The following is a 72089-nucleotide window of genomic DNA, read 5'->3' on the forward strand; positions in this document are numbered from 1 at the left end:
ATTAAAAAAAAAAAAAAACACAGCACTCTCCAAAAAAAAAAACAATAAAAAAAAACTGCTGAAAAAAAATTATATCAACCCTGTGCCAAAAATGCTGTTCAGTGATGTTCGTCACTGATCATCGCTCAGCGGCCACAGGACACCCACAAAAGCAACGTGGGTGTAAAAACAAAACCCCACAGCACTCTCCAAAAAAAAAAAACTGCTGATCAGTGCAACACTGATTAGCAGTGAGGGGCAGCAGGCACACAACTGTGGGTGCAACCTGACAGGGTATATATATAAAAAAAAAAAAAACCTGCACCCCAAAAAAAGGTGCTGATCACTTAGTTTATAGTGATCAGCACAAAAGGGGGGCAGCAGGGGGGAGCAGATACAAAATTATAGCACAAAATAATATCACACAATTTAAATCTCTGCCTCAATGACGCTGCTGCAGCAGCAGCAGCAGCAACACAAGGAAGTCACAAGGAAGTCACACCAGGAGCTGGCAGCACGAATGCCACCAACGATCAGGTCAGTATAGGGCACAGATGGGCACGGAGACTGCTCTGCACGCTGTTCCTGACCGGAATGGCGGCTGCAGGGCTGTCTCCGCTACCTCATTTGAGGTGAAATGGCTGTGATTGGTCCGTCGGTCCGACGGACCAATCACAGCCTTTTGGGGGCAGGTGGGGTGAGGTGGGGTGTCACCCTTACACCCGGTGGTGATTGGTGCTGTACTTTACAGCACCAATCACCACCGATCCCTGTGTCACCGGAGAACGTTATTCGCCGGTACACAGAAAACGCTGTAATTGGCTGTTCACATTGAACAGCCAATCACAGCGATCGCCGAACGGGGGGGGTATCGCTGCCCCCCCTGGGCAATAAGGGGAGATGTCTGCTGTCAGGGACAGCAGACATCGTCCCTCTGTCACCGCGTCTGTAGACGCGGTGGCACTTTGAAGTCATGACGTACATGTACGTCATGTGTCGGGAAGTACATCCCGGCCATGACGTACATGTACGTCAAATGTCGGGAAGGGGTTAAATGGGACTTTAAAACGGGTCTGAGCCTTGAGACCTTTCACATTGCAGGTGAAAACCGTTTTAAAAATCATTTAATACCATTCAAACATTCAACCCGTTTAACCCCCAAGGGACACGTTTCAAGCCATTGAAATAGAGCTGTTCAAACTGCCAAAAAAAAACGGCTTTGAAACGTGTAGGACTCTGCTTTTTAACCGTGTTGAAATACCGGTTAACTTTAACCGGTAAATCAACTCTGGCACTTTCACATTGCAGCCTTAAACGTTTTAAAATGGAAAAAAAACGGCAATATACCGTTTTAAAAGTGCGATGTGAAAGGGTACTAACTTACTTACAACATAGGTAACTATACATACTGTAGTAAACAAATCTGTAGTTAATCATCATCATGTTGACATAAGTGTCATAGACGGGATCGTTCCACTTTTGGCTGGCCTTACATTTGGGCCCTTATTCTGATTGAGTCGGACGGCTGCGTGTGCGGTTGGACGGCCAATGTATTGTGTTTGTGCATGTGCAGAGGCATATCTGCGCATGTGCGAACGCCTCGCACGTCCGAAAACGGAGTGAATTCCGTACAGAAAACGATCGGTCGGAACCATCCGAGCAGGGGGTGGAAAGGGGCGTGAATGGCTGTTTGGGCTCATTACCATATGTGTACGCCCCACGTTATGCGCATTACCATATGCGTACACACGTGGGCGTTACCTTGAAAACGCTGGATGTACGCATGGTAATGCGGTCGTGACGCATGTGTGGGGGGCCGACAGCTGACATAGACGGATGCCAGCTGCCCGCCTATATCCCTGCATTCATAGGGAAAAATTTCCGAGTGGTCTGGAGCACTCGGAGCTGTCTCACCGATTGGTCCATCATTTGATGGTCGGCGACCATCGGAGGATGGGGGAGTTTCCCACAGATGGGGGAGGTGTTCACAGGGCCGGTGCAAGGCACCAGAGCGCCCCAGGCAAGTCGGGGTGGGGGCGCCCCGGTGTCTGCCGCCCGGGTACCTGTCCTGTAAAGCTGGCGGCGGCGGCAGCGGGGGGTCCCTGCAGTCAATAAGAAATAACGAGCACTATCTGCCGGGCTATGCGGAAGCGCTTCTTTTTGGAAACACTGGCCGCACAGCGCACGCTGATTGGCTGAATCTCAGCCAATCAGCGTGCGGCCAGTGTTTCCAAAACAGAAGCGCTTCCGCATAGCCACTGGAGGGCGGTAGTGAGCTGGAAAGCTCTACTACCACAGGAGCAGCGGAGCAGGAAAGCCAGAGGAAGGAGCAAGTGTTCGGTGAGTAAACACTTCCCCCTCCCCTATCAGTACAGCGGCCATATCATAGCACCCATCCACCCACTACCCCTTCCCCCCGGCGGCCGGGAAGACACACCGCGCACGCACACACCCCGCGGCCAAGCAGACACACCGCAAACCCCCCCGGCGGCCGGCAGAGACAGCGTGCACCCCCCCCCGGCGGCCGGGCAGAGACAGTGCGCACCCTCCCGGTGGCCGGGCAGAGACACTGCAAACCCCCCCCGGCGGCCTGGCAAAGACAGTGCGCACACACCCCCCCCCCCCCAGCAGTTGAGCGCCGGGGCACCCCTCCCGCCTGGGGCGCTCCGGTGCCTAGCACCGGCCCTGGCCGCAGGACAGTTACCCTGGCGGCAAGGGGGGGCGAAATACCGCCCTCCAGTGGCCGGCGCCCTAGGCAAATGCCTAGATTTGCCTAGTGGTGGCGCCGGCTCTCGGTGTTCACATGAAACATCCACTCGCGGTCCGTTCGCTCTTCGTCTTACCGCATTGGGACGGTGTGAGCGATCTGTACGGTAGGCGGGGCTAAGGACACTCGGTTCCTGTCCGAAATACGCATCCATCCGATTCAACTAGAATAAGGGCCTTGGTGTGCCAGTGCTTTACAACCGACATCACTAAGACATAGGCCGATACAAACATGGCACAACATGTGGCGCCTTATAAATAAAATGTAACAATAATTATAATAATACACTTTTAGCACCAGATATGAGGTGGAAAGTTCGGCCCATTCATATACCAACATATGACTGAAGGGGGCGCTACTGAGCTGCCACTGAAGTTCTTCTGTAGGTATAGGTCAGTGAGGCTGCAGTGACCTGCGGCAATAGAGCTGCACATAGGAATTCCCAGATCGTCATTTTCACCAATTGGGTATGTGTCATCGACTCAATGAATGTCGACATACATTGGTTTGACCGCTGAAGCTCGACAGGGCTTAGTTCGACACCTGAAATAGGCCATCAGGATCAGAAGATCGACACAAGCATTAGGTCGACAATGGGAAGGTTGGCAGTTAAAAGGTCGACATGACCTTTTCAAATTTTTTGTTTTGAATGTTGACATAGTCGCCATGGACACATCGACATGTTTGCTTGCTGCTCTCGCCATGCTTGGGGCACGGTGCCTCGCTGTGCCCGGGACACTATTATATTCTCCCACCACGCCGTTGTGGATGGTAGTGTATGAAATACCGCCTGTCGGCACATGTCGGCTCAAAAATAAAAATGGGAAGAACTGTCGATGTTCCCATTATCGACCTAATGCTTGTGTCAACCTTCCAACCCTGTCATCCTTAGTCATGTCGACCTATTTCAGGTGTTTACCTAAGACCTGTGGACCATCAGCGGTCAACCCCGGTATGTCGAACTTCACTGAGTCGACCCAGTGACTGTGCCCTTCAATAAAACTCACATCTTAGTAAATAGACCCCAAAGTATCTAAAAACAATTTGTTTTGCATAGAATATAATGTTCTGCTGCACCAGACTTGTGACTCATGAAATATAAATGCCGTTTATTTATCTGTTACGTTTTGTGACCTCTAACATTGTGTTACCAGATGTAAATGTGCTCATTAGAAATCGCACAGACGTGACCTGCGCTGCACCCCCCAGGCAGGGACAATGCATTATTCACTGGTCTGTATTGGAGAGTGCGCGATATTCAGCACTGATGTAGTGATGAGGGCAGAGAGCGACATAGAGGGACAGACAGAGACAGGCAGGCAGAGACAAGCCGTTATACTCGCCATAGATGGACCAATGATTCCACACTGGCACTCCTGGGTAACCGCGGCTGTTAAGTCGGTGCTGAAGAGTTGTCATTGGTCTCCTAATGATATAATGCTATTATTAAGCGGGGCCATTGGACACTATTTAAATAAGGGGTTCGATACTGTGGCCCTTATTCTGATTGACGCGGACTTTACCGCATTCTTACGGATCGCGTCTTTTCGGCGTCTGCGCATGCGTGGAGAACGCAACGCGCATGTGCCACGCCTTGACTCCGTACCAGTTCGGCCAAATCCCGTACAAAACTGTTCCCCGCAATCAGTCGGGAAATATGGGCGTATTATGGGCGTCATGCGGAATGTCACATGGGCGTAGTTTCAAAGTGGGCAAAACGGGGCGGAAACATGGGCGGACACGGGGGAGTACACTTATGTTGGGGGGCGTACATTCGGATAGCACTCCGAATGCACGCGATCAAAAGGGGAAGAAATGTGCGGTGTCCACAAGTGTACTATTGCTTTGCGGACACCACTCGTTCATGCGGTAGGCGAACGTACGCCTAATGACTACAAGCATTAACACCTGAACCCAATAGAATCTACTCCTTTACTCATTACTCACTAATAGGCCGCTTGTCAGTGCTTTAATTGAAACCATTGCACTTGATTTGCTGTAAGGGTTAATGTGTGCAATGCATGTGTTAGGCATGCTTGTAAGGATATATTGGCATTTAATTGATTCCAATTCCAAATAAGCAGTTTTTTATGAGGATAGGTAATTGAATAAGTGGGTCATGTGATGTCTTGCAGAAGATACTTAATAGTGGGTTGTTTGGCGTAAATACTCCGCTTACGTGCGGTAGCACCGCTTGGCTCCCGTTCGGATGCGGTATTCCCGAGCATACTCTGTAATACTCTGTAATACCGTGCAGAATCGGAGTGTTTCTCCCGCACACGCATGGTTTGTATGTCGTCCGTAAACACGCCCTGTTCTTAAAGAGTGAGTCCGTCCGAATGCGGAGGACACGTGGGCGTTTCTACGGACGATGGCCGCATGCGGCAAAACACCGTAGCATGCGGACCGCTCCGTAAGAATGCGGGAATATCCGCACCGATCAGAATAAGGGCCTGTGACTTCATGATGTCCTTTAGGAAAGCATCTGATCTTATGTAACGAAGCATCGGAGAAGGCAAGAAGTCAGATGCTTGGATCCCGGAGAAGTACAACTATGCAGTTTGGTTCTGTAGAAATTTTGTGGATCTGAACTGAACTGAAACCCAGTCTGGGGCTCTTGAGAAAATCGTGGAGGCACAATTCAGGTTGGCTCCGTAAGCTGCGATTTGCGTCATCTTATCCCCGCCTCCTCGCTGCGGACCTGCGAATTCAGGAATTTGGGGAAGGGGGATGCGTTGGGTGCGGGGCGATTTTGGTAGAATTGCCCACCTAACTGTGGGGTCCAGGAGGGGGACCCGATTTTTGGGAGCCACCCGGCCCTTCCGGGTGGTTAGGCAAGTATGCTGTGTGGAGTAATGTGAATATGGTTGCACTACTACTATTTATAAATTCATTTTCTTATATAGGGCAGCATATTCCGTTGCGCTTTACAAAGGAGACAGTGATACAACAAACTGGGTATTAACAGACAGTCAAAGGTATGAGGGCCCTGCTCGCAAGCTAACACTCACTATTTCCACCCCTGGGGCAACTGTACACGAACAAGCAGCCAGTTTATACCCTGCATGCAGAAATAATAAATAAATATATTTCCATCCAACCCTTGCATCGCAATAGCTTGCCAATGTGCAAATTTACTCTTTTTTATAAAGCTGATTCTGAATCAGACTCCATGTCCCCATGTGTGGAATATTATTTAATGAAAATGCAATGCAAAGGCAGAACTGAATGCTGCCTGAGCCAATGAAACTAGACAGATGGACCAGAGAGAACCAGAACCAGACTGGACCCCAAAAGGCTCCATTCATCGATTTCTGTAATTCTGGAGCTTATAGGGGTTTCCCGTCGGGGGAGTCCTTTCAGGGAAAAGGGGGGGCTGCCTGTGACACCTGTCACCAGGGAGAGAATAAAGGCTCCCTGTATGGTCCAAGCATGTAGCAAAACCGGAACGGTCCGGACCACACAGGGAGGCTGTAATCTCCCCTTCCCGCTGGACAAGACACCCCCCTGGTCAAGACACCCCCCGGACTGGACACTACAAGCTCCGGAATGAGTTTGATGTACGGTCCGGGGTTCTGGGGTCTTGTCCGGTTCTGGTTTTTACTTAGTCCCGATGCTTCGCAGAAGAGCAGCTAGTGAGACACAAACACTCAGAATAAATGGCTGCACAGTGACGTTATTATTGTGACTCATCTCACACGGACTGTCCCCGGTGCCCTACATAACTCCCGTGAGTGGGGTGCAGCCGTGTGGACAGCATAAGAAGTGTGAATTACCTCCACTGCCCTCTGCGTCACATTCATCTTACTCCTGACTTCTGAGGACACAGTTTTATGTCCTCTGCTCATAAAATCACAGGGAGGGAGAATAACTCTGCAAGTCAGGAAAGGCAGAATTTAATGGTGTGACATTAGCCTCTGCCCTGCCTGAGTTCTGCAGTATCTGGGGCTTCTGCATTAAAAGGAAATCAAATTAGTGCTTTGGTACGATGAGTTCTCTCTGCAAGGAAATGTGCGGCAGTGACGGAACATTTTCTTTTTTTCTCCTCACAATTTTCATCAGATATAAGGGGATTTTTGTAAGAACTTACCGCTCGAATCCCTTTCTCTGAGTCCATCCTGGTGACACAGCTAACCATGGGATGTAGGAGGGTCCGCAGGAGCAAGGCACCTATGCTAACTTCTTTGAGAGGCAGGCTCCTTGCTTCTGCATCCCAGCATTCCTCAGTTCAACTTCCAGAGCACACTAGGATTCAATTATTCATAACAACGCATGAACATATTAATATGCACAATCAAATATAACCAAATAACATGAAAATACATAAAGATATAAACTTACTGAGCCTAAGGGAGGGATCGCTGTTTCACAAGGATGGACTCAGAGTAAGGGATTGAAACAGTAAGTTCTTTCAAAAATCCCCTTTTCTCTGTCGTCCATCCTGGTGACACAGTTAACCATCGGATGTTCAAGACGGTCCTTTGGGAGGGTACGCTCAGGCTTGCAGTTCTCATCCCTGCTCGCCCAAATGAAGCGTCCTCCGACGCAAACTCATGGAACCTGTAGAATTTGGTAAAGGTATGAACAGACTACCAGGCGGCAGCCCTGCATAACTGCTCTGCTGTAGCCCCATGACGCACAGCCCAAGAGGAAAAAACATCCTGATGCAACGCCCATTCTCCTTCCAGCAGATCCACCCTGCTGAGGAAGTCCGCCTCCCCATTCCGGATCCCCGGAATGAACACGGCTGACAGAGCTGGAATGTTCACTTCTGCCCACTGAAAAATCAGAGAGACTTCCTGCATGGCCATCCTGCTGCGAGTACCACCTTGATGTTTGAGATAAGCCACAGCCGTGCCATTGTCCGATTGTATGTAAATGGTCAACCCCTTCAGGAGGTCTTCACACTGTAGAAGTGTCTTCCCCACTGCCTGGAGTTCCAGAATGTTGATCGGCAGTTTTGACTCCGCACTGGACCACAGACCTTGCAATCGGAGGCCACTGCCCCCCAGCCCCTGAGACTGGCGTCAGTTGTGACGACCAACCAATCCCACAAGCGAAGGGATTGAAGAGGCCATCCTCCACCAGATCAATGAGTCCCTTGTCTCCTGAGACAGTAACAGAGTTTCCTGTTTCATGGACTTCAGGTTGCCGGACCAACTGGATAGAATGTTCCATTGAAAAGGCCTTGAATGAAACCTCGCATACTGCAGGGTCTCGAAAGTTGCCACCATTTTGGCCAACAGCTTCAAACTCTGCCATATTGATGGATTCGGCGACTGGAAAATCGACAGCACCAACCGACGAATGTCCACTGCTTTGGACTCCAAGATCACACCCAAAAGCTGAAGTTTCTGAGTGGGTGTTAAGTGAGATTTTGGAAGATTTAACATCCACCCCTGGTCCCGGGGAAACTGCATTGCAATCGTCAGATGTTCCTGCAAGTTCTCTGCCGATTCCGCCTTGAACAAGAGGTCGTCCAAGTATGGGATAATCACAATCCCCTTTATACTGAGAGCCGCTGCCATGACAGCCATCACTTTTGTGAAAGCTCTTGGCGCTGTGGCCAGTGCGAAAGGTAGAGCTTGAAACTGTAGATGAGTTTCTCCTATTGCAAAACGCAGTAAAAATTGATGTTCCCTGCATATAGGCACGTGTAGGTAAGCATCCTGGATGTCCACTGATGCTAGAAATTCTCCAGGTTCTATGCTTAAAAGCACTGACCGAAGAGATTCCATCCTGAAGAGGTCTACAGATGTAGGTTTAAAGACTTCAGGTTTAGAATGGGTCTGAAGGAACCGTCCGGTTTGGGGACTAAGAAAAGAATGGAATAAAATCCCTTCTTTCTTTCCTCCTGATGCACCGGGATCACCACTCCCTTCTTGAGGAGCGATGTTGCCACCCCCAAGAGGGCTTTTTGCAAGCAAGCTTATCTCGGCAGGGGCGTTGAGAGAAATCTCTTTGGGGGAGCTCCCTGAGATTGATCCTGTAACCCTGAGAAATGATGGAGAGAATCCAAGGGTCCGGGTTGGAGAGATTCCACACTTCCCGAAACGGCAGAAGGCAACCCCCCACTCTGATCCCAGAATGGGGAGTCTCCACCCCGTCATGCTGAGGACTTATCCTCACTTTTTGCAAAGGCCCCGAAACGGGATCTGGGCGCCCTTCCTTTGTCAGAGGGGAACTTTCCCTTACCTGACTGACCTCTACTGGATGCACCCCCTCGAAAGGAGGAACAAAAGGAGGGCCTAAATGCCCCAAACCTAGACACTGCGTGCTTATATGTGGTGGGAAGAAACGTGCTGTCACAATCCTGCCAGAACTCAGTGTGTTTGTCCTGTCTTACCTGCCTGTCAGTCTTGTTTCTCAGCCTGCTGCAGCAAGATCTGAGTATTTGCTTGTAATGAGCACCTGGGTGATTCTGATTCAGCCATTAACTCTGTGGTTACCACTTGAAAGATACAAGTTCCCTGTTGGCCTCATCCAGAGACTGTTCCAGGTGTGGCCATTCCCAATCACCCGGATGGCCAATCAGTGCTGCTCTGAGGGGTTATCCTCCCAGCCCTGCATAGACACTTTGCTTTTGCATTGTTGTCAATAACTTGGAAGGAAGCTTCAGCTTGTGTTCCTGCTTAAGCTCTGTGGTATTCCAGTTACCCAGCATTTGTATCCTGCTTCCAAGCATTCCTACACCTGTGAGCTTCCAAGACCCTGCACCAGCATTCCTACACCTGTGTGCTTCCAAGACCCTGCTCAAGCATTCCTACACCTGTGAGCTTCCAAGACCCTGCTCCAGCATTCCTACACCTGTGTGCTTCCAAGACCCTGCACCAGTGTTCCTACACCTGTGTGCCTTCAAGACCCTGCACCAGTGTTCACCTGTTCCTGCATTACAAGTACCTGCACCAGTGTTACCCTGTACCTATATCCAGTACCTGCTTCCTGTCCCAGCACCTGTGTTCCCGAGTCGCCTGCACCTGTGTTCCCGAGTCGCCTGCACCTGTGCTTCCAGTTACCTGCACCTGTGCTTCCAAGTTATCTGCACCTGTGTTCATCTGTGCCAGTGTTCATCTGTACCTGTGCTTCCGAGTTACCTGCACCTGTGCTTCCAGTTACCTGCACCTGTGCTTCCAAGTTATCTGCACCTGTGTTCATCTGTGCCAGTGTTCATCCGTACCTGTGCTTCCGAGTTACCTGCACCTGTGCTTCTGAGTTACCTGTGCTTCCGAGTTACCTGCACCTGTGCTTCCGAGTTACCTGCACCTGTGCTTCCGAGTTTCCTGCACCTGTGCTTCCGAGTTTCCTGCACCTGTGTTCATCTGCACCAGTGTTCATCCGTTCCTGCATTTCGAGTTACCTGCACCTGTGCTTCCGAGTTACCTGCACCTGTGCTTCCGAGTTACCTGCACCTGTGCTTCCGAGTTACCTGCACCTGTGCTTCCGAGTTACCTGCACCTGTGCTTCCGAGTTTCCTGCACCTGTGCTTCCGAGTTACCTGCACCTGTGACCACTTGCACCCGCACGCTCCAGCATCTGCACCTGTGTCCACCTGTCTCTGCGTGCCTCAGTACCTGCACCCGCAACCACCTTCACCACTGCCTACAGTGCTTCCGGCACCTGCTCTCCAGTGGTCCAACTCCGTGCTTCCGGCACCTGCACTCTAGTGGCCCTACTCTGTGCTTTCCAGCTCCTGTGCTCCCGTGCCTCTACTACGTGCCTCCAAGTAACTTATCAGTTCCCAGCTTTCCAAAGACTTTTACAGACTTTCAAATGTCCCCTGTACCAGTTCATTATATGCAATAAACATTACCCATTTGTATCCACTTTCCATTGGGTTGTCAGCTAGCCACCAAGGTCACTCCCGGGTCCCAAATCCCCAGTCGTGACACGTGCTCTTTGCTTGATAAGGGAATCCAGTTCTGCCCCAAAAAGAAATTTCCCCTTAAAAGCCAATGCTTCTAAAGACTTCTTGGATTCACTGTCAGCTTCCCAAGCCTTAAGCCAGAGAGCTCTCCTAGCTGTCACGGCGGTGGCTGACACTTTTGATGCCATCTTGGCACCTTCTTCACCAGCCTCACAAACATACTCAGCTGCACACTTCAGCCAAAGCAAAGGCTTCTGTATCAGGTTGAAGCTGATTACACAAAGCATCAGTCCACTTCATCATGGCCTTAGATACCCAAGCAGATGCAATAATCGGGTGTGAGGTAAAGCCCACGCCTTCAAACCCAGCCTTAAGACAACCTTCAATCTTTTTTATCCACGGGGTCTTTGAAAGCAGCACCTCCCTGTACAGGCAAAGCAGTGGTCTTGGACAACCCAGCAGCAGGTGCATCCACCAGAGGGATCTTTTGGCACAATTTGACATGCTCCTCCAGCATGGGATACATTTGCAAATCTCTTGGGCATGAGTTGCCTTTTATCAGGTGTCTTCAGTGTTATCATGCCCCAGGGGCGGATTGGGAATTAAAACCAGCCCGGGAAATATCTTGAAGCAGCCCTAAAGGGGGGGGGGGCGGTGTTGCCGTGCGCCGCAGGCGCGCCCGATTTTTGGGTGGGCGTGGTCTATCAATATGGGGGTGTGGCCTATGTCAACGAGGCCCCGCCCTATTTTTTGCTGCTGTGGGGTCATGGCTAGTGGTTCTCTGAGCTGCTGGCTATGTCCCCAGCCCCTCAGGCTGCAGAATAGGCGCATGCATACAGCGTCTATTCTGCAGCCTGTGGGGCTGGGGAGATAGAGACAGGGGGAGGGTGACAGGGGGTCTCCCAACTGTCCCCCCCCCCCCCCCCCCGTGGGGCTTTGAGTATGGGCCACCTCCCTTGAACACATTATGCACCATAACATGAGGGCCCTATTTTCTATAAAAAAACCTGTACACCTTATGCCACACACAGTATGAGCCAATATTCACATTATGACACATGGAATGATCCAAAATTCACAAAATGCCACACAGAATGAGTAAAAAAAAAATAGGCTAAAGTTCACATTATGCAACGGAATGAGAAGACACAGGGTGAATAAATGGCGGCACTCAAAGACTGAAAACTGTAAACTGTAAACTGGGTAATTTTGTAAAAGCATATAACAGTGCATCATACTCCGATGATACAACCCCATTTTCAAGGTGCAGAAAGTGACAACCGTTGTCACTTTCTGCACCTTAAAAAACGGGGTTGTATACCCGAAACGTCGGAGTATGATGCACTGTTCTATGCTTTTACAAAATTACCCAGTTTATATCAGTCTTCGAGTGCCGCCATTTCTTCATCCATCTACCTTAAAAATCTGTATTGTAAGGCATATGTATATATAGATAGAGGGGTTGGCAGCCCTCCGACAGACTTTCACTGTCCAATAAATGCAAAAAACATTTATTGATGGTCCTACGCCATTACGAGGTATCTACCCCGTCATCAGGGACTCGAACAATACAGTACACAAAAGACATATATATACACACCACAAAAATCCCACCCTCCCGCCCACCCTCCGGTTAACCCTGTACCTGACAGAAAGCCCGTGCATGCAGATCTCCGTCCGCCATTGAAAAACCGGCAGTCAGCCTCACTGTGCAAGCAGACGCCGGCGGAAGTCGCTCTCACATGACCTCCGCTCAGCGCAGCCCCTCTCCCAGCAGGCTTTCTCCAGAAGACGAGTCAAAGGAAATGCATCACAGTTCTGATCAGAATGCAGGAGTCCGGTTACTATGGAGATGAAAAAAAAAATATATATATATATATATATATACATACACACAAGAAGAGGATCTGCGCAACGTCACAATGTCATATATATGTAAATCCGTCTTTAAGGATGTAGTGCTGGCTCACTTCCAGGAGGCTTTGTCACGGCCTCAGTGTATGGAACATCCAACAAGAAAAAGGAGCGCACACATGAGCAAAGTAATGACAAGTATTTACTGAAAAAGTGTAGGCTCACATACAATTCAATATACTGTAGTCAGCATGCGTAGTATTCACCGCTAGCTCCACAGCCTGTGCCATTAATTTGCTCACTTTTTTTGTTGAATATATATATATATATATATATATATTTATATATATACACTGAGGCCTCAAATTATTAATTCTGCCAGCACCAGTGCCTTGTTTTTACCCTCCTCCTGTGGCCACCTGTCAGACAGTCCCCGGCTGCTGTTTATTTTGTGCTCCCTCCGGCCTCTGCATGCTGTGTTTATCCCTGCTCGATGCTCCTGCCACCGCCCAACAGATCCATCCAGCGCAGCGCGCGAAACAGTCCTGCGCGCTGCTGCTGGGATGGCTGATCACGTGGGCAGCGCAGCCAGGCTTTCTGCACACCAGCACTCCCGCCATTTTAACTGTGGGAGGACTTGAGGCTGGCCACGGCCATCTTCAATCAGGGCACAGTGCCGCGGCCCGGCACGGAGATGCCGCGGCCGGCCCTGTTAGGAGGGTGGGCGGCCGCTTCCCTATTAAAATGTGCTGGTCCACCGGGAAATGGCCCGCTGCCGCAATGCCCATTACACATTATGGGACACACCGCAATGCCCATTACACATTATCTGACACACCGCAATGCCCATTACACATTATCTGACACACCACAATGCCCATTAAACATTATGGGACACACCGCAATGCCCATTACACATGATCTGACACACCGCAATGCCCATTACACATTATCTGACACACCGCAATGCCCATTACACATTATGGGACACACCGCAATGCCCATTACACATTATGGGACACACCGCAATGCCCATTACACATTATCTGACACACCGCAATGCCCATTACACATTATCTGACACACCGCAATGCCCATTACACATTATGGGACACACCGCAATGCCCATTACACATTATCTGACACACCGCAATGCCCATTAAACATTATGGGACACACCGCAATGCCCATTACACATTATCTGACACACCGCAATGCCCATTAAACATTATGGGACACACCGCAATGCCCATTACACATTATCTGACACACCGCAATGCCCATTACACATTATCTGACACACCGCAATGCCCATTACACATTATCTGACACACCGCAATGCCCATTACACATTATCTGACAGACCGCAATGCCCATTAAACATTATGGGACACACCGCAATGCCCATTACACATTATCTGACACACCGCAATGCCCATTACACATTATCTGACACACCGCAATGCCCATTACACATTATCTGACACACCGCAATGCCCATTACACATTATCTGACAGACCGCAATGCCCATTAAACATTATGGGACACACCGCAATGCCCATTACACATTATCTGACACACCGCAATGCCCATTACACATTATCTGACACACCGCAATGCCCATTACACATTATCTGACACACCGCAATGCCCATTACACATTATCTGACACACCGCAATGCCCATTACACATTATCTGACACACCGCAATGCCCATTACACATTATCTGACACACCGCAATGCCCATTACACATTATCTGACACACCGCAATGCCCATTACACATTATCTGACAGACCGCAATGCCCATTAAACATTATGGGACACACCGCAATGCCCATTACACATTATCTGACACACCGCAATGCCCATTACACATTATCTGACACACCGCAATGCCCATTACACATTATCTGACACACCGCAATGCCCATTACACATTATCTGACACACCGCAATGCCCATTACACATTATCTGACACACCGCAATGCCCATTACACATTATCTGACACACCGCAATGCCCATTACACATTATCTGACACACCGCAATGCTGCGGCTGCCGATCTGCGAGCAGTTATTAATTCACTCACAGCGGCAAATTTAAAATGCAGCTGTGTTGTCTCTACAAGTTTTACACTAGTGGAAAACCTGGATGGGGGGGGGAGGGGTTCCGGGGACCGCAGTGGGTATGGGCTGCGGGGAGGGTATCAGCAGCAGCCGGCAGGAGGCTGGGGGGAAGTGACAGCCGTGGTGAGTGGCTGTGCCTCTTTGGACACAGCCACCACCACACTAAGGGGGTTATTCACGTTTGTTCGGTCCTGCGTGCATTCGCACGCAGGACCAATGTTGCGCGTCTGCATGCGGGTTTCTGCACATGTGCAGACGTATAGTGCGTGCACCCATGGCGGCGTGCGTGGGGCGGAGATGGGCGGGGGGCGCCGGGCTGCCCCATTACCATATGGGAACGCCCAGCGTTCCATGGGCGTTACCCATGAGAACGCTGGGCGTTCTCATGGTAATGAGGCAGTGACGCTGCTGCTGGGGGAGGGTATCTAACATCACCCCTGGTAGTTCCACCCACCGCCACTGTACACACACAGTTTAATGAAGGCACAAAAAACTTCAAAGAATATATATGCATTAAATATATAGTAGCAAACTTAAACACATTACAAAATAAAAATAATGCCAGTCATCTTACAACTCTTTGGTGAGTCTGCCCGCTGCCACTTCCATACTATAATCTAGGCAGTCGGGCATCGGCACTCACTCCTCAGCGGCTCAGCCTTCCAAGTTCCCACATTGCAGGCAGCTGAGGCAGTCTTGTACAGTGGGCGGGTGCGCGGTGACGTCACACGCGCACCCGCGATCGCGATGCGGCCTCCACCTCTGCACAGTGGGGCAGATGTAATATCTGCGGGAGGAGCTGCGTGCGGCCGCGCATGCGCCGCAGCCCTCCCGCGGCCACTTTCACTGTGGAACTACTCGAGGCCGGCCGCGGCCATCTTTAAACAGGGCAAAATACAGGGAGATGCCGCGGCCGGCCCTGTTAAGGAGGGAGGGCGGCCCTTTATACTAAAAATATGCCGGCCCACCGGGAAACAGCCCGGTTTCCCGGTGGGCCAATCCGCCCCTGTCATGCCCTCACCGGAGGGAAAAGTAACTGCATCCCTGCACAGTTTCTTAAGTACACCCTGAACTGGCACTTTATCCTCATCTGAGAGATTCAATGTTTATTTAACTGCCAATATCATATCCTCATTACCAGGGACAGAAGACTCGAATTCTTCCCTCTGGACCCAAAATGTACCCTTAATACATTCCCCTTCATCTTCAGACTCTAAATTAAGGATGGGAGCTGTGGATAAAGGGTGCCTAGCTGAAGTAACCTCAGGAGCCTTAGATAACAGCTCCATAAAGGTATTCTGAGCTGTGTCCTGCATCACCTGCAGTAAAGCAGGGTTGCCCTGTGATGGGGTAATAGAGCCCACAGAAGGTTAAGGGGAGGAGAAAGGCATAGGAGACTTAACAAGCTCAGCTCTCTTCCTGTTCAAAACCTGTACTAAGGCATTCATAGATCTCCCCAAGTCAGCCACCCACACAGTTTTAGGCTGCTCAGACCTTTGGGCTTGAGCTCCACTGGGCACAGACTCACAAACAGGGCACAAATCCCCCTGATCCATCTGTTCAATAGTTAATTTAACTCTTAATTTAACTCTTAATTAACATGGCAGACGCTCCCTCCCCAAGAGCAGCAGCACTACACCTTTCTGTCATGATAACACACACAGTGCACAATGTCAGGCGTTTGTACAGAATAACATATCCCAGTACTTATCTGTCTGCTGCAATGGACCCTCAGTGGTCACCAGGGGAAGCGCTGCCCAGGAGAAGCTTTCCACTCCACTCTGCAGTGTGAAATCCTTGTGTGTGGAGTGTGGAGAGAAAAGGCACCAGAACAGAGTAAAGGAAGAGACCAAGTCCCTGCTTCAGCGGGGAGGGAAGCCTTTTGGCGCCAGCCCCCTTCAGCCGCTCCTACCAAGTGCTTCTCCGTACTTCCAGTTACTCCCCTCAGTCTGGTACCACTTGGAAGCGTCCAGCTGCGCTGGACTCCTGTAATAGGCATCAACTCCCTAAGGATTTCTGCCTATAAGCCCGGTAAAATTGCGGCGCCATAGCGGGGGGGCCGTCCCCCAAGATCCCCCCCTAAGCAGGGAGCTGGTTCAGGACACACCCCAGGGCCCAGGAAACCTCCCTTTATGGAGGTTAAAGCGCTGTACAGAGAGGACAGACAGCGTCTCTCTGCACACAGAGTGCTGACAGCCTCTGCTGTGCTGTCAGTGTAAAGAAACTTCCTCTGGAAGTTTTACACTGTAGCCTGTCACTAAGAGAATATTAATAAAAAAACAAACTCCTAGCAACTGTACAAACATCTGCAGCCCGCAGCTGCACAGAATAATCAGTCAGCACAGGACCCACTCTAGTGGGCACCTAAAACGAACTGGGGAATGCTGGGATGCAGAAGGGAGGAGTCTGCCTGTCAAAGAAGTTAGCATAGGTGCCTTGCTCCTGCGGGTCCTCCTACATCCCATGGTTAGCTGTGTCACCAGGATGGACGAAAGAGAAAAGTTTATTATGGTGTGTAAAGGTGTCACATAAGATGAGGCTAGCTGTTATATATACAGTGTATATACTGTATATATAGAGGTGTGGGGTAAAACTTGCGATGTCAGCACTACTGTACAAGTGCAATTTGTGCGCAGCTGCACACTACGCGAATCCAGTCGATTTTGCCCCTAGCAACTAATACGATTCTAGTTTTTATCTTCTAGAAGGTTCTAGATAAATAATGTGCAGAATCTCTAAACAATTTCTGATCTCCTTTCTTAATTATAAGAGACATTTATGGAAGACTCTTCAGCTCATGGTGGCTGCAAAAGGGGGAATGAGAAATTGGACGGCAGTCAGCAGTGACTGTAGTAAATCACTATCAAATGAGTAGAGAGACATCTTTCCTAGTTCAGCGGCCCCCTCAGTCTTTTTTTTTTGGTGCCCCTCCGACAGTGGGAGCCCAGCAACCAGTGCCTCTAATATTTCTGGGATTTAACTGTTACACAACTATTTCTATCCTTTTGGTCAGGGCTGGCCCTGTGACCTCACTTGTGACACAGCAGGGGAAGTCATTGCTGAACTGCTGCGTTGTATTACCTTCTCCAGGGTAAAAGTATTTCGATCTCAAACAACATAAATGTTTTCCCTGAGCTTAATTTAAGTAACACTGTTTAATTCAATAATGCATGTATTTTTTAATAAGGTATAAGGGTTAGATTCCTATTACAGCTAGGACTCCACGGACTTGCAGACAAGTGTTTGCAGGTCCTGACCGCGGTGTAACAACAGACTCCCAGAACCTACATGCCACCCAGCACCTCCAAGCCACCTCGGCGTCTGTGGGGGGATATTGCTACGCCACTGGCTCGGTAAGAAAGGCTCCTCCCCTTTCCGTATGCAGGATGCCTCCATTTTGATGGTTGGTGTTTTATCTTTTTAGACTAATCCTTTATGTCAGGTCTGCCGCTATTTATTGTGGAGACACATGTTGCTCTTTGAAAATAAAACCGCTTAATCATTATTAATCGCCTCGCTGTCTTCATTGTGCAGTAATGAGGGTAATATAATGTTATTATTGCCTTTTTTAATGAGACGCGCTTTACCAAAAACAGTGCAAGCCCCATAAAGGAAAATTGGTTATATTCATCACAGAAAGCGGGATAGGTAATAATAATTATCACTTGGAGTGTAATTTCCACATTAAGTGGCTTTTCCGGGGATCTTTCAGAAAAGTATCTGTGAAGTGGCTTTGTCACATTCCAAACAGAGCTATGAGCAAAACGCTAAGTAAGTGCTGCCAATCGTGGGATTACTGATCCCTATTGTGAAACTGGGTTACACTTAATGTATAGACAGTGTCTGACAGATTAGAGACTCATTTAGTCGACAGGAGATAGGTAAACAAAAGGTGGACATGGTCAACAGGTCGTCTGTGTCTAAAGGCCCACACACACTAGAACAATTTTCTGGCCGATTGTCCGATTTCCGACCGATCGTCTGATATAGTGTTATCGACGATCGTCCGATAATCGGTCGATTATTGCCGTATCGGTAAATATCGGACGATATATCGGACGATCGGTCGGAAATCGGACAAAAAATCGTCGGAAATTGGACAAAAAGGTCACCGGGACTTGACAGCTGGGATGAATGCAAGCATGTCCTACCTGGAGCTGACGTCACACACCCTCCCCTAATCATTCACGCGCATTGCGGCCGATAAGCATGCACAGTTAAAAGATAAATGGCCTTTGTGTGAATTTGCAGCGATCAGGTCTGAATCAGGCCCAATAACACGGACCGTCTACGTTTATGAGCCACGGGTAATTCGTGTATTTCTTCTGCGCAGTGCAAATCCCGACAGCGAACGTACTCGGCAAGTTACATACTTGCCAGGCCTTTCGATGCGGCGAAGAAGGGCCGTGGGCGGGCAAAGGTCGCAACAGGTTCGGAATACATTATGTCGACATGGGAAAAGGTTGACATGGGTCTAGTTGTACATGGGAAAAGGTCGACATGGTTCTATGTCGAAAGGTCAGTAGTTCGACTGGTCGTTAGTTCGAAAGGTCATTAGTTCGACAATGTCTATGTCGACAGTCAAAAGGTCGACATGGGGTTTTTCCGTTTTTTTACCTAAATGTCAACACAGTCGACATGGACACAGTTTCAAGTGCACCGAATCCCCTTGCATCGCTCGCTGCGCTCGGCACACAATTTCATTCTCCCACCACGCCCTAGTGGATGGTCGGGCATGAAATACCGCCTGTCGGCACATGTCTGCTCAAAAAACAGTGAAAAACCTGATGTCGATCTTTTGACTGTCGACCTAGACATTGTCGAACTAATGACCTGTCGAACTAACGACCAGTCGAACTATTGATCTTTCGACATAGAACCATGTCGACCTTTTCCTATGTCGACCTGGGTGTTCCCCTGGGAACGCGGGTGGGCTGATGCATGCTACTCATTGTCTAATATCTGAACTAGAAAGACCCTGGAGGGAAGAATGTTGTCCTCTGTCTAATACCCCACCTCAGGTAGGCTGCCTCTCCCGGCATAGAGGCAGGACACAGAGCATACACAGAACAATACAATCAGTTCTCAGGGGAAATATGGGAAATGTAAGGTACTGTACAGGATTTTGGCACAAACCATTAAAGGAAAACATGTCCCTGACACTTAGATTAGAAAGCTAAACCCCCGCCAGAGCCTGTAATAGTCTCCAGGAATGTGCAGAACATTGTCAAGGTCTCAGATATCCAAGGTGTACAAAAAACAGAATAAGTATCGTTCCCTACTGTATTGGGATAGTGTGGGAGATGGGCGCTCTACCTCTGTGCCGGCTGCTTAGTGGAGTTTGTCCAAACTCAGGGTAAACGTAATAAGAAAAGGGAAGTTTTTCAAAAAGACCCCAGAGGGGTTGAAACGCGTTGGCTACGGTTCTCACATCACAGCAGTCTCCTCCCCACCGCATCCCTCCACGAGGGAACTTCTCCCTACCCCACTCACCCCACATGCCTGTATGCCGTAATACATTCATGTTATATGTTTAATAAATTCTGTGTTTTAACCCACTCATTGTAGTCATATATCCAGGGTTGCATACTACACCCAATCTGTAATATAACAATTACCACTCATCTTCTACCGGCAATTTGCCAATCACCATAGAGCCAGAGCGCTGGTCAAACTTCCCTTTTCTTATTACGTTCCCTGCTGTATGTTATGCCAGGGAATCCACAGCTTGATACTTCTAATTGACACTAAAATCCTACGGGAAGCTCAGGCTGCTTTTTTTTTTTTTTTAGCAAATGGACAAATCAATTCTGCACTGCAGTTGGGGCAGATGTAACAGGTGCAGAGAGTTAGATTTGGGTGCGGTGTGTTCAAACTGAAAACTAAACTGCAGTGTAAAACTAAATCAGCCAGTATTTACCCTGCACAAAAACAAAATAACTGCCCCAAATCTATCTCTTTGCTCGTTACTTCTGCCCCACCTGCAGTGCAGCATGGTTTTGTCCATTTGCTAAAAAAAAAAAAAAAAGCAGCCCTGCTAACAGGTATAGGTTAGCCCCAATATCTTAGTTTCAAATCTCATCTTTGAGGGACAGATTTACATTTTGGCTAGGGTAATTATCAGATCCCTGCACTTCTTACCCTGCTGTAGGTTCTGTAGAGTGTGTGGCAAAGCCTCAAACCCACTGGGAGAAATTCAGTTCAGAAAATAACAATCTTCATCGTGAACCCCAACATTTTACCATCCAATTTCAGGGTAATGCACAAATAGAAAGAAGGACATGTAGTTTAAATTCAGCTGCATCACATCAGCTTGGCCCATGACTCTGAATGTGTATTGCTACGTGTCACCAGGAAGGCGCAGGGCATTTGTATGTAGAATAATCAGCCAATGGGCACTAAAGGCCCCCATACACTATGAGATTTATCTGACCTGTAAAATTGCATCTGATTTCCCTTGAACTTCCCCGGCAGCTTCCCAGGAGGCTTCATACAATTTGACACTTGATGTGCCATTTTTTACATCCAATTTGCGGCAGATAAATCACATGTGATTTATCTGCCGCAAATTTGGATGTGCCACTGAGAAAATGCAGGCTGGCAAATAGCACACTGGCTAAAGCGTCCCTGGGACAATGCAGGCTGGCACCTAGCACTAGAGATGGCCATCGACCATCAATGATCTGAAATCATTGATGGTTTATGGCCGATGTCGAATACTTTTGCCATTGATGTGGGAGAACCAGAGGGATTCCCTACATCGATGGCAAAGGAGAACCAATGTTTACTGTTTTTTTTTTTCAAGGTGTCACGGTGGACACGGCGCATAGCTCCACCCCCGATACCCGGAAGTCCCACCCCCGAGTTCTGATTGGCCCGCACCGAAGCTGACCTCCAGCAGCAGGGGAGAGGGGGGGTCCCATTCTGTCCACAACCATATTCTGCTGCTTCCTCCCTCCCTCCTACCTACTGGTATTCCTCTGTCTCTGCCGGGCAGGGAGGACGGAGCTCAGGCTCCAGAGAAACATGTACTTGTGTGACTGTTAATGCGACGCTGGCGCTGCAGCCACTCTGGTTCCCGTTGCGCCTGCCCCTTCCTGTGACATCACGTGTGTTTCTGCTGCTGCGCAGGGGTTGGAGGACGGTCGCACTGGAAGGAGGTACCAGGAGTTCTACACATGATATATCAGATCTGAAACATCGTGGGTGCTAAAAAGCACCCACGATGTGCCCATAAAAAATGCTGGGCATCCCCTTGGTAATGACCCAGTGACGTGGGTGCCGGGGGGCTGACATCCGGTTCCCCTCCAGAACACACGCAAAGCTAAGACACCTGAGAGTGTACCTCCCACATCATTCGATGGTCGGAGACCATAGGCTGCGAATTAATGCAAAACATCCATTCACAGCTGTTCGGGCGAATTTACCCTGCCAAGGGGGGCGGCGGCCTGTGCGAGCGGCGGTCGGGCTTAAAAAGACAGCGCTGCTTGTCAACCGGAATAACCTCCTGTGTTCTATGAACTCCGGTTGGTGGCGTCTGGATCCTGTTTTGTTCTCCTGTGACACCCCTCCCCCCCCCCCCCCACACACACACACACACTTCCTCCTTGTGGCCAAGTGGGTCCTGCTGAACGGGACCCGCTTGGCCGCTACATGTGGCTCAAGCCTTATCCTTCAGTCCTGTAGTTTACACTGGGTATTATTACACACATTACACACATGAGTAGGAAACAATAGCAGCTAGAAGTACAATGTTACAATGTGAAGTTACAATGTTACAACTGACTGTGAGCTGAACAGTGTCCTACCCCTGCATAATGTACATAATACGCATCAGGCTCTGAGTTGGGAAAACCAGAGAAGGAACTATAGGCAGGGACAGGGCCGGCTCTACCACTAAGCAGCTTCAGGCAGTTGCCCAGGGTGCCGGGATCTAGGGGGGCGCCACCAAGTCTGCCTATCAAAAAGTCAAGGATGTCTGTGACGATCCTTGTTGTACTTAATGCAGGTGGCTGCTGTGGAACTTCTAAGACCTCACCTACGCCACAGCCCTGCAGTTTCCTTGTCTGGCATGACGTATGTGATGTCATGCCGCCATATCTGCTGAAGTGAAGAAGGGCCACTCAGCAGCAGGATCTGTGCAATGTGAAAACGAGATAGAAGGGTCTGGCAGGACACAGAGAGGCGGGAGAGCTACTGGAGGGACACAGGGCATGGATCTGTTGGAAGGATACAGGTGGTGAGCAGCTGGAGTGACAGAGGCTGGAGTTCAGAGGAAGATATGTGTATAAGGGGCACTGCTACTGTGGGTGTTATGTGTATAAGGAGCACTGCTACTGTGGGAGTTATGTGTATAAGGGGCACTACTACTGTGTGGCATACCTGTATAAGGAGTACTGCGTTGTAGAGTAACATGAATAAGCTGCACTGCTGAGTGATGCAAAGTAAATAAGGGGCACTATTATGTGGCATAAGCTGAATCAGGGGCACTGCATGTTGTGTAATGGGAACACTACTGTGTGGCATACCTGTATAAGGAGTACTGCGTTGTAGAGTAACATGAATAAGCTGCACTGCTGAGTGATGCAAAGTAAATAAGGGGCACTATTATGTGGCATAAGCTGAATCAGGGGCACTGCATGTTGTGTAATGGGAACACTACTGTGTGGCATACCTGTATAAGGAGTACTGCGTTGTAGAGTAACATGAATAAGCTGCACTGCTGAGTGATGCAAAGTAAATAAGGGGCACTATTATGTGGCATAAGCTGAATCAGGGGCACTGCATGTTGTGTAATGGGAACACTACTGTGTGGCATACCTGTATAAGGAGTACTACCTTGTAGAGTAATATGAATAAGCTGCACTGCTGAGTGATGCAAAGTAAATAAAGGGCACTATTATGTGGTATAAGCTGAATCAGGGGCACTGCATGTTGTGTAATGGGATTGTGCTACTGAGTGGAGTCAATTGAATTGGGGGTACTATTGTTTGACTACTGTCACATTATAAAGTATGGGGGAGGGCACAAATTATAGTTAGGAGGGTGTGACAAAAAATCTTGGCACTGGTCTGGACTCGCCTAATGATGGGGGTGGGGCGGAGTCAGGGGGAATGAGCTCCACCACCTCTCCAGGGCCACTTTAAACCCTGGCTATAGGGATTACAACTGAGTACCCCAAGAGGTAGTCAATCAACCCAAAGGGTGGACATGCAATAGGTCTAAGTAGACTAAAGGTCAACACAAGCAAAAGGTTGAAATGGTAGTGGGTGACACAGGGAAAGGTCAACATGGCCACATGATTTAGCCACCCGGCCTGAAGCATCGTGAGAGAAACGGGCCATTAGAGTGGATGCGGGGCACTAATTGGGACTCCCCGTTAAGAAATGTATAAATTGACATCCAAGAAACATTTCATGTGTCCACCATTTCTAAGATTCTAATAGGGGAGGCCACACCCACTGCCAGTGAGTCCGTTCACAATGGCAATTAGTGGCAGTGGGTGTGGCTCTTCCATATGAATTTTGAACTGTGCTGCTTCCCCACCTCTGGATCCGCCACTGTACGTGATCATTTCTAATTGCCTTTATTCGTTTAAGTTTTTAGATGTTGAAATCAAGATGAATTAATTCCTTCAAGTATATGGGAAGACTGTTTGCGTGTAATCTACGCTGTGTTGCCTAGTGTTGTGGACTGACACTGATATTTATTCCTGCAGCGCTTTGTGATGCTTACCTTAGGTGGGGGTAACAATCCTATACTTACCAGGGTGCAGACATGACCATAAATCAGCGCCACGACAGTATTCAGCAAAATTAACCTTGGGAACCAAAATCACAATATGGACAGTTCAGTAATGCGTGAAACTATAATCTGCAGAATTTTAATGACTGCTTCTCCGCTTTAAATCAATGGAGGACGTTGTTTGTCAGCTCTAATGAGTGAAAACACAACTTACATAATGTAAATGGGACTTGCCATGATTCTAATGATGTCGTACATCACATTTGCCTGAGGTCCGTCCTCCGGAGCTAGCGGCAAGGCAGCATCTGCAGGCAGCATCAATAAAATAAAGTTGGTGATGTTTATTATGGGGATCATCACTTAATTGTTATAAACATTTAAAAAAAAAAAAAAACGAAACAAAGCCGTATAGCTGTTTCCTCCTGAGGATAACGTTCGCTAGACAAAGCCCTACATCGCTCATTTCAATTTTATTATGACAGATATTTGTGTGCCACCACTTTTTGCTGTTATACTGTATTTGCATCCTGTAGCTACTTATTACTGTCGGCATTTTGCTTTGTTTCTTGTTGAATTGTTTTACTACATACTTACCTACTTTTATGGACCAAGACTTACCTACCAATGCGTCGTGGAGGGGGCGTGCCACACAGCGTATCTAGCTCCACCTAGGGGCGTGTCTATGCTTAAATGCTTATTTTTGCAAGATATTTCTATTTAAAATGAGTAACAACATATTTTGGGAAGTTTTGCAAGTATTGATACTTACATTGCTGTCTGCAATATGGGGTTTTTGGTTTGCAACTCTATATTCGCCGTGATTTTTATTTTCTTCTCACTGCCTATGCAATAAACTCCAAATGCAGTTTGACCTTGTGCGAATTCATCCCTAAGCATATATGTCTTTAGTGTATAAAATGTTATTTTATTGTGAACACTGGACTGGCATCTTGTAGGCACTACCTGGATTTATTAAATGTGCTGTTTTTCATACCATTATGTCATTGTGGACACCAGACACTGTTATTAAACATATGTGCTTAACTAAAGAAAGATTACTAGCAAATATTCTTACACACGGTGAGATATGCACTATTTTCTTATAGAAGCAAAAATCGAATAGAAAATTGAATGGGCAGCGAATGGTTTTTCTACATTCGATGCAGATTCGATCCCAATGTGTGCTCCCGTGTAATAATAATTAATAATAAGAATTTTATTTATATAGCACTTTTTCTCCCATAGAATTGCATGAAGTTGAAGACCAGAGATAGTTGAGGACACAGTGGAGACCACAATAAGCATACTGCTGGGTTGGTGCAGACATTTTGGGTAATAACTTCTATGGGTTATATATTCTAACCATAAAAGGTACCAGGCGCGACAGCCATCTTGAGCGCACAATGTAGGAATACCTTGGGAGAAATAGGTCACAGAAGAGCGTGTGGTGTAAATCGAATAGAAAAATAGTCTAATGCACATCGAATGGAAAATCAAATAGATTAGTGGAAATTAAAAAGGAGTAGAAAAAAAACTAAAGAGCAGGTGGAATATTCCATATCTAATAGAAAATTAATCGAAAACAGAATCGAACCGTGTGTACACAGTCACTCTCCAGCAGCAGCATGCTATGGGTGAGTGCACACCAGCAGAATGCAGGGAATCAGGAGATTTATGACGGAAACAGAAGCCTCCTGCATTATGTGGGAAGCAACTGTTTTGCTGTTTAAACTTAAATTTTTTAAATTCTTCTTTTTTTTTCCCCACTTCCTAGTATCATCTGTAACCATGTGAGTGAGCAGTGGACTAAACAGGTGGCTTTCATGATTACAAAGGTAGCGAAGGAGTGTCATCCTGCAAAATTCAAAATCATTTGAGATAGCCGGCTTATTTCAATTACCAAGAATTGTATCTAATTGTTGCAGTAATCATAAAAATAAAATTAATTCGGCAACATCTTTCTATTAATAGCAGAAGGACAACTTTTATGAGTGAATTATTCCTATGATGCCGCTGTCTGAGCAGAGCACAAATTAAAAGTCTTGGTCAGTAGATTTGAAGAAAAATATTGGCATAGTATTTGGTTGCTTCTTCAGTGCTCTGTAAAATTTGACAGTTGGTGAACTCTCCCTGCGCATCTACCATGTGGTCTGGGAACTGTGACAGTTATTACTAGCCATCAACTAAACAGATTATATCAGTTAGTCCATTCTGATTTGAGTATTCTTTAAATGTCGGCATTTTCAGGCATTGCAAACCTTGGGAAATGTGTCATATAAAATATATATTATTATTATTATTATCCTTTATTTATATGGCACCACAAGGCTTCTGCAGGGCCCAGTTATAGAGTACATATAATCAAAACAGGAAAACAGGGATTTACAGTTGAAGATAATACAGGACATATATTTTTATTTAATGATAAATAAATTGGGTACCAGCTTGTACTAACGCGATTTAGCAAAATAATAACAGTTCTGCTTCACATTTAAATTGTATTTTGTAAAACTGGCCATCAGTTAAAATGGTATTTGTTCCAAAATGAAGCCATGGCTGTAGATAGCGATGTTTGCACCCGGTGAACAGTGAAGCGTTGGCAAATCTTAAGGGCATGGCTCCTGTTCCCTTATAAAATAGCACCGAGAGGAGCCATTATTTACCTATACCAGCAGAACCCCTGCCAGGCTCCCTCAGCAATTTGGTGGACTAGTAGTTAGTACACCCCCCCCCCCCCCCCCTTAGCACCCCCGATTAACCCCTCAATAATGAGAAGCTCTTCGAACCAGAAACAAAAAGCTACAAGATATATTATGAAGGTCATTTACCAATGATACAGTATTTTTTTGTAGGAATCAGACATTATTTTTAGCAGCATTTTAAAACAAATTATTTCTGAAGGGCATTTTTGGGACGTTTGTGGCTGTGTGAATGAAGATCAAACATTTCCACTCTTCAGGTGAATTTCATCGGGCCTCACCTCCTAGCTGGTACAGATCAGACCTCGTCCTAGTGTTAATGGAAAGCATTTACATGTTGGCAGAGAAGAAAATTTCAAGGTGTATTTTACCCAGAGTCAGTGGCGGGACTTGTGGGTTGGGCCCAGGTGCAAAATTATAATTGGGGCCCCCCTCCTCCACCCCAACCCAAGTTCACGATATTCAACATGGCAGTAGGTGACAGTGGGAGGCAGAGGGTGACAGGGTGAGTCAGAGTCTGACATGGAAAAACAGTGGGTGACAGGTAAACACAGCAGGTGACAGGGAGAGGGTCACAGGGGCATTAGTGGGCCACTAAGTCCTCAGGAGCCCCAATGCACTCCACCTGCTGCACCAATGGTAGTTCAACCTCTGCCCAAAGTGTGAAAAAGCTTTAAACTTACAAATATGTGATATAAACGCAGTTCCAAGGGCCATTTAATCATGATTAACTTAAGCCATAAGACACCAACCGGGGGAATATGTTATCATTTAGGTTATTTGTAAACCCTTTTCTTACAGCCACATGGTCTCCTGACCATACATCAGACAGACCTGCTGCTTACAGTCATTATTTCCCTTTAACTCTCCGGCAGAATAGGTGGTTTTTGGACACACAGTGGGCCTGATTCTGTTTCACTTGCAAAAGCAAATTCACTCTCTAAAGGACAAAACCATGTGCACTGCAAGGGGGCAGATGTAACATGTGTAGACAGGGCCGGTGCCACCACTAGGCAGCATTAGGCATTTGCCTGGGGTGCCGACCAGTTGAGGGTGGCACCTGGGAGCAGCCACTCTCCCTACCTAAGTGGAGCCTGGTGAACAGCGCTGGAAACTACCCTCCCTCCCCTGGAACAGGTCAGCGGCGGGTGAGCAGTGGGGCTGCCGCACCCCCCTTCCCCTGTGCAAGTGAGTGGCGCCGCAAACCCCCTTCCCTCCCCTGGATCATGCAGGATACAGGGGGTCCGCTGCCCCGCACAGACCCCCGCCATGCCGACCCCCCTCACCTTTGTCTGGGCAGCACAGTGCTGCACGGACCAGTGACCTCCTCCTTCTCCTCCCTGCACTGTACATCCTCTTCCGGGTGCAGGGAGGAGGAGGAGAGCCCACCCGCAGCAGCATCACCCGGGTAAGGGAGGGAGGGAGAGCCGCCGGAACCTGCTGCACATCGTCGGTGCAACGCAAACGGCAGCTCTTAACGCAAGAGCTGTCCTTTGCAATAATTATCGCATATGTTAGGGCATATGCGATAATTATTTATACGGTAGCCGGTGATGTGCGGCGAAGTGGGACAGCGGATGTTGGTGCATCCCGCCCCTATATCTGCACGTTACATCTGCCCCCTGCAGTGCAGCATAGTTTTGTCCAAATTTGCTTTTGCAAGTGAACCAGAAACATGCCCAATGTACTCAAAGGGGGGTATTCAATCCCAGGTCGATCTGTCCCAACAGCCATGACCCTGGTCGGTTTTCATTTTGCTCAACAGCATATAGACTGGACTCAATGTTTTGCTTTGCGATCAGCGAAAAGGGGGCGTCACCATGTAAATGCCCGAGGATTGTCGAGATTTACCCGTGATCACAACTATCCAGGTGCTGCTTGTGACCAAGGGGTCAGTCCTTGTTGCCAAGCATTAATGCTCACTGCCAGGGGTTAATGCTTGTTGCAAGGGGTTAATGCTCGTTGCCAAGGGTTAATGGTCATTGCCAAGGATTAATGCATATTGCCAGGGGTTAATGGTCATTTCCAGGGGTTAATGATCGTTATCAGCAGTTATTGGTAATTGGCAAGTGTTAAAGCTTGTTGCCAGGGATTAAAGCTCATTGCCAGGGGATAATGCTCATTGCCAAAAGTTAATGCTCGTTGCCAAGGGGTCTCAGTGCCTCGAAGGAGACAGACATATCGCTGTGCTCCCTGTCAATGTTAGAAGTTAAAAATGATCTCTAGTGACTCAACCACTCAAGATTGTATGCTTGGGTACAATTACGTTCCGGTGTATGAGGGTCTTTAGGCAGTGGGGAGCCGAAGAGTCCCAGCTGCAGTGATACATAAGACTTTGGGTTGAAGATACAGGCTCTCTTCCTGCAGCCACAGCTGGGTATAGAAGGCAGGGCTGGCAACAGAAACATTGGGGTCCGGTATAGTACAGTACATTAATATTTTTGGTGCCGCATACCCCACTGAGGTAGGTACAAGGCGGACAGACATTGGCTCATCCCACTGTCACAATTCTTCTGCTATAAATCCTCTGTCAGCAGTACACAAGTTACGGCCTGATTCAGCTTTGTTAACAAAGTTAAAAATAGCATGCAAATGAGCAAAACCATGCTGCACCTCAGGGGGCAGATGTAACATGCAGATATATCTGAGGGCTACATGCAAAAACAGCCAGTATTTACCCTGCACAGAAACAAAATAAATGCACTTGCTCCAGTGCTGTTGGTTTACCGATAGATAGCAGGAAGAGCCGTACTCACTGTTGCATGTACTCTGTTGATAGAGCATAGCTTGCGCGGAGTAGAGTTTCATACAGTACCCCAGCAGTGAAGGGTAGCTGGAACAGCTTCTAGAGCAGATATTAACAAGGTGTCTCATACGAGCTAAGCAGGAGTCTTCTGTCTCACACTCTACAGTCTCAAAATGGCCCCTGCACATGCTCAGTAAAAGTCAGCAGCCATCTTGGGGCAGTGCATGAAGCCTCCTGCACACTTTTCTTTCAACAACAAAAACAACAAGGCTGGAAAAAACACACAGAAAATGTTTCTGCACATAAAACCCACTCTCTCATTTGTAAAATACTTGTATGTCTTTATGTTAACAACTTGCTAAATATTTCTGTTTTTACATCTTTCAGCAATGTCAGCAAACAGGGTACTTGGATATCATAGAAAACTACTAAATGTGAAACAGTAATATAAATAATTGCACCTGTCTTCTAGATTCCTTAGATTCCTACCAGCAGACAAACCTGGAATGATAAGAGGGGGTCTGGCGGACATCCAGAATTCCTATCAAGGGACCAATTCCAGTGATCTGAAAGCAGTTATATAGATTGCACCCCTCCTCCCCCCTACACTACTATGTCAAGTTTTGCCAGACCTGGCAATGATCCTGGTTGCCTTGATAAATCACAGGTCTGCATTCCTAATTGTATCATTTATAGCCGTCGTTATCTACATGATGTCAATACAGTAAACGTTGATTTTTTATTTTTTTTTATCTAGAGCAAGCCGGCTCCTCTGGATTCCCCCAAGAGTCCTGATTACACAGGTGCTATGTTACATCTCTCTTCTATAATACATAAGCTGGGAAATGTAACTGTTCTTGCAGACGTTTGCAGCAAGCCCAGCGTAATCAAGAAACAAGACGCCTTCCTGGCAGCAAACCACTGTACAATTAGCGAGCAAATTAGAGACACGCCCCCTTGTAACATACTCTGTATTTTACTCTGATTGTCGCACTACAAATGTATATTATTTCACTGTAATCCGCTAACAACGAAAGCTCTACTTAATGAGTCACAAGAATGCAAATTACGCATTAGCGAGATAATGTCGCGGCAGACAGAAAGGACACTGTTTGTTATTTACCGTGAAATATAGGCACGGGCTGCTGGAAGATTAAAAACAAAACTAAAAAAAGATTAAGCAAAGACGCGTTTAATTAACAGAATTTTTTTTTTTCCCCCGGTCTCCGACGTTCACTCCAAAGGTCAGACGCGGATGACATTTCCAATGGTAAAAATAATAAAAATTAATAAAACACAGAAAAAATACCAAAAAAAAAGGTTACATTTCAAGAGCAAGGTCAGTATCACCTGAGCAGATGTGAGAAAGGTCACGGAGTGGACCGAAGTATCGATTGGCAGCTGGGATTTCAATTTGAAAAGTTTGAAATCAGAATTCCCCTTTGGCTCTCGCATTACTAATTGTGTGTCAGCTGTCAGTCTCAGGAAAAGGCTTATTAAGCAACATGACGCACGTAATATTTCTGTGCTGCAACTTGCAGGCAGGAAATGCTTCTGCGTATGAAATGCACGCATTAAATGACGCGATTTGCATCTTTAGCCCCGCCCCTCCCCAAAACGTCGGCAATCGCGGTATTTCCCAATGCGGCCAGGGAGATTTGGGGGGTGTTGCCGGTATCCGAGAGGGTTGCCCTTCTTTCCGGGGGGGCCAGGAGGCGGACCAGATTTTCCGGTGCCTCCAGGCCATTCTGGGAGGGTAGGCAACCCTGTGCAGCATTTTTATCAGGCTAATAAACATTCCACAGCCACACTGCATACATACATCGATCAGTCACGCCAACTTAACTTAAAATAAAGACACAGACAATTGTATTGGCGGTGAAAGGGTTGGCTTGTTTTTTAGAGGAAGGCCTATTTATGACTAACTAGAAAAAAACGTAAAAATTCCCTCCTCTAAAACTATGGTGGACAGGAAGAAGAATGGTTCTATGAAAATATAATAATAGATTGAAAAGAAATAAAAACTGCATAAAAAATAAAAATTGCTGAAGGGCCTCCTGCCCTAATGGGCAAGGATGGACCGACTGCCTCAGACCTTGTCCCGGACTCAATTCACGATATAGAGTTACTAGGTAGAACCTATGAAGGTCGACATACATTATGTCTGCACCTGAAATAGGTCAACATGGCTAAGGTCGGAAGGTCGATAACGGGAAGTTCGACAGTCAAAAGGTCAAGAAAAGTTTTTCACTTTTTTTTTTAGGCGACAAAAGGAGGTATTTCATGCCCTACTATCCACTATGGCGTGAGAGCTCGGTACAGTGCTCCTCACTCTACCTTTACGGGGACCTGTACAAAACATTCCAAAAACGGGCCAATTGCTGCGCTCACACAACTGAGGCAACACCTGATGCCCATCACGGAAAACTGTTAATCACGCCTAACAAGGAGCTGCACCCCTCCCCCCCCCAGGGGCAAACTCAAAATGTATCTACCTACCCAGTAAGCCGAAAACTACTAACACATCCTACACTACAAACCCCAAATTCCTAGTGATGGAAGGGCGAGTAACAATTTCTGGAAAAGAGGCTGAGTTTTTCAGAAGACTCCCTAACATCTCCCTATGCTAACTCCTCCTCCGTCCCTCATCCAATCATGACTTCTGTAAGAAAGAAAGCATTCCTCCCCATAAAAAGCTGAACCTTGAGTTGCCTGGAAGCACCATGAGGCCCGTCAGCCTGCAGCCGAGACGTTTATGGCACCGTGTACACATCTCAGTGCCCTTTTGTGCTCTTTCGGCCCTTAAAGGATGTAAACAGCTCTTTCATATTTAGGGGCCGAGCCAGTGGAGTATTTATAATGGGTGCAATGTCCACGGTGCTAATGGCCCCTGAGTCCCAGGGGGGCCCACATCACACATTGAACCCATTTTTAATAGTTACCTGTCCGGAGTCCCCCAATGAAAGCAGCAGCTTTGCCGGAACCGCCCACAAAATGTCTGCATGTGGGCAGAGCTAAAAATTGCCAGTTGGGCAACTGAAGGGTTAATTTGAACCTGAAGGGATCATTGAATCTGGGTGTTTTGCTCTGCATGAGCGATAATGTAAATATCACTGGCTGGAATATTGCTCAATGCATACATGTAATAAACCGGAAAGTATATTAATTAATTCCCTTTTCCTTTCCTCTAGCAGGTAAGTGTATTAACTGTAGGAATGTCCATGGCAATGTTTCTTTCTTTTATATATCAGTTATTTTATTTTACGAGTTAAAAAATTAAAAGGTATATGCAATAAACATTGCATTAATACAGTAACAAAGATAGTTACAATTATGACGGACACAAAACACAGAACTATAAGACAATTTATATATAGATATTCAACATAGATATACTGTTACCATTTTCACATGACATCAAAATGACAATATTATCACTATTATATGCTAAACTACTACTTTATTATTGTGCAATAATATACCTGCTGCAGCTGTAAACTGTTACTTAGTCTCTCTATGTATTAGGTAGTCACTATAACCAGTGGCGGATTCATGGGGGGGGCACCCGGGCACGTGCCCCCCTGTCATTTATTTTGTAGCTGAGGACCAGGGCTTTCCAACGAGCCCAGCCCCATGTCTCTAGCCCCCCCGGGAACCGGAGATATCGCCTGGCAAACCTGTAACGTTTTTTCCCCATAGGATAATATGGGACCCGTCAATTCCGACCCCCACCCGGTTCAGGCGGCTGCCACTTCCCGCCCTGGCATCACAGAAGCTTGTTCAATTCCAAATCGCTGGGCCTTCAATATGATACCAGACTGGTCCAAATCGGTCAATCGGTTCCAGAGATATTGCGTGTAAACCGATTTTATTATTTTTGAAATGTAATTTCATGGCTGTTCATGTTCTTTGAGGGCAGATTACTCTGGAACCAAACGTTCCAGTTTCACTGGACCAAAATCATTCAAAGACCACTAAAAAGTTCTTCAATATAATACTTGTCTCATGTAAATGGATCAGTTGGTTCCGAAGATATAGCCGGTTAAATGAGATAACTGGTTAAAGGGGGGAGGGGTGGTTTTCTCTCCCCCTCACACCAGAAAATGCAGGGACTAGGCTGGTGTAAAGGGGGCCAACCTGGGAATGCATTTTCTGGTGTGAAAGGGGTATTATTTCAAATAGCCGGGACCTGCAGTGCTCTGAATACAGCCAGGCTCTGCTACTGTCAGTGGCTATCACTTCTGCCTGGCGGCGGCTGTCCCCCATTTACCACGAGCATGTATTCCCCCTTGGCAATGAGCATGGAACCCTTGGCAATGAGCATGTAGAGAAGCAGCACTTATGTAGCATAATTTTTAATAGGCATTATGGTGTTTGGCATAACACATAATGGGCATAATGGCGTGTAACTTAACGTGTAATGGACATTATGGTGTAAATGTTTAATGCGACCCTTTGGTGGACTATGGGGCAGATGTATTAAGCTTTAACAAGAGATAAATCCAAGGGTGATAAGGAGAGATAAACGTCCAGTCAATCAGCTCCTTACTGCCATGTTATAGGCTGTGTTTGAAAAAAGTCAGTAAGGAGCTGATTGGCTGGACGTTTATCTCTCCTTATCACCCTTGCATTTATCTCTTGTTAAGGCTTAATACATCTGCCTCAATGTCCCTGTTTATGAAGTGTATTGTGAATTTTGGCTTAATCTGTGTGGCATTATGTGAATTCTGGCTCAATCCATGTGGCATTATGTGAATTTTGTCTCAATCCGTGTGGCATTATGTTAATTTTGGCTCAATCCATGTGGCATTATGGAAATTTTGGCTCAATCCGTGTGGCATTATGTGAATTTTTCCCAATCCGTGTGGCATTATGTGAATTTTGGCTCAATCCGTGTGGCATTATGTGAATTTTGGCTCAATCCATGTGGCATTATGTGAATTTTGGCTCAATCCGTATGGCATTTTATGCATTTGGCTCAATCCGTGTGGCATTATGTGAATTTTGACACAATCCATTTCGCATTATGAGAATTTTGGCTCAATCCGTGTGTGTTATTATGTAAATTTTAGCTCAATCCATGTGGCATTATGTGAATTTTGACACAATCCATGTGGCATTATTTGAATTTTGGCTCACTCCATGTGGCATTATGTCAATTTTGGCTCATTCCATTTGGCATCATGTGTAAGGGGCAAGTATAATGGGGTCTAGTATTTTGTTGCATAATGTGTAGAAGTTGTATATGGTGTTGACACGCCCCCTGTTGAGTGGCCACACACCCTTTTCCAGAGCGCGCCTTTGGCGCGCGCACAACTACATCCTTCACTTTTGTCACCATGGTGGGCCTGCGTACTTTAAATGCCAGGGCCTATTTTTAATTCCATTCCCACCCTCTCCTGCTGCTCTCTTAGCATGTACACTGGCACCACTAACACCACCCCTCCCCCACCCAAACCCTTTTTATCATGGTGCTCCCCCCCTGTCATTTTATCCTGGATCCGCCCCTGACTATAACCAAAGCGTCTATTTGTGTTTTGTAGATTGGAGTCCCGCATTGAGTATCCTGGCAATGGGCTTACTCTATTCGTAATCCACAAGCGAAAGTAAATCAGGTAATAATTGCTGGCTTTCTCACAATGTAACAACACTGTAACAACACTGTAACAACATTGTATATATCCTTTCTTCACTTTTCTTCATTCCTTTGCCTAAGCGTGTAGGTCACTGTAGCATGAAGCCATCTGTATAAAGTCTTTACACCTTATTGCTTATTACAGTCACTATTTCTCCATCAAATAATATTAGTCAGGGAAAACGACTTCTTCTATCGATGAGGAAGCACATATATGTCTGCCTGTTGTACAGTTATCATCTGAGGCAGTCTCTGTGTTACCCCTGCATTAGGGTGTTAGCGTATTTTAACCTTCCTGGGATAGTACATCTTTCAATATATGCATTTGAGGTATTACAGCCTTTCTGAGGTAAAATGTCTCTTTTCTATCTCTGGCTGTGCATAAACATAGCAGACTTTAGTTCTATGTGGTAAAATGTCCTTTTCTGAGGTCAAATGTCTTGAAACTGTATACAGCTGTGTAGGTAAATATGAGAACACCCCTTTCCTGAGCTGGTACAGGTATGTATGTATTTTGGGGCTGGACACACCACACCTCTCCTTCTATCATTTACAGTCGAATAGGTGACAGCAATAACTTGAGATACCACACTCTTTCTGCCTGGACCTCTCCACACCAACTGCCCTGTCCAACTGCTCACCCTCCTTCTCACACAGGTCATGTGACATGCTACAGACTTTCTGTGCACCACTGTAAACAAATTATTCAGTGGGCTTCATCATGACACACAATACATTGTATAGTAGGTTATTATACTTGTACTTTGTACTGCTTCTGCACACACATATTACATACATACTGGGCAATTTTCACCTCACGGGGGGGGGGGGGGGTAGCCTATCTCTCCTCCTAATCCCTCTTTTGATCCTCCTATCCTGCCTCCGTTCCCATCCGTTCCTACTTTCCTATTGTTTTTCGTTCGTCCACCCACCTATTTTTAGTATGTTAACTCTTATGAGTAGGGTCCTCCTGCCTCACGTACTCACCCTACCTCTTTACCTCACCTGTCCTGTTCTTCCCTTCCTCTACTTCATCTTCAGTCTCCTCGACAATTTTGACACCTACTTCTGAACTGATGCTGATTTTAGTTCTACCAGCTATACCCCTATTTATACTGTATTTTATCAACACACCCTGTACGTTACCTTGTCATTTGTTTTTTGTTTGCTATGTACGGCGCTGCGGACACTTTGTGGCACCTTATAAATAAAAGTACTACTACTACTACTACTAGGGGGACACAGACGGTGGATATTGAACAAAATACTCAAATAAATAAAGGATTGGCTCGCCACGTCATCACACTGCAATTGCCTACCCCTTGCACCAATGTTCCCTCTAATTTTACGAAGGCTGTGTGCGGCAAAAGATTTTGGCTGTGCAACTTTGGAAGGAAATTTAAATTTTTGTGCGTCACTTATATATAACTGGAAAATGACGTTCAGCATTTGTGTTAACTTTACTTCAAAATGATATTAAACATTTAAACATTCAAAACACAGCACACAATTTAGTTAATGGGTGAAACACACATTAATTGAGTCCACAACTGCAAAAAGGGACCACTGCTGCTTTGTGCGCTCTGTTCTTAATGTCTGTGCGCACACTCGTTGAGCTGTGTGCGCGCGCACGTGCGCACAGCTTAGAGGGAACACTGCCTTGCACTGACCACCACCAGTTGAAGACTGAAGATTTTTTAAATGAAAAACAGCTAAGCTGCTATCCTGTACCCCACCGGCTGCCAATCCCTGTCCGGTCTTTTCTCCTCTGGCCAGACCACTAATTATGTTTTGTTGCGGTGAGTGATCAGCCAGTGCACAGGTCCTTGGCTGGTGGTTTCCCCCTATGCCAGGCCTTGTTAAGCCAATGCTTTCACTTTATCCCTTTCCAAGTTTTACTACATAGACCCTACGTGGAGGTGAAATTGCATCATCGTGGCTCCACCCACTGCTAGTCAATGCCGCCACTGAATAGTATTTGGTGGGACTATGATGATGCAATTCAGCATGAATCACGTCAACTGCCTCATCAGACCACCCACTTTGAAGAGCGCTGTGGGGGGGGCGAGAGACTGGTGCTGATTGACCTGCCCTATCAAGGGTCAGGGAGCGCCGCCTGACTTATGGGAACCTAAAGGCCTATCCAGAAGTATAGGCAACTGTGACTGAACAACCCATATGTGTAGATCCACATACCTCCCAACTTTAGTGATTCAGAGGCAGGCTCGGACTGGCCTGGCGGGGAACCGGGGAATCCCCCGGTGGGCCCCGGTGATTTCTGACCCCGCCCACTTGTTTAGGGGGCGGGGCCTTTCATATGCGAAGCCAGGGGAAGCCAGGGGAAGGAGACGTGACGTCTCCTTCCCCTGACTAGCAAGCGCCCTATCGCGGCGCCTCACGTGGGCGGGGGCTGACGATGCGGCTAGCGTCATTTAGAGACGCCGCGCGCGCCGAGCCCGTCCGCCCTGCGCTACCCGGCCGCCCTCCCGCCCGCAGAACTAACATGCTGCCCGGCCGCCCTCCCGCCCGCAGAATTAAGATGCTGCCCGGCCGCCCTCCCGCCCGCAGAATGAAGGTGCTGCCCGGCCGCCCTTCCACCCACCGGCAGAGTAAAGGAGCTGGCCGGCCGCCCTGCCTCATCCCACGCTGAGTGAAGGAGTTCCGAGTCAACAGATGCAGCATTTTTAAAGCGGTGAGAAGCATGTGCCTTCATTGGCCCTGTATTGCCAGCATTGTCATTGTATTGCCATTTGCCAGCATTGTCATTGTATTGCCAGCATTGTGCCCGTATTGCCAGCATTGTGCCGGTATTGCCAGCATTGTGCCCGTATTGCCAGCATTGTGCCGGTATTGCCAGCATTGTGCCCGTATTGCCAGCATTGTGCCCGTATTGCCAGCATTGTGCCCGTATTGCCAGCATTGTGCCCGTATTGCCAGCATTGTGACTGTATTGCCAGCATTGTGCCCGTATTGCCAGCATTGTGCCCGTATTGCCAGCAGTGTCCCCGTATTGCCAGCAGTGTCCCCGTATTGTCAGCAGTGTGCCCGTATTGGCAGCATTGTGCCCGTATTGGCAGCATTGTGCCCGTATTGGCAGCAGTGTCCCCGTATTGGCAGCATTGTCCCCGTATTGGCAGCATTGTCATTGTATTGCCAGCAGTGTCCCCGTATTGGCAGCATTGTGCCCGTATTGGCAGCATTGTGCCCGTATTGGCAGCATTGTCCCCGTATTGGCAGCATTGTCATTGTATTGGCAGCAGTGTCCCCGTATTGGCAGCATTGTGCCCGTATTGGCAGCATTGTCCCCGTATTGGCAGCATTGTCCCCGTATTGGCAGCATTGTCCCCGTATTGGCAGCATTGTCATTGTATTGCCAGCAGTGTCCCCGTATTGGCAGCATTGTGCCCGTATTGGCAGCATTGTGCCCGTATTGGCAGCATTGTCCCCGTATTGGCAGCATTTTTTGGACCTCGACCAGTGTGTGTAGGATGTATAAATGAGGGTGGCAGTGTGTGTAGTATGTATGTATGTATGACGGCGTCAGTGTGTGGAGTTTGTATAAATGACGGCGGCAGTGTGTATAGTATGAATGAGGGCGACAGTGTGTGTAGTATGTATGAATGAGAGCGGCAGTGAGTGTAGTATGTATGAATGAGAGCGGCAGTGAGTGTAGTATGTATGAATGAGAGCGGCAGTGAGTGTAGTATGTATGAATGAGAGCGGCAGTGAGTGTAGTATGTATGAATGAGAGCTGCAGTGAGTGTAGTATGTATGAATGAGAGCTGCAGTGAGTGTAGTATGTATGAATGAGAGCGGCAGTGAGTGTAGTATGTATGAATGAGAGCGGCAGTGAGTGTAGTATGTATGAATGAGAGCGGCAGTGAGTGTAGTATGTATGAATGAGAGAGGCAGTGGGTGTAGTATGTATGAATGAGAGCGGCAGTGAGTGTAGTATGTATGAATGAGAGCGGCAGTGAGTGTAGTATGTATGAATGAGAGCGGCAGTGAGTGTAGTATGTATGAATGAGAGAGGCAGTGGGTGTAGTATGTATGTATGTATGTATGAATGAGGGCGACAGTGTGTGTAGGATGTATGAATGAGGGTGGCAGTGTGTGTAGTATGTATGTATGTATGTATGTATGACGGCGTCAGTGTGTGTAGTTTGTATAAATGACGGCGGCAGTGTGTGTAGTATGTATGAATGAGGGCGGCATTGTGTGGAGTATGTATAAATGATGGTGGCAGTCTGTGTAGAATGGATGAATGAGGGCGGCAGTGTGTGTAGAATGTATGAATGAGAGCGGCAGTGAGTGTAGTATGTATGAATGAGAGCGGCAGTGGGTGTAGTATGTATGAATGTAGAAGATGCTGGTACCTGGTAGAAGATGCTGCTATTGGGTCCTAGGGGAGAGGGAATGTAAAATGAAGGTAGATTCTACCTCCATTTTACATTTTAATTTGATTTAATTTGATTTGATTGCTCTGCATCGGATTAAACATTCCAAAGTGCACTAGTGGAGGGGGGCCTTTACACTTGAAAAGAGACCCCCTCCCACCTCATAACATTTTGCATCATTCAGTGAGGAGCATACAGCGAGGAGCCCTAGAAGACAGAAGGAGAAGAAAAGAGAAGAAAGACAGAAGGAGAAGAAAAGAGAAGAAAGACAGAAGGAGAAGAAAGAAGACCAAGAACATGGTAAGTAAAAGAAAGATCATTATCTTGGCAGACAGTGGTTGTTTTAGGGTAGGGCAGTGCACCAACACATGCCCCCTGTCATTAAACACTAGTGAAAAACATAATAATGTGTATGGGTGGAGGCAGAAGCAGCCTGATCTGTGTCCCACACAGGGACGTAACTATCTGTGTGCCAGTTGTGCCTTGCCCACAGTGCATTTGCACTGTATAATGGACTCATTATACATAGGCCACACACCGTGATGCCCATTATACATTTGCCACACACAATGATGCTCAATATACATATGTGGCTCTCTCTGTGTCCTCGCTGTCACTCTCTGTCTGCTGTCACTCTCTCTGTCCTTGCCGGGGACATAGCCAGCAGCTCAGAGCCACTAGCCATGCCCCACAGCGGCAAAAATGGGGGCGTGATCTCATTGAAATAGGCCACACCTCCATATTGCTAGGCCACGCCCCCAAAAAAACGGGCGCGCCTGCGGCGCGCAACACGCCCCTTGGTGGGCCCCTGTGAGTGATTTCCCTGGTGGGCCCTTCATGCCCCAGTCCGACACTGTTCAGAGGCCAGTCCGAAAAGGGGGCAGAACTACTGGGTGGGTGGGCATGGCCTTGGATAGATGGGGCGTGGCCTAGCACAGCAACACCCATTTTTGTAATTTTCAGGGGCGTGCCCAGCTCTTACAGTGCACCGGTGCAAAATATGGATGGAAATCATCTCCTTCTGTTGAAGCCGATCTCGTTGCTATAGGTGACTGCACTTTACACAGTTTTATTAAGTGAGCCTTTAGCTATCCATATCATGAAGTAATTATGCTGGGATTACTTCAAATAATTAAATGTGACTCACTGGCACAGCAATGATAGAATAAGCTTGTTTTCAGGCATGTAACGGGCATCGTTAAGCGATGACAACGGCACCCTGCATGCGATGGGAGAGGTACAGAGCGGTGTATATGCGCTAGACCGGCAGTGATGGCGGGCGCAGATGAATCTGTGTCATTTAACTGCCATTTATTAGTGATAAAGTCGGTACGTCTGCACAATTAACTGCATGAATGAATATCAAGTAAGCTGTTAAAGCATGCAAATGAAGCTAGTTACAATTCCGCGGCTCTCTGGGGGGATTCAGGTCTGTTAAATGTTATCATGTAATTAACCTTTCTTGTGGTTGTAAAAATATTTGCGAAAATCTCACACTAATGATGCTTCGTCATTTTATTTAAGCTGGAACGAAAACACCTCCGTATAAAAACGTATAAATAATGCAGGGGGGAAGAGAGCGGCCGTACTGGGGAGCGTTAACTATGGATTCATTCATTTTTGGATTGTGTGAACGTTCAGTAAATTGTGTGATTAATATTGTTTGCCTGCATTTTATAGTAGGAGTAAAGAGCTGACATGTTGTTCCATTGCGCTATAATCTGTAGGCAGCAAAACAACAATGCCCCTCAGAGGCACAATCTGCTTTCCCAAAATAAAGACGTTCCGTGTGCGCATCGGTATAAAGGGAGTAGTACATACGTATTAACCCTTTGCAGTCCAAATGTGATTTAAACAGTTTGGTTTAAACTTTAAACCATGCATGCCGACTTTTTTAATACTCCTCTCCGGGAGAAGCCCGGAGAGGAGTGAAAGGGGGGGTGGGACGTGGCTTAGTTCTGGGGGCAGAGCAAGATTGACATCACCAAGCCCCGCCCCCATGAGAGACAGCCACATTCATTCGCGGGTCGGCGGATGGGGGAGGGGCTAAAGTGATGCAAAATGATAATCAGAGTTTTATACCGCTGGGAAGGGAGGACCATGGGGCTGTGGCATAATGCAGGAGACTTGTGGGACCCTCCCGGCCATTCCGGGAGGGTAGGCAAGTATGGTTTAAATGTTTAAATTAATAGTAATTTTTTTTGTATTAAAAAATGGTCTCCATTGAATGTTGAACGATGTTAATGTTCTTATTTTAAAGTGTCTCACCGTTGGATCTGCTACTAGCGCTAGGGCTGTTGAGCCTGAATAGATGTTGGACATGAAAGGGTTAAACAGACTCAATAGGACCGGAGCACTCATAGAACTGAAGCTGGTTACACACTATGGGCCCGATTCAGACCTGGTCGCTGGCGAGTGTTTGGAACCCAGCCTTCAGTTAAACACCGCACGCGCGGAATCCCACCCACGTGCACTGCTGCGAATGTGTTCGTACCCATGCACACAGGGCCTAATTCAGTTACATTCGGAATGGGGCAGACTCAGCCCCGTTCCGATGGTGGGGGGGGGGGGCTGCGCACGCACAAGCATGAATTTGCGCTTATACAGACCCCGGCAACAAACGGCTTTTGTGAGTTACACACTCGCCGGGATGTCCGTTGCCGGGAGGGAGGTCTGGGGGCGGGAACGGGGCTTGTTCATGGGAACGTCCTGAGTTTTATGGGTGTCCCGATGCCTGCCAGGGGGTGGGCGGCTGACGTCACATGGGTGACATCACCATTCCTGGGGTATAGGGATTCCCACCCACAGTGACTCCTCCTACTGCATCGTGGGCAGATAACACTGGCCCCTGGATCGGCTTCTCCCAGGCTCCTTCCATCGGCAGCTGGAACATATGTTTCAACAATTCTACAATTGCTAGCAAAATTGGGACTAGGGCCCTGATTCTGGCTGACTTGGTAATCTGCGAAGCTTGTAGCTTACCGAGTCCCAGAGGGAATGTGCCCTGCCGCCCGCCGAATCACTACCGCCCACCGCCGCCGTATCCCCTCGCAACTAGGCGAGGGGACGTGTCACGAAGGCCCAACCCCCTCGCATGTCCCGCTGGCAGAGAAATCATTCGATGCTCAGCGACCATCGGTTGATTCTTCAGGCCGCACAAATATAAGTCAGTGGAGAACTTGAGACTGACTTATATTTGTGGCCACTCCACCGAAGACAGGGCGGGCGGTTGACGACTATGTGAGTCGCCGAGTCCGTTTGCCCAGGGACCCTGCACATGCACAGAAAGACAATATTGCTCCCCGTGCAAACGCGTGGGGGAGCATTCGAAGTAGAATGACCCCCTAAGTTTCCTCACAGCAATGCCAACCATACTTCTCTCAGCATCAGATAAAAGGCAGCACTAGGGGGTGTGGAATGTGATATTAGCGGGGTAGGGTTGGCCATCCGGCATGGTTTGTGACTGATCATTTTGACATCGATGGGGGAGAACCAGACGGTTTGGCTCAGCATAAACGAGGTTTTTTATATTTTGCCCAAGGTGCATAGCTCCACCTCCAACACCAATGAAGCCACGCCCTAAGCCACACCCACAGGCCAGTCAGTGAAAGAAAAGCGATGGCTATCGATAGGTAAAACCATCAATGGTCATAAATTGCATAGTATGCAACCATCGATGGTGATAGCAAATTCTGCGCATGCATTGTGATTGGCAGCCAGGGGGGCGTTTCGGGGAGGACAACCAGCGTTTTGAGCCCACAAACACGGGGGGAGGGGGGGGGAACACACCCATAGAAACACTGGGCGGGTCCCAGGGAACACAGGCGTTCCCTGGACCTGCGGGCTGATGATGTCACAAGACATCAGGGCCCGCCCCCAGTTTGGAGAAAATTATTCAGTCGGTCCCCCCCCCCCCCCACCATCACATGGGGGACCGATTGTGCGTGACTGTGCAAGTGTATAGGTTTTTATGTGCATGTGCAGCCGCTGTGGGCAAGCGCGTGCAGTCGCTGTGGGCAGGCACCCACAGCGCTCACACACAGAAGTCCGAGCAGGGGGCGTGGAGGGGTGGGTCAGGTAATGCGCTTATAGGAACGCCCAGCATTTCATGCCGTTCCAATGACGCGGGTGCAGGTGGCGGGCAGCTGGCCTCAGTGGATGTCATCTGCCAGCCCTGTCCTCGCACCATAGAGGTGTCTCAGATCTGCGAGCGCTGAAGATCATTGGCTGGTCGCCAACCATCCAATGATATCTCCCCGCACCCAAGGCTGCGAAAGGATGGTTACGCCAATCATCCATTCTCATACCTGAGGGGGTTCGGGGGGCGGGCGGTATCTGGGAGACTCACAAGGCTGCGAATTTCAACCTGAATAAGGACCAATAGACGATATGCACAAAATATTGTTAACGATATCGTTATGGTGCATATTGTACCCAGCTTTAAGGAACGAGTTCTCTCGCAAAAAGCAGATTCTCTCTCTAATGGACAAAACCATGCGCACTGCAGGTGGGGCAGATGTTACTTGTGCAGAGAGAATTAGATTTGGGAGGGGTTTTTCTTCAAAGTGAGATCTATATTGCAGTGTAAAAATAAAGCAGCCAGTATTTACCCTGCACAGAAACAAAATAACTCACCCAAATCTAACGCTCTCTGCACATTTTACATCTGCCCCACCTGCAGTGCACATGGTTTTGTCCAGCTAAGAAGGAATTTGTCTCTAAGAGTGAACTAGAATAAGGCCCTATGTTTCCGTGCAGGGAATACCCCCCCCCCTACCCCTGTAATGCAGCATGGTTTTGTCCATTAGAGAGAGAGTTTGCTTTTGCGAGTGAACCAGTAACAGGTCCTGAGTCCTAACCCTGGTCAGGCTGGTTACAGAACAAGCACAGGCCACAGCACATGGGATAATTATAATACCTGTCAGCGATGATTTTATAAATGCAAGGCGTGATTGCCTGTTAATTTTCATCCATTCTGATTTTTCACTGATCGTCTGTGATACAGCTCTTTATAAATACACCCTAATGTCATGTATAAAGAATGTTCCAGAAGATTGTAGAACAGAGCCCTATAATTATCCTTACAACTTACCCAGCTCAAAACAGTAAATTGCCTTTTTTTTTATCATTTATAATTATAATAACTATTGACGAAGAATATTTATCTACCTCTGTTGAATTCTATTTTGCTAATTAATTTTTTCTTTTTTTTTCCTGGCTGTTGGCAAAACCTTCTGAGGTTTATTAATGTTTTCGTAGACCTGTGAGAGAAAAGCGTTCTCGTATAATGCGCCTAAGGCGGAGCTTGTTTGTCACAGTTGAAGGATCCTGGACACTTCTGCAGCATTGTTGCGCAATCTTCCCGCACCGCGCTATTAGTTGCGTTTGTACTTAGTGGGCGTTTTACTTCAGAAATTATTTTTACATTTTTACAGTTTTTTTTGTGTTTACAGAGAAAAAGAAATAAATTGTAAATATTTTCCATGTTGCAATTTAAATAGACACTGTAATACTGTAGTAAACTAACAGGCCACCTTAACGGCAGTATGGGCCTGATTCAGGGGTGGATGCGCTGCCAATGTCGGACATAGGGCCTTATCCTGATCTGAGCTCAGTACAAATTTGTTCGGAAAATGGGCAAAACCATGTGCACTGCAGGTGGGGCAGATGTAACCTGTGCAAAGAGAGTTAAATTTGGGTGGGGTGTGCTGAAACTGAAATCTAAATTACAGTGTACAAATAATGCATAGAAACATAATAACACCCAAATCTAACACATGTTACATCTGCCCCACCTGCAGTGCACATGGTTTTGCCCATTTTCTAAACAAATTAGTACTGCGATCAGATCTGAATAAGGCCCATAGCGGAGCGATATTTTAGCGATGTGTCAGTGCAGATTTGTACTTCTAGTATTTATTTTGCTGGGCTGTGATTTTGCAGGGTGGGGCCGGTCTTGCATGCACGAGACCATTCAGCAACAAAATCAGTGTCTTTGCTGATCGCTGCAGTAGCTGTTCACAAGATGATTGACAGGAAGATGCTGTTTGGGGATACGGTCATCGAGTCACCACCATGTAGGTCGACAAGCCAGGGCCGTCACCACCACTAGGCAGGTTTGGGCATTTGCCTAGGGCGCCGGCCACTGGAGGGCGGCTAGGGAGTCGGGACTAGGGTGGCCAATCCCGGGATCGGCGGGATCCCGGGATTTGGCCACTAAAACGCCGGGATTTCAATCCCGGGATTGGAGTTTACAATCCCGGGATTTCGGGATTAGACTGCAGTCTAATTCCGGGCAGCATCTGAGCACTTGCTCAGACGCTGCCCGGCTTCTCCTATACCCGGCGTGCGGCCTGCGCAGCGTGACGAGGTCAGAGGTCACGCTGCGCAGGGCACAGCCGCTCAGCCTTCCTCCGGCCTGCCCAGCCATCACGACCACCTGCCGGTCCGCCCCGCCATCACACCCAGCCATTCTTCACGGCCACCCAGCCGGCAACCCAGCCAGCGGCCCTCCCGCACGCATATCTGGCTCCCGGCCACCCAATCAGCCCGGCCGCCCACTCAGCAACCTCCGCAAATGTAAGTAAATAGTGGGCGGCCAGGGCGTTTTTTATTATGCATGTGGACATCTGTACTTAATGTTAATCAAGTAATCAAAAGCTTCAAACCTGCATCCACCTTGGTTCTAGTAATCGTTTGTTCCTTTTCCAGTAAACTTTAAAATATCTATGCCACAGTCTAACCTCTACACTTGGCTTTATCTCGGAGCCTGAACACTGCCGTTCAATTTTTACACTTGTGTTAGATAGAGATAGGGATGCCAATCCCGGGATCCCGGGAATCCCGGGATTGAGCATTTTTCAATCCCGAATCCCGGGATTGAAAAAATGCCCCGGGATTGGCATCCCTAGTTGGGACTGCAGCAGCGGCATGAAAGCTCCCGCAGAGGAGAGCAGGAATAAGGAAGCTGGGCCCTGCAAACAACTTTTCAGCTATTTAGTGAGTGATTCTCTCTCCCTCTCCCTCCCCTGCCGGAGCCCGCCCATGTTAATCTTGCTGGCTGGTCGTCAGCCGCCAGCTGCAATCTTCGGCGGTGGCCGCCCCCCGCCGAGTTGTCAGCCACAATCCACTGCCCCCCACTCCCCCGTACTGGACACCAGCACACAGCGGCAATCGGCGGCAATCTCTGGCGGGTGGCTGGCCGGCCGCCACCCCCCTGCCCCCCACCCCAGCTACTCAGCAGCAATCGGCTGCCCTCATGGGCGGATTCGAGGGGACGGGGGTTGCATCAAGGCATGTGCCCCCCCCCCCCGTAGTTTTTTTAAAATAAAAACAGCTACCAGGTCGGGGGAGATAGGCGCAGCATACTGCCGGAAGCAGGGATACACAGACCCCCACTAACGAGGGAGAGAGCACACCGCGGGGAGCTGGGACCAGAGAGGTCAGCTAGGCAGGCTGCAACACCCTCTCGCCGAGAGCCGGGATCCTCACACCCCTTCTGAGGAGAACAGGAGCAGCAGACCATCGGATACCCTGTTACGGGGGACAGACACCACACAGTGGCTATCTGCGTGCTTCCTCTGCGCGCTGTGCTGGCTCCCTCACCACAGCGCGCGGCATAATATGTTAAGGGAGCTGGGATAAAGGCGATCAAGGCGGGAGGAGGAGATATGCCGACAACGAATTGTGTGAGTGTTGTGGAGCTCCAGCTTGAACTCCACTCCAGAGTAATGAGGAGGGGAGGGTGACCTATACATGTCTGTGTGACAGGATTGTATTCATGACAATAGCATACCTCCCAACTCTGCCATACTTGCAGGCGGGATGGGGGGTGTGGCCTAATTTAGGGGCATGGCCTATACTCGCGGCTCTTCCGCGAGGCCACGCCCCCATTTTGCCGCTATGGGGGCATGACCCAGAGGCTCTGTGAGCCTCTAGCCATGCCCCCAGCCCCCTGGCTGCGGGAATAGACGCTGTGCGCATGCGCACAGCGTTTATTCCCCGCTGCTTAGCAGCTGACAGGGGGGACTCCTAACAGCCCCCCCACACCGCGGGACACTGCCGCCCGCGGGTGGGACAGCGGGACAGGCCCTGATAATCAGGACTGTCCCGATAAAATCGGGACTGTTGGGAGGTATGCAATAGTCAGTGTGGCAGTGGGCGATATATTAATGTGAGTGTGTGGGAGGAGGATCTATTTATGCTAATAATGTGACAGTGGGTTGATCTTTTTAATATTAGTGTAAAGGGGTGGGTAAATATATGTAAATGTGTCAATATGGAGCTTTTTTAATGTCATTCAATGGCCCCTTCAAAATATTAAAAAAAAATCGGTCAAACACTTGAGTAACCTGTAAACCCCTCACATTGGTCCTTGTTTCGTTACATGAGATATAAGATCCGCAGTCAGGAGCTTTCTAAATAATTTTAGCTGTTACACAGAGAGCGGACATTTACAATTAATTGAAAGAGGATATTAAACATGTTAATGGGACAGAGAAGGCAGCTAATTAATTGGTTTAATTAAAAGCAAATATATAGCCTATTTAAAGGCAGAATTATTTCCTCTTAAATGGGAGATCAAACAGATTCATGTCATTTTACATATAACAGTATACATTTGCTGAATATTCCATTTATTATATATATATATATATATATATATATATTATAGATGATGGAAAGTCCCCAGATTGCCGACTCAGCTACCAGATATTTAGCTAATTGCAGGGTTGCCGACCCTCCCGGAATTTCCGGGAGTCTCCCGAAAATCGGGTACCCCCTCCCGGCCCCCGGAAGGGTGGGCAACCCTCCCGGATTCAGGGGGGACCCCCGCTGACCCCCGGATCGCGGCATTAAAATGCCGCAATCCTCGGGTCTCAGAGGAGGGGGCGGAGCTAAAATGGCACAATCGCGTCATTTTAGCCCCGTCCCCTCCATGGAGATCCCTGAATTAGCTGATTTTACCAGTATGGGGGCGGGGCTTAGTGATGTCACTCGTAAGCCCCGCCCCCTGAGCGGCTGCTGAAACTCTCCTCTCCGGGCTTCTCCCGGAGAGGAGAATGTTAAAGTCGGCAACCCTGGCTAATTGGCCGAATATAAGGTGCAGCTGCCAAATACGGAGTCTCCCCAATATTCTCCCTCAGAGTTTCAAGGCTCAAAAACAGATGGAATCTTCTGTCAGTCCCCAACTCCCACTAGTTTGGGGTAGGGATGGCCATTAACTATCGATGTTCCCAAAACATCGATGGTTGGGACCTAGTGCTCGATGTTTTGGGCAGGCGAAAGGTCAAATAGTTTTGTGCCATTGATGGATGGCTTGCGATGGTTAGATTGGGGGCACGTGTGCACTAGGTGCGCAGCGTTGCTGTATTCAGCAGTGTCGCTGTGGGTGATCCGCCGGGAGGAGTGCGTGTGCGCAGAAGAACCTTAAACTGGATGGATGGCTAGTATGTTTGTTCTGCGCATGCACCACGGCTGCCAGTCCCGTTGCTCTGTGGATGGATGTGGTGGATTCCACCAGCCCTAGCTACATGGCCACTCTGATTATACCCAATATGAGTAGCAATTGTTTTTATCAGACAGTGAATGGCTGTCAACATGCTTATTGGTGGATTGCTGGATCTATCCACCAATCAGATTGCTGGCAGCCATTGACTGTATGGAAGCATGTGGACAGAAGGCGTGGAACGGCAGGAGGGGTAAGTTATGATGGTTTTTTTTCCCCATGTATTCCTGGATAACGGTCCCAGTGCATTTGCTTTGCCCACAGCCTACAATGCACTACTATGGGACATAATATCACCTAAGGCCCTACTATAGGGTATTTATTTATTAACAGTTTCTAATATAGCGCACACATATTCCGCAGCGCTGTACAGAGAATATTTGAACATTCACATCAGTCCCTGCCCCAGTGGAGGTTACAATCTATATTCCCTACCACATGTACACGCACACACAGATAGTCTAGGGTTAATTTTGTTGGGAGACAATTAGCCTACCAGTATATTTTTGGATTGTGGGAGGAAACCGGAATATCCGGAGGAAACACACGCAAGTACGGGGAGAATATACAAACTCCACACAGTTAGGGCCATGGTGGGGATAGAACCCATGACCTCAGCGCTGTGAGGCAGTAATGCTATAACCATTACACCATCCGTACTGCCCCGTATATATAACACATGGTGGGAATAGAACCCATGACCTCAGTGCTGTGAGGCAGTAATGCTAACCATTGCACCAGCCATACTGCCCCGTGTATATATAACACATGGTGGGAATAGAGCCCATGATCTCAGCGCTGTGAGGCAGTAATGCTAACCATTACACCATCCGTACTGCCCCGTATATATAACACATGGTGGGAATGGAACCCATGACCTCAGTGCTGTGAGGCAGTAATGCTAACCATTACACCATCCGTACTGTCCCGTATATATAACACATGGTGGGAATGGAACCCATGACCTCAGCGCTGTGAGGCAGTAATGCTAACCATTACACCATCCGTACTGCCCCGTGTATATATAACACATGGTGGGGATAGAACCCATGACCTCCGTGCTGTGAGGCAGTAATGTAACCATTACACCATCCGTACTGCCCCGTATATATAACACATGGTGGGAATAGAACCCATGACCTTAGTGCTGTGAGGCAGTAATGCTAACCATTACACCATCCGTACTGCCCCGTATATATAACACATGGTGGGAATAGAACCCATGACCTCAGCGCTGTGAGGCAGTAATGCTAACCATTACACCATCCGTACTGCCCCGTATATATAACACATGGTGGGAATGGAACCCATGACCTCAGCGCTGTGAGGCAGTAATGTAACCATTACACCATCCGTACTGCCCGGTGTATTTAACACATGGTGGGAATAGAACCCATGACCTCAGTCCTGTGAGGCAGTAATGTAACCATTACACCATCCATACTGCCCCGTATATATAACACATGGTGGGGATAGAACCCATGACCTCAGCGGTGTGAGGCAGTAATGCTAACCATTACACCATCCGTACTGCCCCGTATATATAACACATGGTGGGGATAGAACCCATGACCTCAGTGCTGTGAGGCAGTAATGTAACCATTACACCATCCGTGCTGCCCCGTATATATAACACATGGTGGGGATAGTACCCATGACCTCAGCGGTGTGAGGCAGTAATGCTAACCATTACACCGTCCGTACTGCCCCGTATATATAACACATGGTGGGAATGGAACCCATGACCTCAGCGCTGTGAGGCAGTAATGCTAACCATTACACCGTCCGTACTGCCCCGTATATATAACACATGGTGGGAATGGAACCCATGACCTCAGTGCTGTGAGGCAGTAATATAACCATTACACTGTCCGTTCTGCCCCGTATATATAACACATGGTGGGAATAGAACCCATGACCTCAGCGCTGTGAGGCAGTAATGCTAACCATTACACCATCCGTACTGCCCCGTATATATAACACATGGTGGGGATAGAACCCATGACCTCAGTGCTGTGAGGCAGTAATGCTAACCATTACACTGTCCGTACTGCCCTGTATATATATAACACATGGTGGGGATAAAACCCATGACCTCAGTACTGTGAGGCAGTAATGCTAACCATTACACCATCCGTACTGCCCCGTATATATAACACATGGTGGGGATAGAACCCATGACCTCAGCGCTGTGAGGCAGTAATGCTAACCATTACACCATCCGTACTACCCCGTATATATAACACATGGTGGGGATAGAAACCATGACCTCAGCGGTGTGAGGCAGTAATGCTAACCATTATACCGTCTATACTGCCCATTGGAACAAGATGGGTAATGGTTACCTGCAGCAGAGAGGGGTGTCTCCTGGAAGACTGGGCTTCATCAAAAGCCCATGATGATATGGCTATACCCCTGTCCATGTGTTAACAACTGATTAAAAAAAAAGAAAAAGAAACATGGACTGACCGAACACGATTGCGTTTTTTTTTTTTAAAGGGGCAATCATTTGCAAGGCAAAACCAACTTTATTTTGCTGTGTAAATGATTGCCGTATTTAAAAAAAAAAAAATCACCTGGGATCATTCGGAATCCAACTCCCTTTTACTTATGCATGTATGTACTTTTGTTCTGACGTACCAGCCAGGGTGTGACCCCCCCCCCCCCCCCCCCCCGCCGCATGAAAATGATCTGCGTGGCGAAATGGAACTTGCGCGTCAGTGTTACGTTGTTTATTAGGCTAAATTAAGAAAGCGGCCAAGAGACACAATTAACAGGCGCTGTGTCAGTACGTCCTGAAGATTGCGCACAGAGGATACAGAGAGATTATGTCGCATTACACTGCATGATAGATAATGTTCATGGAGTCATTTTAGCTAAAAGGCACACACTTTATTTTAAGATATAATTCAACGTAATCATCTGTACAACTCAAAGCAATAACGAGCAGCTCCGGAATGTTCAAATTAAGTGGCATTAAAAAGTATTTCATGCGTCTTTTTTATTTTTTTATTTTTTGGGTTCCGATCGCAATGGAAATGTAGATAAGGTTAAAAAAAACGAATAGCTTCAGAAAGTGGCTCAAGTAAATAATTAAAGATGAGGGTTAAAAAAAAAATCCCGACAAGGCTCGACAAGAGAACAGCTGAAATATGTCAAGTTGTTGCCAGACTGGTGGAGACTGGAGATTAGTGGGGATTAGGCAACAGAGTAACACGCTACAGAATCTGAATACAAATATGGTCCAAGTCTAGAGGAGGAGGAGAGACACTAAGACACCTCACACGGGGGAGAGGGATGACAGTATTCCATCATCTACATGACACGTGCAGAAATTGTCCGGTTACAAATGCGGGGAACCCAGAGACAAGGGCCGGAGATACTCGCTCTACCTACAACAGATTCTCAAGTGTATCTTGTTCATCTTGTCCCAATGGCACGGAATTATATATACACTTGTTAGGCCATGTCTATAAGGGACTTGGTAAAAACCGGAATCGGACCTCGGAACGCCAAACAGGCTCCATTCATGACTCTGACATTCCAGACTTGTAATGTCTAGACTGGGGGTGGGGTAATGATCCAGGGGGAGCTCCAGACAGGTAATTTTTATGAATGGAGCCTGTCCGGTCCGGCATTCCAGAGTTCGGTCCAGTTTTTACCCATTCCCATCTATAATGGGTGTAGGGTGCATGGTGGATAAGGGCCCACACTCTACCTATCCCAGTGAACGTCCCTGGTGCGAAGGAACCATTGAAGGGGAAGTTTCCGGAGCCTTCAAGCTTTCAGTTCCCAATCCATCCCTGCCTCATTGTGACAGACTGCTGGTTTGATGTCATAAAGAAGTTGGAGCCTTCAGCGGGGGGACTGGTCTCAAAGCTTCCGGACAGCAAAGGCAGCCTCCATCCCCATCCCCTCCATCTCCACACAGTTTTCTGCTCGTTATCCGACTCTACGCGGTGGTTGCAATAAAATAAATATATCAGACAATGGCCTAGCGGGTCTCTGATGCAGGATTTCTGCTGTTCAGCCCCCAAAAAGTGTCGCCCGTAGGCACTTGCCTTGAGGAAACTCCACCACTGACCACACTTACCCACAGTCTCTTCTCTCCGTCCATCCCCCAACAGAGGATCGTAGCAGTGAAAAAAGTTGTCTATTAAACAAAAAGCAACAAATAAAACACCCGTACGCCAACATCAATATATATAGAAGCTGAGTGAGAGTCCAGCAGACCAACGCGTTTCATCAACTTTATCTTTAGATATCTTCAGGGTCTGTTTGTACACAGGTCAAAACACACACACACTGGCAGAGGCAGAACTCTGGAAGGCAATGGAGTCATCTGCCGCCGGGCTCCTGCTCCCAAGGGGGCACCTCTCCTCCCCCTGCAAGTTTAAATCAGTTATTTAAAAGCCAACGATATTGCTTCTGTGGCTGAGTTCTTAAAAATATATGTGTTCTCTATCTATCTATCTATCTATCTATCTATTTATCTATATTTCTTAACATAAATATATAATTTATATAAGGTTATATAGGGTTTTGTGTGCGTATGTGTGTGTGTGTGTGAGGGGGGGGCACCAATATGTATCTTGCCTCCGGGCAACTGTAACGAACTTACGCCACTGCACACTGGGGTGAATCATTATACCACCAGACGCACTTTAAAGTGCTCGCTGCCCCATTATGGAGTGAGGAATTTTCTAGCAAATTCGGGCCTTCGAAGGGTGCTAAATCGCGTGCCATTGCTGGCATTTAAACGCTGTTGGATCTGCACCTCGCACCCTTCACAATTAACAGGATCGACCCCACTGTGTAGACATATAATGAGTGTCAACATATGGCACTAGTTGTGTAGATTTGGCTGCGTCAAACACTTTCCTGTTTTCCTCATTAATACGCCTGGCTGTATTATTTGCTATTAGCGAATTTCTCCTTGTTTAATTACTTTTTATTATTACTATTTGTATGAACTGTAATTCAAATGAGATTGCCTTGCTCTTTCTTTCACACCAAGAAAGCAGTCACAAATAAAATACCGCTTTGCAGCCTGGGTAACCCAACCGTCATGGCCGCCGCCTGAGTTCAAATTTTACGCAGTACTTAGGAATGCAGTAAGACTACCCTACTATATAATACATCTCCGAATACAGCGGGATGTATATATTTTCTGCTTTGCTTTCTGGAAAGTATAAGCCATTAAGCAGGAATAAAACTTGATCTAAAATAAATGTGGCAATGCATGCAAGTATACAGAGCTTTTTTCACAGTATCATAAAATATATTAAAAAGCAGTCACATTAGATGAGAATGCTGCATCCATCAGTGAGGGCGAGCGGACGGCGTACTTTCTCAATGGCTTGCTGTGGAAATATTTTGCTCACTTAAATTGTAATAACGTTAGTGCACTGCTTTCGCAGATGCAATAATTTGTTTTGTTCTGTTATTACTTTTGTGTTCACCGAATGTACCTTGCAAAATAACACAGAAAAGAAAACAAAAAAACTCCTTATTTTTCCATTAGATAGTTTGCGGTGGGGACGGAAACTGGGACGCCGTCTATGTGCGACCAAAGCAATAAGCCTCGATCAATAAATGCTAAATCTACCTGACCAAAACACTTTATATGTAATTAACAAAGACAGTCAAAAACACTGAGGGGATTTTTTTTTCTTTTTACAATACAACATCGGCAATTAGTCTACTGCTTACAGCACTTAGGGAAAAACAAGGTCTGGGCGCAAGATTTTCTTTTTATAAGAGAACAATGTTTAACCCTTTGAGTGCCGGGTGAATTTGTCAAAATAGGTGTAAAAATTGGCAAGCAAACATTTTTATTCATCACAGTGACCTGTAACACTTACCTTATCTCTTATTTTTTTACACAACTTTTTTTTGTTTGAATTTATATAACACATGTGAGCGACGCTGGCGTTTTTAGCGGATATTTTGTACATCTCTCACAGAGATGTTGGCACTCAAGCGGTTAAAGGGCAAATTCAGTTGAAATGCAATCTTTACCCAAATACAGGGTTCAAAGAACGACTCCCAGCGCTGGCAGGCCGGCTCAGGCGGGATGGGGAGGAGAGGCTGCTTCCGCCTCGAGGGGAAGGGGCAGGCCGCAGCCGTGCACACACAGTCAGGGCAGCGGCTCCCACAAGTCTGATCCCTCCTGACCGGCCGCCGTAGCATGTGGGCTGAACAAAATGCGGCCCACAACACACAGTCAGGGCAGCGGCTCCCACAAGTCGAATCCCTCCTGACCGGCCGCCGTAGCATGTGGGCTGAACAAAATTGGCCCACAAGGCCATTGGCACTTCTTTGCCAGAAGTGCCAGATGGCCAGTCCGGCCCTAACCCCAGGTATGGCGTTGCCTGCTTGGGGGCGGGTGGCTGAAGTCAGCATCCGCCCTGTTTTCGACGATCAGCGGTGGAAATAAATCTAAGTTTAGACTGACTTTTATTTCTGAAGGGGAGAAAAATCATTAAATCATTAATCGATAAATCGGCAACCATCGCATGATTTCTCTCTCCTTCGGCCGCATGCGAGGGGTTGTGTTCTCATACACATCCCCTCACAAGATAGCGGGATGAAAACAGGGTGGGTGGCTGGCATCATATGACATCAATGTCTGGCAACAATTTATATGGCCGAGGCCACTTGCAGTTGGGGGTTTGCACATGAGCACAAATGCGCAAGCACAAACCCGATCATAGGGGCAGGGGCCAAATTCGGTTCACTGCGAGTGAACCAGAATCGGCCCCTAAGTTGGGGTATAGAAGTATTGCTAGAGTGTAACAACAGCTACAGGCAAATAATTACTTGAGAAAATATACTAGAGGACCAGTAGGTGGTGCTGCATCTTAAGTTCTTGCTGTGTAGTCTATCTTTGTTGTGCCAGTGTATTGTCTTCTAGAATCTATCTGTTAATTCTTCATGTTAATATGTTTTAAATGTACCGGAGATATTATTATTATTATTATTATTATCAGTTTCTTATATAGCATACACATAGGGGGAGATTCTCTAAATTAAAAATGCGGTAATAACCCCGTTATCAGGTTTTTACCGCATTTTGGGATGCTCTAAGCATCCCCCACCGGGTTACCACGACGGAGGGCATCGCCAGAAAAATCTGGCGATGCCCCATAGAAGCCTATGGGCTTCTAACACGACCCACCACCGCCCCGCACCGACCCCCGCCACCCCGCACTGACCCCCCCTCACCTGTGTTCGGACCTGTGACCTCCTCCTCCCTACACTATGATCCTCTTCTGGGTGCATGGAGGAGGAGAGCCCAGCGCAGCAGCGCTGGGTAAGGGAGGGAGGGGAGAGCGGTGGGACACGCTGACTCTCACCACAAAGGACAGCTCTTAACGCAAGAGCTGTACTTTGCCCTAATTATGGCATATGTTAGAGCATATGCAATAATTATGTATGCGATGAGCGGCGAAGGGGGGCGGAGCTGGGCTGTGAATGTTTCAACATCCCGCCCCTATTCCGCAGCACAATAAAGAGAATATTTGAACATTCACATCAGTCCCTGCCCCAGTGGAGCTTACAATCTATATTCCCTACCACATGTACATGCACACAGAGGCATTCTAGGGTTAATTTGTTGGGCGCCAATTAACCTACCAGTATATTTTGGGATTGTGGGAGGAAACCGGAGTACCCTGAGGAAACCCACGCAAGTACGGGGAGAGTATAAAAACTCCGCACAGATAGAGCCATGGTGGGAATTCAACCCAAGACCTTAGTACTGTGAGGCAGTAATGCTAACCATTACACCGTCCATACTGCCCAATACTGATAGAAAGTTTATCCTACCTGTAACCTGTGCTTGACGTAAGAAGCAGATTCTGCAACATTTTGCCCCTTGTAGTATCCTGTAATGGCAGAGACAGCTTCCACTTATACTATATGCAAACTCGGGTCAGCGGGGAAACTGTCTCCACAGAGTCAAATACTGTATAAAAACTCAATAAAAATAGACAAAAGAAAATAGACAATTGCAACCGTGAAACCTGCAAACCCCACAATACATCGTAGATAGTATTTTTAAAAAGAATTATCCCTCTATAATAGTCTTGTTTACTATGATTTAACTCATCCCTCCGCCAATACCACCGCCACTAAAAAACCATAAAGAGAAATTTGTATTTATTAGCAGAGTCTGACTTCCAAGCAACAAAATATTGTTTTATATTGCCAAACAATATTCCTCCGCCTGCGGGACGCTGATAAATGTATTTCCAGTTAAACATATTAATGGAACATGGCTGAAGTTAAATAGCCAGATATATTTCACAGATTTCTAAGTACAAAGACTACGGCCCATCTTACAGTGCATGGTGCGGTGGGCATGATGAATTCGTTGGCAGTTTTGCGCCCATAGAACATTCTGTAGACATGGTTTCAGCCGAGTGAAAAATAAGTTCTGTCATATCGGACTCGCAAAAAAAAGGGACTGATTCATCAGCCAATAAAAAGTCAGAGCTGGTGTGAGGTACAATGTTTAATGCAGCCATCTGGGGAAGTAAGTCACGCCGGTTTCATTGCGTACATAACACATTGTGGATGTTTATTACCTGCAGTTCGATTAAATATCCTGAAAAAGCATCCTGCCTCGAGCGCGGCGAGGCTGAAAACCTAAACCAGTGTAGGGACCAGGCAGTCTTAGGGAAGATTACTTGGGTGTTAAAAATATTTCATTTTAAATTCAGTCTTCCGATTTATGGGAGCAGGGATTTGTGCAATGGGGCTGCCAGTGGAATCTTGGTGGACAATGTGGTCTGTGTCATACCCAATGAAGGCCATGTAACAAAGTGGTACTAATGCCATATGGAACTGGTGCGGCTGGGACATGGGCAGTCCAGTCCCCCCCTCTTTCCGGGACATGGACATCGCCAGCTGCCTGCTCTTCTACCTATCTCTCAGCTGATAACTTGCACATGACTCTTGTGACCTATCAGCAGCCAGGGTGCCCTATATAAGTCTCTAACTGTCAACAATCCTTTGCCAGAGCAACTTCTTCTTAAACCTGCTTACTATTGTAGCTTCCTGTCTGCAATTACCAGTGTGTTCCATCTGCTGTCATGAAACACCAACACCAGCCTTTACTGCTTGGCGCTTTCCACCAGTGCATAGAAAGGTCTTCAGTCTTAAGGTTTTGAACTGTGCAGGGCAGGGGTGTGGATCGTATTGTCGACCCGACTTAGGTCGACAGTCATTAGGTCGACACCATTGGATCGACAGGCAACTAGCTCGACAGGGTTTGAGGTCAACATGGGTGGAGGTCGACAGGTGTCTAGGTCGACATGGGTTTAGCTCGACAATTGCTTTAGGTTGACATGGGTTAGGTCGACAGGTTGCGACATGGACACAGTTGAAAGTCAACCGCAGTCCCTCGCAACGCTCGCTTCGCTCGCAATGCTTCGGGCACGAATATTTTATTTTTACAGACACGAACCTTAAGGACCCCTAACAGTTCATACTTTTTAGGCTCGTTGCTCAAGGACCGCTAATATTTCTGGGTCACCTGAGTATTTTTAAATTATGACAGTTGGTGATACACAGCGCCCCGGCCTGGTGACTTGGAAAACATGAACTGTTAGGAGTACTTGAGGACCAAGTTTGGGAACCACTGATCTGAAACAGGTGTAACTGGTTTATAGCTAACAAGACAAAGGATATCTGAGGATACATGAGACCACCAGGTATCTGTAAACAGGGGGATACTTACCAGTCCAGCTAGTACACAGGGAAATGTGACATATGAGCCTCTCTATGCTCCAGTACATGGAGTGTGATGTTATCTCCTCTGTCCTGGTGGTGGCAAAACCTAACGCTCTCGTTTGTCTCAGTTTCAGGATCTGCTCCGGCAGCAGCACAACAAACACAAGAAGCACAACACATATATTGTGCAGTCCGTATGTATTCTGTATGTGTGTTATTGCGCAGTCCGTATGCATTCTGTATGTGTGTTATTGCGCAGTCCGTATGTATTCTGTATGTGTGTTATTGTGCAGTCTGTATGTGTGTTATTGTGCAGTCAGTATGTATTCTGTATGTGTGTTATTGTGCAGTCCGTATGTATTCTGTATGTGTGTTATTGTGCAGTCCGTAGGTATTCTGTATGTGTGTGATTGTGCAGTCCGTATGTATTCTGTATGTGTGTTATTGTGCAGTCCGTATGTATTCTGTATGTGTGTTATTGTGCAGTCCGTATGTATTCTGTATGTGTTATTGTGCAGTACGTATGTATTCTGTATGTGTGTTATTGTGCAGTCCGTATGTATTCTGTATGTGTGTTATTGTGCAGTACGTATGTATTCTGTATGTGTGTTATTGTGCTGTCCGTATGTATTCTGTATGTGTGTTATTGTGCAGTCCGTATGTATTCTATATGTGTGTTATTGTGCAGTCCGTATGTATTCTGTATGTGTGTTATTGTGCAGTCCGTATGTATTCTGTATGTGTGTTATTGCGCAGTCCGTATGTATTCTGTATGTGTGTTATTGTGCAGCCTGTATGTATTCTGTATGTGTGTTATTGCGCAGTCCGTATGTATTCTGTATGTGTGTTATTGTGCAGTCTGTATGTGTGTTATTGTGCAGTCCGTATGTATTCTGTATGTGTGTTATTGTGCAGTCCGTATGTATTTTGTATGTGTGTTATTGTGCAGTCCGTATGTATTCTGTATGTGTGTTATTGTGCAGTCTGTATGTATTCTGTATGTGTGTTATTGTGCAGTCCGTATGTATTCTGTATGTGTGTTATTGTGCAGTCCGTATGTATTCTGTATGTGTGTTATTGTGCAGTCCGTATGCATTCTGTATGTGTGTTATTGTGCAGTCCGTATGCATTCTGTATGTGTGTTATTGTGCAGTCCGTATGCATTCTGTATGTGTGTTATTGTGCATTCTGTATGTGTGTTATTGTGCAGTCCGTATGTATTCTGTATGTGTGTTATTGTGCAGTCCGTATGCATTCTGTATGTGTGTTATTGTGCAGTCCGTATGCATTCTGTATGTGTGTTATTGTGCCGTCCGTATGTATTCTGTATGTGTGTTATTGTGCAGTCCGTATGTATTCTCTATGTGTGTTATTGTGCAGTCTGTATGTATTCTGTATGTGCGTTATTGTGCAGTCTTTATGTATTCTGTAGGTGCGTTATTGTGCAGTCTGTATGTATTCTGTATGTGTGTTATTGTGCAGTCTGTATGTATTCTGTATGTGCGTTATTGTGCAGTCTTTATGTATTCTGTATGTGTGTTATTGTGCAGCCCGTATGTATTCCGTATGTGTGTTATTGTGCAGTCCGTATGTATTCTGTATGTGTGTTATTGTGCAGTCTTTATGTATTCTGTAGGTGCGTTATTGTGCAGTCCGTATGTATTCTGTATGTGTGTTATTGTGCTGTCCGTATGTATTCTGTATGTGTGTACACGGATCTAACACATCACAAGAGTAATTGAAAAAGTAAATGGTATCAGCAGGATGGATGTGTCAGCAGTTCTGTATGACACCTATCAATCATTCTCAAAAAAATGCATCTTTAATCCGAAGCCTAGCTGGCAGAATAATAGCATCTGTGCCCCTGTTATGTGAATCAGTGCGGAGCACAGAAGCACACTCTGCTTCTGATCCTATATTACCGATTCATCATTTTAATCTGCATAATAAACATCTGTGAGGACACTGAGAGGTGATCTGATTGCCGACATACAGACCAGCAGGGACATGGGCAGATCGTAGTTATCTAGTTTTCTCATCTGAAACCATTAAATACCTACATAGATAAATCAAAGACCAGCATACTACATGCAGCAATGACCAGTATTCTACTCACAGCAATGACCAGCATACAACATGCAGCAATGACCAGCATACAACATGCAGCAAAGACCAGTATTCTACTCACAGCAATGACCAGCATACAACATGCAGCAATGACCAGTATTCTACCCGCAGCAGTGACCAGCATACAACATGCAGCAATGACCAGCATACAACATGCAGCAAAAACCAGTATTCTACTCACAGCAATGACCAGCATACAACATGCAGCAATGACCAGTATTCTAATCACAGCAATGACCAGCATACAACATGCAGCAATGACCAGTATTCTACTCGCAGCAGTGACCAGCATAATACATGCAGCAATGACCAGTATTCTACTTCCAGCATTGACCAGTATTCTACTTGCAGCAATGACAAACATGCTACATGCTGCAGTGACCAGCATTCTACTTGCAGCAATGACCAGCATATTACATGCAGCAATGACCAGCATATTAAATGCAGCAATGACCAGCATACTACATGTAGCAATGACCAGTATACTACATGCCACAATGACCTAAATACTACTCGCAGCAATGGCCAGCATACTACATGTAGCAATGACCAGTATTCTACTTGCAGCACTGACCAGCATACTTAATGCAGCAATGACCAATATTCTACTTGCAGCAATTATCAGCATATTACATGTAGCAATGACCAGCATTCTACTTGTAGCAATGAACAGCATATTACATGTACTGTAGCAATGAACAGCATATTACATGAAGCAATGACCAGCATATTACATGCAACAGTCACCAGTATTCTACTTGGAGCAATTACCAGCATACTACACATAGCCATGACCAGTATTCTATTCGCAGCAATGACCAGCATACTTCATGCAGCAATGACCAGTATTCTACTTACAGCAATGACCAGCATACTACATGTACCAATGACCAGTATACTACATGTCACAATGACCTAAATACTACTCGCAGCAATGACCAGCATTCTACTTGCAGCAATGACCAGCATTCTACTTGCAGCAATGACCAGCATACTTAATGCAGCAATGACCAGCATTCTACTTGCAGCAATGACCAGCATACTTAATGCAGCAATGACCAGTATTCTACTTGCAGCAATGACCAGCATACTACATGCAGCAATGACCAGAATTCTACTCGCAGCAATGACCAGCATATTACATGTAGCAATGACCAGCATTCTACTTGTAGCAATGAACAGCATACTACAGTACATGCAGCAATTACCAGCATACTACATGCAACAGTGACCAGTATTCTACTTGCAGCAATTACCAGCATACTACATGTAGCAATGAACAGTATTCTCATCGCAGCAATGACCAGCATACTACATGCAGCAATGACCAGCATACTACACATAGCAATAACCAGCATTATTGGTGGACAATGCCCATCAGCTGCTATTCCACATTTCCTGATGCTGAATCCAGTAGCACAGTGATAGTCAGTGCTGAATTTAGGGTAGGCCGCCCCTAGGCGCAACATTTTTTAGCATCCACCAACCTATTTTAAAACGATCATTCTTAAGTTGTATGTCCTAACTTGGAAATTGCTTGTATAAGGTAAGAGTAAAATGAGCCTAGGGAAAGGGAGGGAGAGAGAGATAGGGGAGAGAGAGATATAGGGAGAGAGGGGGGAGCTAGAGAGGGGGGGGGATATGGTAGAGGGGAAGAGAGAGGGGGGATAGAGAGAGATAGGGGAAAGAGATAGGGGAGAGAGATATAGGGAAAGAGGGGGAGCTAGAGAGGGGGGAAAGAGAGATAGGGTAGAGGGATAGAGAGGGGGGATAGAGAGAGAGATAGTGAGGGAGAGCAAGATAGGGAGAGAGAGATAGGGTAGAGAGAGGGAGATAGAGGGTAGGGAGAGAGAGGAGAGGGGGAAGAGAAAGGGAGGGAGAGAGAAAGAGAGAGAGAGGGAGAAAGAAAGCAGGAGAGAGAAAGGGAGGGAGAGAAAGTTAGAGAACAGAGAAAGGGGGAGTGCAGAGAAGGTGATTGCAGAGAGATTGGGAGTGCAGACAGAGGGAGTGCAGAGAGAGAGGAGTGCAGAGAGAGAAGGAGATAGATAGGAGTGCAGAGAGAGGGAGCAAATAGAGAGTGGAACGTAGAGAAAAAGGGGGTGCAGAGAGCGCAGAGAGAGAAAGAAGAGCAGAAAGAGGGCACAGAGAGAGATATAGGGAGAGGGGGGGAGCTAAAAAAGGGGGGGGGGGAGAGATAGGGTAGAGGGTGAGAGAAGGGGGAATAGAGAGAGAGATAGGGAGGGAGAGCAAGATAGGGAGAGAGATATATGGAGAGAGGAGGGAGCTAAAGAGGGGGGGGAAGAGAGATAGGGTAGAGGGAGAGAGGGGGGGAAGAGAGAGATAGGGAGGGAGAGCAAGAGAGGAGGGGAGAGAGAGATAGGTGTAGAGAGAGGAGAGAGAGGAGAGGGGGAAGAGAAAGAGAGGGAGAGAGAGGAAGAAAGAGCAGGAGAGAGAAAGGTAGGCAGAGAGAAAAAGGGAGGGATCGAGGGAAAGATAGAAAAAGGGTGGGAGAGAAAGAAAGTTAGAGAACAGAGAGAGGGGGAGTGCAGAGAAAGTGATTGCAGAGAGATTGGGATTGCAGACAGAGGGAGCACAGAGAGAGGAGTGCAGAGAGATAGAGCAAAGAGAGAGTGGAACATAGAGAGAAAGGGGGCTGCAGAGAGTGCAGAGAGAGGAGGAGTGCAGAAAGAGAGCAAAGAGAGAGTGGAATGTAGAGAGAAAGGGGGCTGCAGAGAGTGCAGAGAGAGAAGGAGTGCAGAGAGAGAGCAAAGAGAGTGGAACGTAGAGAGAAAGGGGGCTGCAGAGAGTGCAGAGAGAGGAGGAGTGCAGAGAGAGAGAGCAAAGAGAGAGTGGAACGTAGAGAGAAAGGGGGCTGCAGAGAGTGCAGAGAGAGAAGGAGTGCAGAGAGAGAGCAAAGAGAGAGATAAAGAACAGAGAGAGAGAGAAAAAGCGCAGAGAGAGAGAAGAAGCACAGAGAGAAAGAGAGAGAGAGAGAGGGAGCCAAGAGAAAAATAGAGCTCTCCTCATCCCGCAATTCGGAGACCACCCGCTACACCCCTCCCGCAATTCTTGACCTGGCATATCACCTCCTCCCGTGATTTGTGGCCCCCTTTTCCATGAATTGCGTCCCCCCCTGACCCGTGAAGGGGGAATTCTTTTTGCCCCCAGCAGGTGCCGCCCCTATGCCCATGCCTCACTGTCCTAGTGGGATATCCGGGCCTGGGGATTGTGTAAGATATGTTGTGGCTTCTGGCTCTTTCGTGGAAAAAAACAGCTAATTATTGTTATCATTACTTATATTGAACTGCAAATATAGCATATTATGGGGCTAATGTATCAACCGGTGATAAAACTCATTGTGAATGAAACCTGTTGTGTATGATAAATGGTGCTTCAGCCAATCAGCTCCTGGCATGTGTTCAGCTAGATAACTGTTATGGGTTTAAAAAATGGCAGGTGGGAGCTGATTGGCTGGAACATCATTCATCACATGCAATGAGTGCTATCTCTAACCAGCACATATGATGGTGTAATACAACTGAATACAGACGGGAAAGGCAGAATATAAATCGGATATAGCATAGTTTTCCTGCTATATACCAAGCACTTTGTGCGCAGCCGGTACACAAGGGGTTATATACAGTAACAGCAGAATGTTCCTTCCGCTCAGCTACAGCCTCTATTCATAGAGAGGCCTCTGCTAGAGGCAATGTCACCGCAGCAATATGGCATGCTGTACCCGCAGGGCTGTCATACTGTAGCCAGCTCGGAGAGGACCCTGGGATTATGGAGATGAGGCAGACAGCGCTATCACCACATTTCACATTGGGAGTTCAGAACAGTGCGTGGTTCCCTCAGACACTCTGCAAACGGACCAGGGCCCGAGTCAGCTCCCAAATTAATTACAAAATTACAATTTGACCCTAGTGACGATGAAGCCACCCATCGCTCTTCTGTTTCCTACCCCCCAATTCAACACCAAACATAGAGTAAGTCATTAAATGCCGTGACATATACACTTGGGAGCCCCTGCACAGCTGTCACCTGTTACACATAGGGATTCAAAATCATTGATGGTTTATGGACGAAGGTGAACCAGATAGTTTCCCTACATCGATGGCACATGTTTTACTTTTGTGCTTTTTCAAAGTGTTGGGACGCGGAGCATAGGTCAACAGTCACTAGACATAGACAATGGTTTTTTGGGGGGGTTATTCTGGTTTATTCACATTCCCCCGTGCACTCACATTTCTGCGCATGTGCAGGGTACGTGCAGCCAGGGCAAACAATACTGTGGGCGGGGGCGGCAGATAGTCACGCCCATGAGTTCCCATATAAATCACCCTATGACGTGGGTGCCGGGGCGGGCAACTGACATCACCGGATGTCAGCTGCCCGCCCACTTCCTCTTGAAGGTACAGGCAAATCATCATTCGATGCTCGGCGACCATCGATTGATGTGGGTGTTTCCCATAGCCTGCAAATGGATGTTTGTGTCAAACATCCATTTGCAGCCCGTGCAAATGTATGTGGAGTGCGAGGGGGGGGGGGGGGTTGCGTACCGGCATATGGTGGGCGGCATCTGGGGGACTCGCAAGGGTGCGAATGTCAAGGTGTCAACCTAGTGACCATTTTTACCGTTCCCATATGGGAAATGTTATTGTTTACAGTTAGTTCTCTGATTGCACCAATGGACTAAAGAGATCATTAGCAGCAGTTACTGTGGCGGTTGGATACTATGCGGCATTACCGTCAGAGAGTAATACACAAATATAACATTCCCTAAAGTTCCTTTTTACTCAAAATGTAATTCCGCCTTGGCCGAGGCACTTTTTGCTTCAAATACCTATTAAATAAATATCAATATCCCTAAATATACTGAATGTCTTGGTTCCTAATAGGTGTCTTGCAACTTTGCATTCTGGGTCATTGTTGAGAGGGGTCTGGTATGATATGCCGGCAGTCGGAATCCCGGCGGTTGAAACACCGATTCCGGAATCCCGACTGCCGACAAGGGGGGCCGTGGATGCCCCCCCCCCCTGCGGGCTCGCTGCTATTCTCCCTCTATGGATGATGTGGACACCCATAGAGGGACAAAGTGACGGCATTGCAGCGGTCAGGATTCCGGCGGCGGTATTTTGCCTGCCAGCATATTGACAGCATCCCGTTGAGAGAATTTGTGAGCACCCTGGGGGACAAAACTTTATCTTGTTGCAGCCCTGTGTGACACTAGTCTCTGAGAAAGTCTCTGAGATTCGGGCACTCAGCTGGGACATTTGGGGTAACTGGTGTTCAATTTGATAATTATGATATGTTGATACAAGCCCTTTGTTATTTTTTTTTTTTACATTAAATTCCAATAATTGTGTGATCATGGGGGTTATTCTAGTTCATTCTTTCTGACAAAATCCTTCTTAGATAAAACCATGTGCACTGCGGGTGGGCAGATGTAACTTGTGCAGAGAGAATTAGATTTGGGTGGGGTTTTTCTTCAAAGTGAGATCTATATTGCAGTGTAAAATCATGCAGTCAGTATTTTCCCTGCACAGAAACAAAATAACTCACCCAAATCTAATTCTATCTGCACATGTTACATCTGCCCCCCTGCAGTGCACATGGTTTTGTCCATCTAAGAAGGATTTTGTCAGAAAGAATGAACTAGAATAAACCCCTATATAAAGAACCATCCCATGATCTGTGCGAACGTTGTATTTAAGGCATATCAAGAATAATATGTCCAATAGCCGCTACCCAGTGGCGTAACTAGCGGTAGGCAGCCCCAGCGGTGGCGGGGGGGAGCCGGGGCCACAGGGGCGCAGGTGTTGGAGAGGTGCGCTCGGCAACCTTCTCCATAGCAACCCCAGCAGCAGCCCACAGGCTGTTTGACCCCTGCAGCCACCATCCCCAGGTATAGGTGGTCCTGCGCTGTCACATCTCTGAGTGACAGCGCAGTTAGCCCCTCAGCGCTCTGTTACCAGCCAATTGTAGCGCTGCTTGTGGGGGGTGCCCAGCGCTGTAGTGTGCTGTGCCCGCGCTCTGTACCAGCGTCCCTCCTGTAGTGAGTGAGGAGAGCCCCGGCGCTATATATATATGGAGACGGAGTTGGCGCTGTGTCATATGCCGGGGGAGCTGAGGACACGGAGCCTGCTGTGAAATTATGCTGGGGGAGCTGTCACTCACCGCCCAAAGGTGTCTCCACATAGCGCCTGCAGCGCTGTTTCATTGCCTGCCAGTGCCTTATAGAACCCTCCTGCTCCAGGCTGCACGACTGTGCAGACTTCAAGCCAGCAGAGAGACCTCTGCAGGAGAAGATAAGTACAATAACGTGTGAGTGTGTACACCTACCCCCCCCCCTGCAGCCTATAACCCTAACCATACACTTACACACACACACACCGCAGCCTATAACCCTAACCATACACACACACACACCGCAGCCTATAACCCTAACCATACACACACACACCCCGCGGCCTATATCCCCAACTACACACACACCCTGCAGCCTATAACCCTAACCATACACACACACACCCTGCAGCCTATAACCCTAACCATACACACACACACCACAGCCTATAACCCTAACCATACACACACACACACACACACACCGCAGCCTATAACCCTAACCATACACACACACACACACACACACACCCCGCGGCCTATAACCCTAACCATACACACACACACCGCAGCCTATAACCCTAGCCATACACACACACACACCGCAGCCTATAACCCTAACCATACACACACACCGCAGCCTATAACCCTAACCATACACACACACACCGCAGCCTATAACCCTAACCATACACACACACACACCGCAGCCTATAACCCTAACCATACACTCACACACCACAGCCTATAACCCTAACCATACACACACACACCGCAGCCTATAACCCTAACCATACACTCACACACCACAGCCTATAACCCTAACCATACATGCACACCACTCATCCCACAACCCTAACCTTATACACACACACACCGCAGCCTATAACACTAACCATACACACACACACACCGCAGCCTATAACCCTAACCATACACTCACACACCACAGCCTATAACCCTAACCATACATGCACACCACTCATCCCACAACCCTAACCTTATACACACACACACCGCAGCCTATAACACTAACCATACACACACACAACAGCCTATAACCCTAACCATACACACACACACACACACACCGCAGCCTATAACCCTAACCATACACTCACACACTGCAGCCTATAACCCTAACCATACACTCACACACCACAGCCTATAACCCTAACCATACACTCACACACCACAGCCTATAACCCTAACCATACACACACACACCGCAGCCTATAACCCTAACCATACACCCACACAACGCAGCCTATAACCCTAACCATACACTCACACACTGCAGCCTATAACCCTAACCATACACCCACACAACGCAGCCTATAACCCTAACCATACACTCACACACCGCAGCCTATAACACCAACCATACACACACACCACAGCCTATAACACTAACCATACATGCACACCACGCATCCCACAACCCTTACACACACACACCGCAGCCTATAACACTAACCACACACACACACACCGCAGCCTATAACCCTAACCATACACACACACACCGCGGCCTATAACCCTAACCATACACACCGCAGTCTATAACCCTAACCATACACACACACACCGCAGCCTATAACCCTAACCATACACCCACACGGCAGCCTATAACCCTAACCATACACACACCGCAGCCTATAACCATAACCATACAAACACACCACAGCCTATAACCCTAACCACACACTCACACACCGCAGCCTATAACCCTAACCATACACTCACACACCGCAGCCTATAACCCTAACCATACACTCACACACCGCAGCTTATAACCCTAACCATACACACACACCGCAGCTTATAACCCTAACCATACACACACACACCACAGCCTATAACCCTAACCATACACTCACACACCGCAGCTTATAACCCTAACCACACACTCACACACCGCAGCCTATAACCCTAACCATACACTCACACACCGCAGCCTATAACCCTAACCATACACTCACACACCGCAGCTTATAACCCTAACCATACAATCACACCGCAGCCTATAACCTTAACCATACATGCACACCACATCCTATAACCCTAACCATAGAGTGTATAGTGTAAGGTACTGTACATTATGGTGTGGGGTGTATAGTGTGAGTGTAATTACAGTGTGCATCATATAGTATAAGTGACATTAAGATGGATTGCCTAATGTATAAGGGACAATAAGTGGGGGGGCGCCTGAAAATATTTTGGCTGGGGGGAGCAAAATTTATAGTTACGCCACTGCTGCTACCCTCCCAGTGACTGTATGTCATTTCTGAGCTATACCCATCTATGAAGCCACCCTACACTCCCATCCACAAGTATCACTTCCACCTACTGTACCTCATGTAGGACATGGAGGTTCCGCTGAATTTGGCATTCACAATGCATACGTAAGTATATCTAGCATTTGGAGTTACAGCCCCAGGGCTTCACGTAAATATAGACCCAGCATCATGACAGAATGATGATGATCAAAAAAATTATATTTGTTTTCCTCACAAAATAATTTATTAATTATAATTAATGAATAGTGCAGCAAATTATTTTATATTATGCGTTTTGCAATTGAAATTAACATGAAAAAAAAAAACCCTGGATAATAACCATTGGTTAAAGTGTTGGGTGGAAGGGGGAATGGGGAGGAAGTGATGGTAGAGGGAACTATTTCTACCTCCAACACAGTCCTGCACAGTAACCCCAACATAAATGCCCCAGCGGCTTCCTCCCATGGCATAAGTGATGTCATGCCGTCAACGCTGATGTAGTGAAGAAGAGCCACTAAGAAATGCAGGTTCAGTGCATACTGAAGACAAGGTAAGATATGTACAGATGGAGCAGGGCTTGTTATTGCTGGCGGAGCGCCAGGACCGTGTCCCTGGCGATCCGCCAGCAATCTGGCGCTCTGGCTGAATGAGACGCTCGTGCGTCTCCCACGCACGAGCGTCTCAATAGCCGGGCGGCGAGGCGGCGCGGCGGGTGCAGTCCTGCCCGTCTCCAGCTTCAGGGAGACGGGCAGGGCTGCGGGGGGCTGCGGGGGGGCGGTGTGGACCGGCGGGGACCCGGGGAAGCCGGCGGGGACCCGGGCAAAAGCTCCGTCGGAACGGGACGCGCGTGCACCTCGTGCACGCGCGTCCCCTTCCGACATACAGATGGCGCGGGGCGGGGGATGGCGGGTGGCGAGTCCTCCGCCATCCCCAGCAAAGACAAGCCCTGCGCTATCTGTATATGGGGCACTAAGTGTATAAGGAGCACTACTGTGGGCATTATGTGTATAAGAGGTACTACTACTGTTGGCATTGTGTATTAGCAACACTACTGTGTTCCATATATGTATAAGGAGTACTACTGTGGGAATTATGTGTAAGGGGCAATATTACTGTGGACATTTTGTGTAAAGGATTCTGCTGCTTTGGGCATTATGTGTATAAGTGGCACTACTACTGTGGGCATTATGTGTATAAGCGTTACTACTACTGTGGGCATTATGTGTATAAGCGGTACTACTACTGTGGGCATTGTGTATTAGCAACACTACTGTGTTCCATATATGTATAAGGAGTACTACTGTGGGAATTATGTGTATAAGCGGTACTACTACTGTGGGCATTATGTATATAAGCGGTACTACTACTGTGGGCATTATGTGTATAAGCTGTACTACTACTGTGGGCATTGTGTATTAGCAACACTACTGTGTTCCATATATGTATAAGGAGTACTACTGTGGGAATTATGTGTATAAGCGGTACTACTACTGTGGGCATTATGTGTATAAGCGGTACTACTACTGTGGGCATTATGTGTATAAGCTGTACTACTACTGTGGGCATTGTGTATTAGCAACACTACTGTGTTCCATATATGTATAAGGAGTACTACTGTGGGAATTATGTGTAAGGGGCAATATTACTATGGACATTTTGTGTAAAGGATTCTGCTGCTGTGGGCATAATGTGTATAAGTGGCACTACTACTGTGGGCATTATGTGTATAAGCTGCACTACTGCTGTGGGAATTAGGTACAGCCAAGGATATCCTGATACTATTGTGTGACACTGCCCTTCTTTATGAGGTAACTATGATTTTATAATGCATGGGAGGCATATTTATATAGGGGCTGCTGAAAGGCCAGGCAATGGCCACACCCACACAGCACTGGTCATAGCTCCTCCCCTTGATTCATATTATCACCATCCAGAATTGCCCACAGATATGTTACCTGAGGTTGCACAGTCACACACACAAGATATCTGAGGCGGGAGAGAGAACTGCTCTTCCTCCATCTTGCCATGGTCCAATAATACAGATTTCTGCCATGTTTCCAGCTATCCCTCTGAGCAGAGCGCAGCGGCACGGCGTCATTGTCACCGAGGCAGGACGTAGAAGCCATTAGAGATTATAAATAATGTATTGAATAACCGAGTGCTGTCCGTGTACCGGCTGACAATTGTGTCCTGTGATTGACACGCTTCTCATAATGCAAACTCGCTGCAGAATGATGTGTAAGGCTGGGCACTGGGCCGCAGAAACACCACAAGCATCTATGTGCGCAGATATTGTCTGGCGCTTGTGTTTTGCAGCCTTCTTGGAAGAACAAAAAACAAAGCAACACGGTGACCTAAATTTCATTCTCATCTATGGTAAATGTTTTTTGTTTCTTTGTGGCAGTATAGACATCCTGTCACCCGCAGTGGGCGAGATATATGCCACAATGACACCTGGAACAGAGCAGATCAATAGGAGATATCAGGCAAGA

The sequence above is a fragment of the Crinia signifera genome, chromosome 5 (genome assembly GCF_055691185.1).
Source record: "Crinia signifera chromosome 5, ASM5569118v1, whole genome shotgun sequence".
Lineage (NCBI taxonomy): Eukaryota > Metazoa > Chordata > Amphibia > Anura > Myobatrachidae > Crinia > Crinia signifera.